Source organism: Populus trichocarpa, chromosome 1 (genome assembly GCF_000002775.5).
Source record: "Populus trichocarpa isolate Nisqually-1 chromosome 1, P.trichocarpa_v4.1, whole genome shotgun sequence".
NCBI lineage: Eukaryota > Viridiplantae > Streptophyta > Magnoliopsida > Malpighiales > Salicaceae > Populus > Populus trichocarpa.
In genome coordinates, this window is record NC_037285.2 from 42,566,390 (window position 1) to 42,638,023 (window position 71,634).

Here is a 71,634-nt window from a genome sequence, read left to right on the forward strand (position 1 = left end):
TGATAGTTTCAGCTCTAACTCTCATTGAACAAAGTAAAAATAAAAAAACAACTACAAGTCATCTAGTCTATTATGTGGTTAAGTAAATGCAAGTCATTTGGATCGTAAAAAATATATTTTTTTATATGACACAAAAAATGCAATATAAACTCAAATCATAAAAACAAATTATAGAATCGTAAAATCATAAGGAACTTCAATATAAACTCAAATCATAAAAAAATTATAGAATCGTAAAATCATAAGAAACTTCAAATTAATGGCAATAACTCGACAATTAAAGAATAACATCAAACTTATCAACTCAAATTGTTGGGTTAATAATAAAAAAGGATTTGCCAATATATTTTCTAGACATAAAAATATGCTTAATTATTTGGTTTTCAAGGTCCTAACTTCTAAAGAATAATGAGATGTTCTGGTATGAATGAAGGATGATTAGAAACAAAGATCTAATTCTTATCTAACCAAACAATATAAGAAGAAAATTAAAAGGAAAAACTTAAAGGAAGAGGTTCAGTTCTGATCTAACCAATCATGATTCTATAACAAAATCAGCAACACAAACTCATTATATAAACACACACAATATCATAGAAATACATATTCGACTTCGTGTTTCCAAACAAGATAGGTATACTTCTCAGCATTCACTCTAGCTATAACTATAGGTTTCTTCAATTCATCAAGAATGGGAGCCGTCACATATAACTGTAACAAAAAAAATAAACTGATTAAATAATATAATAAGCAACATTGCCAATAAAAAGAAAAAAGAAACCCTAATCTTCTTCACTTCGAGCAATAAAAATTGTAATTGAGCAAAATTTAATACATAAAAAGATAACATCAAATCAAAATAATATCTAATAAGGCTTTGTTGATGATGAAGAAGAAGAAGAATAGAGAAGAAAAAAAATTCTTTTGCAGCCATTTTTTACAAGACCGAAAAAAGGAGCAAAAGTAATTATAAGAAAAAGAGATCGACGAAAACAATACATACCTTTAGAGAAAACTAGGGTTTGGCCACTGAGTTGTTCTAAACTTCCAGCACCTTAGCGACACGAGCGAGATTGTGAGATAATATCTTGATGTCCACTTTCACTTGACAGGGTTTTGTTTGCTAACTAGGGGAGAAAGAGAATTAATTGGGGTAGTATTTATATTTTCTTTTTTATGCAATTTTGCACGATATGTATATGTTGACTCATACAATCATACGATTTTACAAATCAACTCATTATTTTGACAACTTTGGTTTCGATAGTTATAAATGGAGGGAAATTCGGTCACAAAAGTTGTTATAACATGTATTTAATGAAAAACTTATTATAACTTAGATGTTACATATGAATGGATACCATCATTTGTAAATAAAATTAAATATTAGATGTTAAGTGGAATGACATATTAAACTATATGTTAGATATATTTTTTATATTTTATTATTAACTTTAAATTGAGATTTGAAAGGTTTTCTCAATTTTAGTTTAACAAAATCTTTATTTTTTATTAAAAAATGGCTCTAAAAAATCATCAAATCTACCATAAAGCTAGTTATCTTAGACATGTGAGGTCAAAATCATAAAAATAAATAAATAAGAGGAAGATAAAATTTTAATATATATGCACTAAATTCCCACATATATCATTCAACTATATATTTAGTAAATTTTACTATTTTTTCATGAATTTATTTTTTATTTTTTAATTATTGAATTTTGTTATCCTATTCTTAAGCAATTCTAGAATTTTGATAGTCAAAATAAAGTTTGATTATATATATATATATATATATATATATATATATATATATATATTAGGTTTAATTTAAAAAGTTTATTTGAATTTATTATTACTCGTTGAATGGAAGCTAAACATTTTTCTTTGTTGGTAAAGTGTATTATGAAGCACAATAAGTATTCTATAATGATTTTTTTAAGAAAATTAAATTTTGACAAAATATTAAAAGAGAAAAAAAAAAGATTTATAGTAGCAATGAATGATAAGGTAACAATTTAAAATTTTTCATTTGGATGGTCAAATGTATCATTGGATAAGTTTACAAATTAGACCATAACCTATTTTAAAATGATACTATGTTTGGAGTTGTTTAAAGGAGAAAGCAAGGGAATAGGCTTTCTTTATTTGGATTTATTACTTGGTGAATGAAAGCTAAATGTTTTTGTTTGTTTGGGATTGGAGAATGAGAATGAGCAGAGAAATTACCATTTTTAGTTAGTTTGGAAAAAAAAAACCTTATTATAAACTAAAAATGAGAATAATAATCTCTATTTATTGTTCTAGATATTGCAAGATTGATGGTAATATATATATAGTGGTGACAAAGAATCTTTGTCCTTTAAACCAAACATGTTTTTATATCTTTCATATTTGTCCATGCTATCTTGGAAACTAACCAAACACAACTTGAGAGACATGTGGCCAAGGGGCATGCCTTTATTTAATGCATGAATGTTTTGTCTCTATAGTTTGTGCCAAACAGATCAAGTTTAACTAGAGAATATTACATCCAAGTGTAATAGTTGATCCTGAAAGCATTAGCCCATCCGGGGTTCGATCTTCATGAATCTCAGTGGATTTTCTATCCGAGGATGTTGTCTTGTTAATCCTTATGGACACCCTATATTCAAAATAATAATAGGTTTTTTGGCCTTATTGAGCCATCAAAGTTTTTATAGGCTAGATTAATGACCTTGGTTTTAGAAGAGCTTCGGGCAACATGATAAAGGCTAGGCCTTAATGGATACATGTTATATTTGGATCTTGGGTGCCTGAGTGAGTTTTATGATCCATCATAACTTTGGATTCGTGTCTTATGTGGGTTTTATTTTGAACACTTAGACACACTATGTGCTCATCGATAGCTTTCTTCATACTTGAATTTTTTTTTAAAAAAAAAAACATATACTAGCTACTTAAGGATTATATGCCACTAGATTGGTGTCCGCACTATGCCACGAGCCAAGTTAAAATTTTTCTAACATAAAAAAGATGTTTAAGCGATATCGGTGCTTTTAAAGAAACAAGAAAGATGTGATACACGGGTCATTCACTTGATTGAGTTCAATAACGTCAGTTAATTTAATAAAATGATTAAAAAAGACATTAACAATAAATAAAACGGAAAAAATATGGTAATAATTATCTATAAAAAATGAGTTGGCGATATAATACTCAGGAGGAGAAGGAAGAAAAGCTTGTTGGAGACTCATCGTCACTTTATTATGGACACCGCCCCACCATCAGAAAAAGCTCACCGAAACGGTTTTAACACCATTACGAAAGGCACACGCCATCAAAGCAACAACCCGAAAAGCAAACCAAGCAAAATATCATAAAGTGAGAATTTAATGCTTATATTTAATCAATTAATTTAATTCAAAACATAAATTCTTAAAAAAGATAAATTTAAAAAAGAATGAGAATAAAAAAGACTAGAAATAACCCGTGTTATTTTCAAATTCAGTGAGAAATCCCATATAAACAAATATAAAAGAGTAATGGAGTTCAATCTCTAATTAAATAAATATTGACGGATGAAACTAAAAAATAAAACATGAGCTTTAAAATAGAAATGAAAAAAAACTACCCCGGACAAATCTCTTAAACATGAGTTAATCTCTCAAACTCATAACCTATGAAATCTTAGAACTTATGATTTATAGTATTTTTGTTTTATGTCATTAATGAATTAAGATTTAATTCAACTAATTTTCATTTTTTATCTCTTTTCAAAAGATCTTAAACTCTTTTTTTTCTTTTGCAATAAAAAATATTTGTTTTTGCAAGATTCAACACCTATTAGTTTAATTATTAAACTCCAAACACTATTAATATGTTAGACCCATTGAATTTATGAAAATCTAGATTAATTAGACACCAATAATTAATATATTATAAAAAATTACAATTAAGTTCTATTCTCTTTTTAGCAATAAAGGTTAATCTTTAATTAAAAAATATTGAAGGATAAACTAAAAAAAATATTTGAATCTAAAAAATTGTCAAAGTAAAATAAATAACAATCTAAAGAATAAGGGTCAAATTTAAGATAAAAATAAAATTAAATTAAACACTAAGTGATGAAATTGAAAAATAAATTCAATTAAAAAAAAGATTCAAAATAAAACAAATAACAATTAAGAGAATGAGGACCAAATCTGATAGATAAAAAAATTGAAAGAGAATTAAATTGGAAAAAAAAATCAATTTTATAAATCATTTCAAATAAAATAAATAGTAATCAAAAGAACATGGACTAAATGTGAAAGAAAAATAAATTGAAGGGCTGCTTTGAAAATATGAAGGTTGAGGCGAGAAAATTAAGAGAGAAAAAAAGGTCATCGGTGTCAAATTGAAGGTCCATACACTACATGTGCCACCTATGAATAGAGAGGCTGCAAAGACGATTCGAATACCACCCTGGAAGCCATCATTTGACCATTGCACCACCCCGTACAAGCTACTAGAATGGCATGGTTTGGACCCACGTAATGATACATGCAATACACGTTTCAGCCATCTTTTTTCAATAATATTTATATTTATTTAATTACAAAAATATCCCTCATTCAACTTGATAATAACAAAAAAAAAGATGAAAAGACAAAAAAGCCCCCGAACACTGATTAAAGAATTTGTAATTTTAAGAGTAATTAAGTTATTTTACCGAGCTTTAAAAATAAAAAAGTTTAAATAACCCCTAGACAAAATTTCATTATTTCTTGCTTTTAATTATAAGTTATTAATTTTATTATACAAAAAATATGAAAAGATTCTATTATCCCAAAAGCAAGGTCAAATGTTTATGGTGAAAATGGCAAAATCATTGTTACACTTCATAATACAAATAAATTTAGAGCTACATTATCTTACATTATTCAAAACACCTTTTTGTTTTAGTTTTTTTTAATACTAATTTTTTTTGAAAAGTTAAGTAATTAAAATTTGAAAATGTAAAAGAGAATAGAAACGAGACATTATAGAACCCAGAGGAGCTAAAATATAGTTAATGCAAATATTTATTATTATGAATTTACGAGGCCATATTTGAGGATGTGGTTGAATTGAATTTTCATCAAGTTTTGAATTTTTTATTTTGAATTAAATTTTTTTAATATTTTTAGATATTTTAATATGTTAATATCAAAAATATATTAAAAAAATAAAAAAATATTTTAAAAAACAACATCTCCATATCATCTCTAACCAAACAAAACGATCCACTTCATGCTTACACGTCCTCTTAAAAAAACCAAAAACCACCTAATTTATTTAATGTGCATCTCTCTCACTCTAGAATCTTATTGTTTATAAATACGTGGTCTCTACCTCCCTATCTCTCTATCTCCACGTTGTCTCTCCTGAAAGAGCATAAGAACAAAAATACTGTCTTGAAGTTCTCTCTATCTCTATAACAGGTTTATTCTATTTTTTGATTTTTTTATTAACAAAACTAATTATTTACGCTAGTTATTGTCTCTTTTCTTGTTCCTGTCTTTCTTTAATTTGTTCTTGTATTGGTTCAGCTGTGTTTGTGTGTGCCATCATCCACGCCATGGCCGTTACGCTATTCTTTTTGTTTTTTTTTCTTTTCTGTTACAGTATTTTCTGGGTTCATTTGTTTCTTTCATTGATTCAATGATTCAAATCCTGAATTTCCTCTTTTGGGATTTGCTTCTTATTTGTGTGATCTCTGTTTTTTTTTTTTTAAAAAAAAAAGAAGAATTAATGAAAGAATGAATGAATAAATAAAGGTAGGAGTTGATGTGGTATTTATGATAACAAAAATGATTTGAGTGGTTTCTTTTTTATCGATTGTTTCATTGAAGTGAACATGGTTGTCAAATGTGAATCAAATGTTTTTTTTTTTTTTTTTGGAATTTAGGATCTGTAGTAACGTTGCTTGCCAAGATTTTAGCATTCTAGACAGCTGAATAAAAAAAAACTTTTTTAGTTGTGAATGACTTGCTTGATAATTTATGCACCTGATTAAAAAATGTGAAGAATTTTTAGCTAATTTGTTTGATTCACTTGTTGATCTTTGGTCGATTGTATTGATGCATCGTTTGTCTCTTATAATTCTTGGTGTTTCTTTTATATATATAACTGTTTCTTTGTCTTCCTATGTCTATGTGGTGGTATTATATTTTATTTCTACATCATTTGATGCGTATTGTGTAATTTTTTTATTGGTTTTCGCAAGCTGCAGTTTCTTTGTTAATGGATTGCTCTGTTGTTTTTTTGTGATTTGGCAGCCTAGACTGGTTAAAGGCCAGGTTTTGGGTTTTTTTCCCTATCGTAGTATCCGGTATATAAAAGATTTTGTTCATTGTTGAATACCAATTTCTCGTTTCTGTTGAGTGAGCAAGCACAACTTGGGAATCCCAATTTGGGATGCTGTGAGGATCAGTCACTGGAACTCATGATAAGGTCTTTCAATGGGGTCCCTAAACGTGGAGAAGAGATGGGCTTTCCCTCTTGTTATAAGCTCCCTCATATGTCTGTTCCTTTTAGCAACTTGCTTCAACATGGGTCTTGTTTCTTCATTGCACACAATCAATCAAATCTTCAACATTTTCCAATTCCGTATCAACCAGACAACCGAAGTTTATGCTGAAACAAAAGTCTCGCAATCTCCTCCCCCTCCTCTCCCTTCCCAAATTCCTCGATTTGCTTATCTGGTTTCTGGGTCTAAAGGTGACTTGGAAAAGCTTTGGAGAACCCTCCATTCACTTTACCATCCCCGGAACCAATATGTGGTTCATCTGGACCTCGAGTCCCCAGCAAATGAAAGATTGGAGCTTGCGTCACGAGTGGAAAAGCATCCGGTTTTCTCCAAAGTTGGAAATGTTTATATGATCAGCAAAGCCAATATGGTTACTTACAAAGGACCCACCATGGTTGCTAATACACTTCATGCCTGTGCAATTCTTCTCAAAATGGGAAAAGATTGGGATTGGTTCATCAACCTCAGTGCTTCTGATTATCCTCTTGTAACTCAAGATGGTTAGTCTGTGATTTGAATTTTATATGAAACTATTCGTTTTTCTTTTTTGGTGGGTGGGTGGGTAGTGGAGGTCATGGTGAAATTGTTTGCCTTCAAATATCTTTCTGATTATTTTGCTATTAATATGCAGATCTTATTCACACATTTTCAACCATAAACCGAAATCTGAACTTTATTGAGCACACAAGTAAATTGGAGTGGAAAGCGTAAGCACTCTTTCTCTCCCCCGCTTTGATTTAGAATCTGTTTCCAGAGAGTGATCTGATATCTGATGTGGTGTTTAGGGACAAACGGGCGATGCCTTTGATTGTAGACCCTGGGCTTTACTCAACAACTAAAGCAGATATATACTGGGCGATGCCAAGAAGATCTTTGCCAACAGCATTTAAATTATTCACTGGTTAGTTTTCATATTTAACATATCCATAATCTTTTCACGGATGCATGCCAGTAAGGTTGATTATTGATGTTTAATTCCCTGCAAAATAAAAATAAAATAAATACTAATTAGGATTGAATTGTTGACATCTGCAAATTTTTTAACAAATCTGTTAGAGCTTTACTCAGTTTCTAAATGAATTTAATGGTAATCTCTGTTTCTTTGATAGAGTTTAAGGCTGTCTACTGGCAATTGCAATTTGCAACTTTCAACTGGCAATTGCAATTTGCAACTTTCAACTGGCAATGCTTTCTGTAACTAACATGTTTGTAGTTTCATGCCATAAAAGTTCCTTTTTCTATATTCTTCAGTTGCTTGTGATCTATAGTAACTGATAGAGTTAAAGCTCTATGTATTGATTACAACTACAGCTTAATCTGATGCATTAGGAGTTTGTTTCAGGAATGCATGGCGTCTGTTTCATAGGTTATCTTTTTTTTTATCAGTTTAACAAACCAATTGGTGTTTAGTCCAGTCAGCTATTTTGTAGAATTCAGAACAGGTGTTCAATTGCAGCCATTGCTTTACTGAAAATCGAAGCCCTGATGGCTTCCAACATGTGCTTTGCAACTGAAACTCTAAAAATGCTAGGAACTACGAAGGCCTGCTGTTCTGCTTTCAATGAACTTCATAAATGGATTCCATTTGTTTATGCAGGTTCAGCATGGATGGTTCTCACCCGCTCATTTGTTGAGTACTTAATTTGGGGTTGGGATAATCTACCAAGAACCTTATTGATGTATTACACAAACTTCGTTTCCTCACCTGAAGGATACTTTCACACAGTAATATGCAATGTGCCAGAGTATGCTCAAACAGCAGTCAGTCATGATTTGCACTACATTGCTTGGGACAATCCTCCTAAGCAGCATCCTCACACCCTTACCCTTAATGACACAGACCATATGATTGCGAGTGGTGCTGCTTTTGCCAGGAAATTCAAGAGAGACGACCCTGTCTTGGATAAGATTGACAAGGATTTACTTCACCGGAAGAATGGGAGCTTCACTCCTGGTGGATGGTGTTCTGGTAAACCCAAATGTTCTGAGGTTGGGGACCTGGACAAAATAAAACCAGGTCCTGGAGCTCATAGACTGAAACGCCTCATAGCTAGAGTAGCTTTGAATACAAAGCTTAAACAAAACCAATGTAAATAGGTTTTGGAAATGTTTCTTGCTTGCAGATGGAAAAGAACTCAACTTCAATCTACATGCCAGAAAAAGGTCTAAAAAAAATGTTCTGAGAAATGAACCTTGATGCTGAAGTTCCAGCTAAGGCTTCATTCTATCTTAGAATCTAAGGTATGTTAGTTTTTCATTACAAACTTGGTACGATCACAATCTAGTGTAGCACATTACCTTTCCTCAGGTTCTACCCTCCCAGACCTATTATACCACACAGCTCGGAAAATTTCTGGAGTACTTTTTTTTTTTTTTTCCAATTCCTTGTGTTGCTGTAAAATTTTCTGTTCCAAATAATTTGATCATTTGTTTTCTGCAGTGTAGTTTTATGATAAAAATCCTAAACACTCAATTACCACAGAAGAAATTACTTTGCATTTTCTAAAGTACTGTCATGGAGTATGTTGTCCTAAGCATGGAAGAGGGCACAAGATCTGCCTCTAGTTTTCATCTTTCGGATAAACCTATGATCTAAATTAAACATTTTGTGCAGAATAATGTTGTCATTATTGGTTAAGCCTTTTCCTTGTATAGCATAAATTAGCAAGACTTTTATAAGCACTAACATTATTTGATTCACTTGATCCCATGTTGAGAAGAACGGTCTCCGGTTTGAATCATTCTTGGCACACGGTCTTGTATTAATGAAGATCCCCAATTAATTAAATCTTTAAAAATAAAAATACCTCTCAACTATATAACTGGCTTCAGTTTTATCACCAAAACAATCTTTGTATCCATTTTGCATTCAAGATTTCAAAAAATCTCAATTAAGAACTCTTTATCTATTTTTTAAAGCTTTCCATTTATATTTCTAAGAAAAAAATAAATTTTACAAGTAATTTAATGTGGACATCCAGTTATTATAACAGAATTCCTTAATCAAAATAAATTAGGGATAAAATTAATATAAAAAAATACTCTGGTAGTAAAATTGATATTATCTTAATAGTTGGATGTATATTGAGGTTTGCTCTAGAATTAATATCCATTTGGGTATAAGAGAAAAAAAATCCCATTTTCAAAATATGGTTTTTTGTGTTTTTATATTGTTTAATAAACTTTTGTTTTAAAAAAAACTTGATATATTTTTAAAAATAATTATCACCGTATAATTTGGTTGAGGCTAGTAGAGTTGATCCATTGTATTTTTAAAAATAATTATCACCATATAATTTTTTATTGAGGCTAGTAGAGTTGATCCATTGACATAAATGCATGTTCTGACAATTGCTGGCAAGTAAAATGTATTATAATTTCCTTGGCCAATGAAGTCTCAATTCCACCAACTCATTTTTTAGCTACGAACTTCTTGTGCATCTAGTCGTCGAGTCATTAATAAAATGAACAGATAATTGCTAGATCTTCCATTTTCCTTTCGGCCCCTGTGATGCCTTGGTTTGTTTTGCTAGTCAGATATAAAGAGGAGGTGCTCAAATCAAAACCAAGTTTATTAGACCAAGGTAGTCAAAACATGGTGATTGACGGCTGAATTTAATGAATTCCCCAGCAGTCACTCTCTGTGATGGCTACCTATTCGGCATCAAACACCAAAGTCGAGCAATGTATTGTTTTTTTCTTTATTATTATTATTGTTGTTGAATCAAGCAATGCATTGTTAAATTATCAGTCATCCCTCCTCATTCCTCATGATGTGCTGGAAAATAATTCCTTGAAACTTTGATAATGGGAATAATTAGGGTTTTCTTTTTTCTTTTTTCCTTTTTAGATGGGTATTTTTTGTTGGGCGGAGGAAACATGTGGTTTGTTGTTTACAGGGAGAAAAGGTAATGGTGGCATTGAAGAGGTTTTGTTGGTGGGTAGCCTACAATTTGCCTCCACATTTAAGTGGGTTCATAATTCAGAATTCTTAGGTTCTAGCTTTGAAGCCATTTCTCAAGCTTGCATCATCTAGACAGGCACAAATAACAAGCAAGGGTGTCCACTACAAAAAATAATAGCTGAATAGGGTTGAAGTTATAATGTATAATCAAATGGAGTATGATAGTATTATTTGTCAATTGCCATGTCTTTGTCTCTAAGGAGATGTTGACATAAAAGGACATGATGCGACTTCTGTTTCACATTTTGGATATCAGGCTTTGTTGGGTGATGCTATTGGCTGAACTTTTTGGTTAAAGTGCTGCTATTGATTTCACTGTGGCTGTAGAATAGTGTGATTATGTGTTGCTGGGAGTTATTCTCCGGTTATGAGCAGTAAAATCCTCAATTCTTCAGTATTGGTGTGGGTATTTTACTTCTGACTGAATCACAGAGTGATGTTCTTAATCTTGGGTGCATGAAATATTCCAAGAGGTTTTAGTGTAATGAATGGAGTTCTCGTCTTCTGAAATCAAAAGGGTTTCAGACTAAACGCATCTTTGGACACTAGTCGCATTTTCAAATTCTTTCTTCAGAACCATTTTTCCATTAACCAGCAATGGCCTTTCTTAGGCAAAATATTTGGCTCCAGTAATCAGCTATAGTGGGTCGAGCTTTCATAGCACCAAGAAAAAGTATCTGCGCTCGATGAAGTTTACTCTTCATCTGCTCCCGCTCCCATCTCACCTCGTAACATTATTTGTCGATGTTTCTAATGATCAATGGTCTCTTGACCACGTGAGGTGCCCTTCGCAGTGAGATTTGGAACTATCATCCTTTGGCTAGAGAATTATAAGGTGATGCCAAGAGAATTCAAGTTTACCAGTGCTTAAGCCTTTTGTAACTAAGTCTGCAACTTGCTTATTTGTCTTGATCTAACCTCATCTCAATTTCCTGTTGCAATACTTTTTCTTCGAAAAAATGATAATGCACTTCCACGTGTTTTTTCCTAGAATGAAACACTGGGTTTTGTGCCTAATAAACTATTAATTGATTATCACATTACAACATTATTGCATAATCTACTTGTTGATGCAAATCATTTAATAATTGTATCAATCAAGTATTTTCTTGAGCTGTCATTGTTACTGCTCGATATTTTATCTATGTTATTGATAAAAATATTATTGGTTGTCTCTTACTACAAGAAATTATTCATGGCTCAATCTTAAACACATAACCAGTTGTAGATCATCGAGTGTCATGAAATAATTAGCATCATAGTAACCATCTAACTTGCATTCTGCACCTTTCTTGTATAGAATGCCATAACAAACTGTATTATTCACATATTTCAATATTCTTCTAACCACTTGTAAATGAGACTTCTTTGGATTTTGCATGTAACGACTTATTACACCAACTGCATACGAAATATCAAGTCTAGTCAAGGTTAAGTAGATCAAGCTACCTACCAATTTTCGATACATTGTTGCTTCATTTATGTCTTTTCCTCCATGAGCACACATCTTGATGTTCATTTCCATTAGTGTTAGAAATGGCTTGTAATCAAGCATTCCAAATCTTTGTAACAAATTTCTTGAATATTTTTATTGACAAACAAATATTTCTTCTTGTGTATGGTCAGCCTCTAACCCAAGAAAATTCTTGAGTTCTCCAAGTTCTTTCACCTGAAAACGAATTTACAAGTTCTCATTTGTTTGTGGAATTTCTAACTCATCATCACTGGTTATAATCAAATCATTCACATAGACTAATATAATAGTTATCTTTCCTCCATTGACTTTCACAAATACGTTGGAATCTGTAGGTGTTAATGGATATCCTTCTTAAATAAAGAATTTGGCAATCTTGCCATACAAAGCTCTTGGTTTTTGTTTTAATCCGCAAAGTGTCTTTTTTCAATTTACATACATGTTTAGGATGATCTTTACTTTGAAAACACACTAGATGATTCATGTAAATTTCTCGATCAAACTTTCCATAAAGAAATGCATTTTTCGCATCCATTTGTCATAGTCTCTAGTTCTTGTTTGCTATAAGTGCAAGTAGAACACGTACAGTTGTGAGCTTTACTACTGAACTAAATATTTCATCATAGTCCAATCCAAATTGTTGTAAGAACCCGTGAGTCACCAAACAAGCTTTATACCTTTCAATTGATCCATTTGCTCCAGGTTTAATCTTGTAAACCTATTTATAGGAAATAGGTTTCACATCTACTAGTTTAGGCATAGTATCCCTGGTTTGATTTTTCTCTGACGTATTAACCTCTTTTTTCATATCTTTAATCCATTTAGATCTTTGTGATGCTTCTTCAAGCATTTTAGGTTTTTTTTCACTTGCTTCTTCAACTATGGTTGCATTGGCATACTTAGAGTTTGGCTTACGAACTCTAATTGACCTTCTGAGATGTGATTGTGGAGCTGATACTTCTATTATACTAGGTCCACCATCTATTTGTTGTTGATAAACAACAATTTGCCAATTATTCTGATTAATTTTTTGCTCCTCGATTGCATTATTGTATATTGTTTCAGGTTTTTCTTAACTTGATTGGACCTATATAGATTGTCCATCATTTTATTGTTATAGCCTTTCTTCATACTCTTTGGAATTTGAAATCACCTCTTTTTTCAAATACCACCAGGATGATGTTTCATCAAACACTATATCTTGTTATGTGTAGCACCTTCCTATCATAGGATCACAACATTTTCATCTTCTTTTTTTTTGGTTGTCATATCCCGCTAATATGCATTTAACAACTTTCTTGTCAAATTTGTTGTATAGTTGGTCAGGGACAAATACATAACAAAAACAACCAAATACTCGAAAGAAGCCAACTGTACGCTTTGTATTCTATAGTTTCTCATTGGGTGGTATAAACTCTAACTTCTTTTGAGGGAGTCTGTTGATAACATAAGCAGCAATTCTCAACACTTCAGTCTAAAATTTTTCTGGTACATTCTTTGCATGTAACATATTTCGATAAATTTCTGCAAGATATCAATTTTCTCTTAACCACTCTATTTTGTTATGGTGTATTGGCACAAGTATATTGGTGACATATCTGAACTTGTGAGTACTAAGAAAACTCATTTGAACTATATTATCCTTCATTGTCAATGAGCAAGCAACGAATCCTTCTTCATACTTCCCCTTCAACTAGCTTTTTAAACTTTTTAAATGTATTTGATTTTTCTTTCATAAAAAAACCCACATAAACCTTGAAAAATCATCAATAAATGTCACAACCAAATTAGTAATTTTTAGTTTTTAGATGTGAAAAACCACAACTTTTTTTGTACTCTATTAGATGCTATAACTTTTATTTATCATCTATAATGTGATTAGAACACTTAAAGTCAATGATCCAATCACTTTTATAATTGATTTAATCTTCAATTTTAACATTTTTCATTATCAATGTTAATTCCTCCTCTTTTATGACAAAGGATGCTCCAACATCCCATTCATCTTCAACTTATATTTTTAAACTTGAAATAGCAGTATTGCTTTCTGTAGGCGTTTTAAACCAACAATCTTTCTTCATGTGACCACTCTTTCTATAATTATGATATTTTCCTTTGAACTTTCTACTGTTGTTGTAATTTTTTGAAGCTCACCCTTAACAAAAGCCTTTTTTTCTTTGATAATTCTTCTTCTTTTTTTATCACCATCCTTATTAGATTCATCATCAATGGGCCAACTATGGATTATGTCCTTGCGATTATGCTATTGTTTACTCCTGTCATTGCTAGTGTGGAGTGATTCCTCCCAACCCTTCAATAAGACTTGTGTAATCTATTTAACCATATTTTCTTAACCAATAAGTAGGTTCTCAAACTAAATTAGTGATGGTTGAGTAGGCCATCTTTGTAATACAATAACAAACTCTGGCATTCGGTCTTAAATCATGGATGACTATTCTTTTCATCCTAGTTTCTCCATTAGTTGCATAGGTTCTAATTTAGAAATCTCATGACATGTTGATTTCATCTTATTAAATAATTGAGGAATCGTTTTGTGTTGTTGTGTCATCAATAAAAACTCATTCTCGAGAAGTTACAATCCTGTATCATTTTTCTTTGAGAAAAGACTAGAAAGGGTATCTCATGCTTCTTTTGGCATTGAAACATCCTGAATGTGCTCAAACACATCTTCTTCGATTGTTGTCTTCAATGCAAACATTGCTTTGTCATCTTTAATCTTTCACTTGCGCGGAATTTTATTAGTGTCTTCGGCTGGTTGTGTGTCTTCACTGACATGGACTACCTTTCATAGATCTTGGTCTTACATGTAAGATATCATGCATGGTGACCATGCACTGTAATCTTGATTGTTAAGCTTCTTAATCCCTCCAACAATTTGGATATCTCCCATGCTATTGCAAGAACAGTTTAAACTACTACTGAACCTGAGATTGGTTGCAAACTGCCAGTGCTACTCAATCAACTTGGAAGCTGTTATTCAAGCTGCTTCTGGCGCGAGGAACGTGGCTGCTGGTGCTGGAGGAGTTTTTGCGACTATTTTGTTGCTGCAAAGTCTGCAAGCTTGTTGCTACGTCTGCTTGCTAATGCTAGAGAAGTCTAATCGCTGCTGCTGCTACAAGCTACTGCCACGAATGAGGAGGTTGTTGCGTCTGGTGCAAGCTGCTACTACATCTGGTGTAAACTGTTCTTGTGTATGCGTTTTTTCGTTTTTGTTCCTCAACTATGATTACTCCTCTCCTTTTCAGCCTAGGTAGATTTTACTTAAAAAAGACAAAACAGCAGCTACGTTTTTTCTCTTGCTCTTGTTCTTATTTTCTGAATGTTCAAGGTGGTTTTAAATAGCCTTACAAATCCTATTAAGCTAAGACTTCTATCTTTTATCTAGAAACTAATCAACTATCTCCTAACTATAATAAAACTCTAATAAATCATTGATCTTGATGTTGCAGAATTCTAACAATATCAGAACATCCTATGAACCATAAACTCCTAAGCTAATGTTGAACTCTAACATATTTGCCCCATCAAGTAGAAGGTGAAGGATGAAGTTAACATCCATTATAATTATAAAAAATGATCAACTATAACCATTTCAGAATATACAAGACATAATTTTTGCTCTTCCTTTCCCCTGAATTCTATCTATAATACAGTGAATCGAGACCATTATTTCTCGTGTTGACTATTTCTGCTATTATCTAATTCCAAAACTTGTTTTTGTTTTCTTTTTTTTAAGGAAAAAAAAAACATCCGGTTCCTATATAAGTAAGCTACACAATTTCCTTTGGTGAAAGATTATCGTCTTCGTTCCATTTTTCCTGCACTGAGACCATCTTTGGTCCTTTAAGCTAAAATCATGTTGTCTGGAGCGTAGACCAAATCAAACCATCTCCAAGATTTTGATATTCCCAGTAGAATTTGCAGCAACCAAAGTAGATGACTGGCCACGCCAACAGACAGAAGAAATAAATTGTGCAGCGTCATCCATTTCATGGCCAGAAAGCGGGTCCGTGTTGTTAAACTTGAAGGACAGCACTGGCATAGGGAAAGCCTTGTGATAGACAAAAACCTATTCCACAAAAAAAACATTAAACTTAATGATGAATGAAACTTGCATTGTACTATAATGTGCGCTGTAGAAGTCACTTCACTAGCATAGTTGCTTGAGTTTTGATGGGTGTTAAGAGTTGGGCAATAAAAAAAAAAAAAAAGGCTATTGTGTTGTTAATACAATATCATGATGCGAGTGAAAAGAGTATGGCTATTGTGTTGTTTAACAACTTAATTATGACTTCCATTCAACTCAGCTCCATTCCTCCCCTTATACACTGATATAAGCTTGTTGAACAAAGTAAGGTAAAGGGGATAGAAGTTTTGAGTCTTGTGTCACCCAAAAGTCAATACAACCAATGCAATTCGTGTTACATGGATTAAACTCTGGGGCTCGAGGGAAAAGATCATGTGCTGCCAAAAAGAGCGCAGGTAAAGTGTTGGGATATGTCTTGAACTAGCTCACTAGTTACTAGGCCCCTTTTCCTTTTTGCCCACTTGGTTTGCTATGTATATTAATTCTAGAACTAAAAGGGTTGGGGTTTAGAAAAAATCAAGTTGAGTTTCTTATAAGGAATGGGTGTATCGGGGCCAGGGTTTGATAAGCACAATCCAATTTCATAGTGAAGCTTGACCTCAATTTAAAACGAACCGTATAAAGTTTATTGTGTTCTTGTTTCCTCCTTTTCTTTCCTTTACTTCTTGCATAAAAAGTCCATCAAATTCAGTCATATATCTTGTTTCCTAAACATTAGAGGTCAGAAAACTAAACTGAAGAAGAAACAGATGCTACAGTCTTTTGCCGTGTACAAGAGAAAGTAGCTTGTAGTGCTGTAATATGAAGAAAAGGTATGAAAAGGTGAGAGAGTAGCTTGTATTGCTGTAATATGAGGATATTTGGTTTATGAAATTGTTTCCTATTATGGATGCTGGTTATGTTTCTGTGTCCATTAAGGTAGGTCTTCTTAATTTTCAGTCAACTTTTCCAAGGCGGCGAATCTAATGAGTTAACCTAGTTAGATGTACGGATAGCTCCACACAGTTATCCAAAAAGCAACTGAACATTTGACGAGGAAAAGTTGATTTTCTAAAGAAGTTCCTAAGTTCTTATGCAGCTCATGTAACAAGGCTTGTCAAACAAGAAGAGAGAGGCCACGAGTTCTTGGATGGTTATGCCATCATAATAAAAGTCAGGGGATACAGTTAAGTTTGTTTTGCCACTGAAAAGAAACCATAATTTTATCCATTGAGGAAAGGCGAGGTACCTCTAAATACTAAAGTAAGATATATAGTACCTCATTTGTTTCCGAGCCAGTTGCAATGTAACCATCTGATACAGACAAACCCACGAAGTTCTACAACATAAGCATACATAGACAAAAGATGTCAAGCATGGACAATTTTCCACCACCAATAAAATACACTTATCACTGTGAATAGTACATCTAACATATAATAAACTATGAAATTGAAGCAACTTAACATCAAATTTATATGCATGGTGAAGTACCTAAGCCAGAAAAAAAAAGCCTTAATGTTTCCTTTGTTAGTTCATTATTTTAGTAGGCATTTCAATTTCTAATATTTAACATGATGACCAGTCATAATAATTATGAGCACCCAATCCCTAACTTCAATGAGCATAATAAACAGACTATTCTAGAACTTTGTATTCAAATATAAATCCATGAGAATACTACTATCAGAGCTTTCAGCGTAGCTGATAGAACCCAACAAATTTCACAGTAGATCAACACGAAGAAACATGAAGATACAGTAGTATATTAACTTGCAATAATGAATTTCAGTCACCTCATCTGCTGCCAGTAACCCCCATTTGCAATGTTTAGCAGCCCTAGTTCTGCCAACTATATAATTAGCATCATGAAGATCATTTGTGCAATTTTTTATTAAAACTTTCAGAGGGTCATATGCATTCTCCAAAACATACTTAATAAATCTTAAGCTAACTTTCCAACCAAGCGAAACATGTTTTGAAAGAAAATCAACTTCGAAGGCACAGGCTTTCATGACTAGCAAAACCATAATGTTTTCTTTGTTGCAAATCCTGATTCTAGTGCAACTTTTAACTAACAACAACTGTGACAGACCAGGAAAATTAACAGCTAATCGAAATGAGACCAATTCTCATCCAATATCCCTCACAAAAAAGGTCAAAAATAGTACACAGATGCTAATTATTGTATGAGAACTGAACATACCTTTACATTCATGTGGCCTGTGAAGGATTGAAGGGGGTTATCAATAACCCTAGACGTGCCCATTGACAAATCCCAGAGCTTCAGTGTGTTATCCGTGGAAGCAGAAACAATATTGGTTGTATCTACAAACTTCACATAACTCACAGTTTTATTGTGTCCAATCAATGTACACAGAGGAACTTTTGAGTTACGGAGATCATAGTAATAAATTCTATGATCTGCTGAACCAAATGCAATAGAACGACTAGAATCCATGGGAAACTGAACAGAGCAGACATTGGCTTTTGTTTTGATGGAACCAATACTTACTCCCTGCATAAGAAAATCAAGTATGAGGATCAGCTTATTATATGTCCAGAATTAAATTAGCACATTAAGAAATTCTATAACATTAGCACGTTCAGTTTCAAAGCTGACATCCACCAAATGCAAAATTAGCATTGCCTGATTGATACTCCATAGCTTGACTGAACCATCATCACTCCCACTAGCCAGCATTGTTGGATCTGCTGATGAAAAGTCAATGGACCACACACGCCTCTCATGCTCTCTCATTTCTGTTACCACTTGACTCCTTGTAACATCCCATACCTGAACATGTTGTGCAATTGATTTACAATCGAGTGAAATAAAGACAAAAGCCTCATCAAATATTAGGTTTGAGCCATTACCTGCACCACACCCTCAAAGTTACTTGAAGCAATTTGGCTTGTAATATATCTGTTCCAACATATGCTGCTTAGCTTTGACCTACTTACCATTTCAACAACAGGATAGTGGATATCACGAGCTTCATTTATAATTGTGTCACATTCAAATACTTTTATCTTTTTATTTACACCAGCTGTAGCGAAAAATTCTCCATCACGGTCAAAACTAAGAGAGCAGACTAGGTTTGAAGAGTTCAACAAATCCCCTTGCTTCAGGTCAGCCTTCACTTTTAACTTACTATAAGATAGATACTTGCACAAACCCTCCAGGAATGGACTTATCCATCCACTTTGTCTACCCTTAATAAACCGATCCTTCAGTGCTAAACTATTTATGGAGCTTCTTTCAGTCACAACAATGGAACCTCTCCCATCACCACTTACTGGTGAATTTCTAACAAATGGTGGTTTCCCTGGTGGCCTGACTGGTCTGGATCTTGTCAAAAAATATGCTGACTCTAATTTCTTAAAGTTCTTCATCAATCGAGAACTTCTAAAAAGAGGACTTTCCTGTGATTCTACAAATGTATCTGAGTTCCGACCTTCATTGAGATTATCATCACATCCCTCTGTGTTGAGAATCTGAAGACCTGAGCAAAATCGTTTTCGGGAACCCAAGCTAGAAGAATCGTCAATATCATAAATGTTCAGGGGAGGGAGATTTGATGCTAAATGATCACCCTCTCCTCTTTCTTTACATGTGCTTCCCTTTTTCTTAAGAAAAGTTTGATGCTTTGTGACTTCTTCAATATCAGAACATAGAAGAGAAACAGTACCTTGCAACTTATTAGCTGCATCCTGCTTTCTTTGTTGCATTGGTAAAAGGAATTCCAGCAACAATTCCTGCTCCTCTATTCTCTCTCTAAGCTGTATTGCTGCTTCACGCTCTTCCAAATAGTCTCTTGGTTCATTAAGAAACTCGCTTTGCAGCAATTCTCTGTCATACAATACATGAGAGTAAGACAATGAAAATTTGATTGAACAGAAATCAGATGAAATGTCAATCAAAAAAGGTACTTTGCTCAGGGTGCAGTAACCATAAGCACACAATGTACTTGTTTGAAGACCTCGAAAAAACTCATCCACATATTAAGGCAGATGCTACCATAAAATGTAAAGTAAACAAAGGTGCAGGAAATTAACATTCACCCCATTTTTGGCCGACTACTTGGCTCAGGGTGCAGTAACCATAAGCAAAATGAAGCTTCTTTTGGCCACTTGAGCAGCAATTGAGGAGGAAGAACCCGATGTCTGAGACTAGACATAGTTCTGCTCTTGTCTTCCCTTGAAGTGAATGGGCTGAACAGCTGTTCACAAGTAGAACTATATCACATCAATGTAGACAGTAAACAGCAGAAGCTCTTAAGACATTATTACAGGCCATTTAGATAATGAAGAACTTTCTGCTTGAAATAGAAGTCAAAAGTTCAAAACACATATAAGAAATGGTTTTGAATCCACTCTAATTTTGATCGTTAACATCATAAATGCAACATTATCATTACGAACCTCGAAAAGAAGAACTCCCAATTGGTAGATGTCTGAAGCACAAGAGCTTGGTGAACCAGCAACCTCTTCAGGGCTGGTATACCAACTGGACTCCATCAGCAATATTTGCTTCATTGGAAATGGTTGTTTCCTTTCTTCTTCATGTTCAACGTTCCTCGTACCAAGGACTTTATTTTCTTCTGTTTCTTCCCCTAATGGTAAATCTGCTGCATAAAGCGAGCTGGACTGCATGCAACTGGCTTCCGATAAAGCATTTGTTGGAGTAGATGCAGGTAGAAAATCTTCACTTTGTAACCTACTTCTCTGCTGGCACATGTCATGGGAGAAAGAAGAAGCATTTTTAACCTCCACAGTTTGTCTATTCAATCCATCATCCAAAGAATCAGACCCAGAATCCGAGTAAGAAGCGGACTCGATGAAGGAGACATGGTTAAATGATGACATGACAAAGCAAGAAGGCCGGACATTGTGAACAACAATTCCCTGTGAATGTGCCACATTTACAATTTCGACTATTTGCCTAAATATGTGCAAACATTCAAATTCATCAACAGACCGTTCTGGTTTGTTCAACCAATGCCTCAAGCTAACATCGTTCCACTCCATGTTTTGGACAAAATGGTCAACTGCAGCTTCATCCTCACAAACCCCAGATAAAGTACCAGCCTGGTTTTTTAGGTTTTGACGAGCCAGAACAACCCTATCAGTCTCCTTTCTAAACCCAGAGTTGTAAGATGCGGATCTTAGATTCCTGTTGGTGACTACTGAAGTATTAAATCCCCTATAACTACCAGACTTCTGCCAAGCAGACTCAGATGAGCCCTCCATGGTTACCCCCCTTGGGCTGCATGTAAGCCAGAACAAACGCATCCAAGAAATGGAGGAATTCGCCTGCTACTACCACATTCGCTAACTTCCACCATTACCATCTTCAATCAATACCTTATTTCACAGAAATAGCAAAAAGAACCTTGCTTCTGATCAAGCCAAAGCTCAATAACTCAGCTCCTCGAATAAAAATACTAACCCTTGCAGGGCAGCGGACACTAAAGAAAATAAGATGAAATCTTTTAGCAAGCACACTTCTCCTGAGACAACCGCAACCAGCCTAACATCAATAAACCAATAAGAAAATTTAAAAAAAGTAGAGAAAAATCAACACTTACATTATACCACACACATTTTTCCTTTCCTTTCTTCATCCACCGGAATTATAAAACTAAGTCCTCACACGTGCACTGTTCAACACCAAAACAACACAAGCACCAGCACAAAAAAAAAAATCAAAGACAAGTACAATAATATCCAGAAAAGGAGAGAAACTGAAGATACCCTTTTTACAATATAGAATTAGAAACACGTACCCAGAGGTTTCATCAAAAAAACAACACATGCATCAGAACCAACAAAAGCCCACACACAATAATATTATATACAGCCATTTAAAAGAAGAGCTAGAGAGAAGGAGGGAGGGATAAGTACCTGTAGCAGCACCAAGAATGGATATTTCTGATCCTGCTAGACCAAAAGAGAACCACACAACACAACAAGACTTTAGTTACTACACTCCACTAAACACTACAGCCTCATAAATTCCCTCATTTTTCCCTCACAACTTCAAAAATAAAATCAAACAAAACCCCTCCACAAAAGAAAAAATCAACATGTTTCAAATAAAAAAAGGAAAAAAATACCTCTCTCTCTCTCTCTCTCTCTCATGCTCTGTTTCACTCTATATATTATATAGTTCTTCATGAAATTATTATGATATTCTTTCTTTTTTAAGCCACAAGCTCATGGTTCGCTCTTTGGCTCATCTCCCCGCTTTATTCCATTTGAGTTACGTGGCACCACCATAGCCTCAACCTTGTTTGTTTATTTCTTTGCAAAGAAGCCAAAAGGGATGGTAAATATGAAAACTTTGTGGGCCATCAGTGCCAAAAAAAAAAAAAAACTGTTCTTGATGAAAATAAAGATCTTGGCTTTCTAGAATTGGAAACTCAAGGTGAGAACATGAAAAGCAAATAAGAGCATGCCTTACAGGTGTGAATCATTAAACTAATCTGATGATGTGATTCTTGTTAGAACAGCACGTAAGAAACAATTAAGAATACTATAGTGGGCAGTTCTTGTTTCTTTAATCCGATTAGTGACACTAAAAATAATATTTTACAAGAAACACTCACATGATAAAAAAGAAGCTAATAAACTATTGATTAATGTAATGAAGCACAAACAATGAAGCTAAAAAAAACAAATAATGGTGATAAAATCAACCTTAAAATGTGGGTTTGAGTTTTGTGGGGCCCGGGCATAAAAGTATACAAGGAAGGAAGGGAAGAGGATAATAATAATAATAATTAAGGATTGATAAGAGAGGATGTGGACTAGTGTCAGGTAGGAGTAATTATTTTTGGTTTGGTTCGGTTTTTATCTATAAAAATCAATCAAATCAGAAAAAAAATAGACCTGGAATCAAACCGAAACCGGCCCAAACCGACCGGTTTCGATTTGATTTTTGCTAGCCAAAACCAAAAAACCTATGTTATTTTTTGGCTTTGTAATGAGCTTCGTAATTGGTTTTTAATGGATTTCTGATGGGCTTGCAATTAATGTTGATATTGTCTAATTTTCATTGAAGATTCAAAAGCATATTTAATTTTTTTACCACTAAATATTAATTTGTATTAAATTGTTATTGTCAATCTTATGTATATTGAGTTTTTTTACCACTGAATATTCATTTATATGAAATTATTAATGTCAATCTTGTGTTCAATATATTTTTTACCTTCCTAATATTTTTATGCTTCTGAAAAGTTTAAATAACACACTCACAATCACACACCAATAAGTTAAAATTCAAATTACAAATCATTGCCTTTAAAGGGCTTAAAGAAAAAATAACAAATAAAACTATCATAAAACACTCCAAGCCAAAAAAAAAAAAATCTTCATTTGCACATCGTCTCAATAAAAAAAAACTTCAAGACCATTGCATTTTGATTCCTGAAATTCATAATCTAGAATTATAACATGATAAATTAAATTAGAAAATAAAAAAAATAATATTTTTACCATATGTTTTCAATAAATGCATCACAATTTGTGAACTAATTATCATCCGTTGCTAGATGTAACTTTCCATCAAATTCTACAAAATAAAAAATTAAACATGTTAGAATAAAAATGTGTTAATTATTAATAAATCATAAAACAAAAGATGTAAGTTTTTAAAAAACATTACCTGATCCAAGGTTTTTGTAGGTTTCAAAATCATTCATCAAGGTTGTATTATCAATTGGAATTGGACCATGATGCAACCAATTTTGACAACAAATAAGTGTTTGAACTGTTGCTAGAGATAGAGAACTTCGAAATTGGTTGAGTATACGACCACCTGTGCTAAAGGCTGATTTAGAAGCCACTATGGATATAAAAATAGCCAGAACATGTTGTGCAACTTTTGAAAGTATCTTATATTTTGAAGAAACATTAATCTTCCACTAACCTAAAATATCTAATTTATCATTATTAGGATCCTCACAACCATCAACCAAATACGTCTCAACCTCATTTCTATTTTTCACACTATCTTCCTCCTGTAAGTGCCTTTTGAATCGAGGTAAAGTGTTAACATCTACCTCCACGTCATCAATAGCATCATTAACATCTTATTTATGCCTATTATCATCCACCACTTCATCAGCTTTCAAATAAAACTCATACAAGCTCACCAAATTATCTTTCACTTTTTTTTGTTAGCAATTGTGCTTTGTTATAATCATACAACTCACCAAAAAAAAATTTCACATATGTTAACTTAAGACGTGGATCCAAAACATTAGCCACATACAATAAAAAATTTGATTTGCTTCACAACCCCAATACTTCTCAAACTTACTCATCATGTTCATCGTCATTCCACTCAAAAGATTATCTCTACTTTTACATAATTGCAACAAGTTTGTATGCATGTAAATCAATTCATTGAAGAATGAATTTGATGTGACATGCAATGAGCCAGAAAATTTCAATGTAATCATGTAAAAGATCTTTAAAAACTTCAGCAAAGTTCTAACATTTTTCCAATCCTCCAAACTAGGTGGTCCTATGTTTTTTTTATTCTCCTTTGAATCAACCTCCAAAAAGTAACTCATATACATAGGTTCACTTTGACCTAACCTCACAAACACCTTTTCAAACTTTTCAGCAGCTTCTAGCATAAGATAAGTTGAATTCCATCGAGTTGCAACATCCAAATACAATGATTTCTTACACTCTATATGCAACTTTTCTGCACACTTCTTAAATGCAAGTAGCCTAGAAGATAAAGATCTCACAAACCTAATTGCATTTCGAATCTTAACAACCAAAACATCAATCTCTTTCAAACCATCACACACAATGAGGTTTACAATGTGTGCACAACATCTAACATGCAAATGTTCATTTGACAATATATTAGTTAGCCAATCTTTCATCACATTCTTTAAATATAAAATAGTAACACTATTAGAGCTTACATTGTCTACTGTAACAGTTAAAAGTTTATCAATCCCCCAATCTAACAAACAATTCTCAATAACTTGACCAATTGTTTCACTCATATGATTGGAAACTTGACAAAAATTCAGAATTTTTTTATGCAAATTCCACTCACTATCAATCCAATGAGCCGTTAAGGACATATAGTTAATGTTTTGGATTGATGTCCATGTATATGTTGTTAAGCATAATCGTTGACCCTTAAGAGCTCTCTTTAATCTTTCCTTCTCTTCAACATAAAGTTTTAAATAATCTCTCATAATAGTGAAACGAGAAGGAATGTCAAATCTAGGCTGCAAGGTCCTAAAAAATAATCTAAATCCCTTACCCTCAACAAAATTAAAAGGCAACTCATCAATTATAACCATTTTTACTAGTGCATGTCTACATTTATCATAATCATAACCTATTGCCTTAAGAGTTCCCACACTTCGATCTCCTGATTCACCCCCCGCTTTATTAGGTTCTAATACCAAAAGTTTTTGCTTCTTATCAACCACAAAAGGAAACTTTTTGTATACTTTTAAATGACTCCGCATATTACTTGTCCCATTAATAATAGTATGACATGCATAACCCTTTTCACAATAATTACATTCAGCTCTAGGGATTGTAGGATCACCATCAAGTTTGGTAAAATGATATGCTTGGCAATCAGACTATAGTTTACCTCACCCCCACTCCCATCAAAATTCAAATGAGAAGCATGTTATTCTGCATATGATCTGCTTGGAAAACCATAAATAGAAGTGTTACCCCTGTTCAGGGAGCTATTGCTACATCATACAACATGTTTACTATTTGCTAAGGAGCTTCACCATTTAAAAAAAAAACAGTAAAACCTATATCATCCATTCATTTCAGAAGCAGTGGAATGGTAAGTGATATTATCACACTACAAACCAGAACTAGGGCATAAAACCAACACAGATAAACATAAAAAGGAAATCTCAAAACTGATAAAAAAAATACTAAATGAATAACATAAAAAAAAGCTGACCAAAAACTGGTAGATGATATGGAAAATGGAAATGCAAGTTTTAGCTGCTAGATTTCTATGTTATACTTATTTCAGGTTTTAACTTATAATCATAGGTTCTTTAGACAGCAGGTACAAATTGTCGAAAAAGGTGTTTGACTCATTTTTTATTTTCTATCAATTCTTAAAATTTGTGTCCAAGCTAATTGACAGCTTCTGTAGAGCTTATTTGAGTTATTTTTGTTTTCATTTTTTGCAGATTATGTTTTATGAAGCCTTGAAAGATTTGGCAGGTTATCTTAAAGACTTAAACATCATTTTTCTTGTGATGAAACTAATTTCGTTCACAGAATCACAGTAATAATAGCCATGAGGAGACACAACACTAAGCAGGCATGAATAAACATTGAACATAAAAAAAAAACCAATACTAAATACGGATGATTATACACTATCAATAATTAAATAGAAATTCCTAACAAATTAGTAAAGCAATTTGATAATCAGTAATTTCAACAATTTTTTTTTTCTAACAATATTGAATCAAAGAAGGTCAGTAATCAGTATCCAAATTAACTTGAATAATCTAAAAAACACATGAATAAATTCTGACATATATGAAACAACAAGCAGAATGCCTTCAACAGAATCAGCACAACAACTGTATCCTTATTCTTTGACCTCTACATTGAAAAAAAAAACAAATACAATAAATTAAATAGATGATAAACAGATAAATCTAGGCAAAATATGAGCAGCCATTAGTTAATTAATTAAAACGGAAAAAACAAAATTAAAACTCACTGCTATAGAACTTATTCGGTTTCGGAGTAATGGAGATTGTGGAGTACCATGTGATATTGTGTAGATGAAGAGGAACGTCAATCTATTTATGAGAGGCTTGACTGGTTTCAAATGATGGAAACACAAACTATTTTGGATCTGTGTAACCGTGTTTCTATTTTCTAAGTCTAAGGAGACTAAAGAGGGAGAGGCGGAGAGGCGAGAGGGTGCGGGTGCGGGTGCTCTGGTTAGGGTTAGTGGCCAGGGAGAGGGGAGACGGTGAGGGCGAGGGAGAGTGTTACTATGTTAGGGAATTAGGGTTAGCGGAGAGAGGCGAGAGTGGCATCGTTTTCTATTTATATCGTCAACACAAAACACTGGTTAGAGACCTTTTTTTGAACCGGTTCGGTTCGGTCCGGGTTAACCGATTCCTGCATTACAAAACCAAACCGAATTGGGATTTTTTCTAACTATTCTAATCGGTTTAATCAGTTTTTTTTCTCGGTTCGGTTTTTTCGGTTAGTTTTTTTTTGTTTTCTCGGTTTATTCGATTTTCTGTTTTTTTTGCACACCTCTAGTGTCAGGTAATCTAAAAGGATGTTCGGCGCAGTTTTTGTTTTTAAATGTTTTTAAAAAAACAATTTATTCAAAAAAATATTAAATTAATATTTTTTAATGTATTAATAAAAAAAATAAAAAGAAAAATATTTTAATAAATTTTCAAAATAAAATTATTTTAAAAAATACATTACATACCCATCTCAATTTGATGTAAAATTAGGAGCAAGCGATTTTTTTATTTTTTTTTTCAATTGTAAAATTAGGAGCATGCGATCCTTCCTCATAACAATTAACAGTGGTAATGTTTGTGGTCCCTACATCTGGCGGCTATTTGCACGATACTAACCAAGTACTCGAATTCGCTGCTGGGAGGATTCCATTCCAATAACATGCAAACATTATGAATGCATTTTCTAGAATAATTAAAAAAACAAATTAGAAATTAAGAAGTTAATATATGCGACGAATCACTTTTTTATCGGTATATTTTTATTAAAAAATTTCGGATAAAAAATAATTACAAATATAATTTTTTAGGAAAACAAAGCTTGGCATAAATAAATTCAGGAAAAAAGTTATCAATGTGAAAATAAAATTAAGAAGAAAAGTTATAATTATAATTGTTAATATAAATTCATTTTTTTTCTATTAATGCATTTTTAAAAAAATATTTTTTTTTTGTTATATATATATTGTTTATTGCATACAAACTGCAAGCAATTAAATTCAATATTTAAAAAATATTAATGATTTTAAAAAAATAAATATTAAAAAAAATCTTTTTAATATTGCATGGAAAGTGCAAGCAATTAAATTCAATATTTAAAAAAAATATATTTTAATCAAAATCTCTTTCCATTAAAAGATTTAATGATTTAAAAAAAAGACTTCTTTTTACAAATTTTTTTTATAAGAAGTAATGTTTTTTAAATAAGAACTTATTATAATCTTAATAATAAGTGTTAATAAAAAATAATAAATTTATAATTTTGACATGAATGTATTAAAAAAAAATAATAATAATAATAACAAACTTGAAAACATATATAAAACAAATAGATATTTCATTTATATTTAGAAAATCATGCACATTAAATTTATATATAATTATTCTGAGATAAATTATTAATATTATAATATAATATACTAATATTATTTGAAAATAATGATATAATTGGATTATTATTTAAACATCATTTAAATAAATTTATTTTAAAATAATCTAATTATAAAATACAAAAAGAGATAAAAAAAATACAAGGCTAAGCAAGCACGGGCTAGAAGAATAAGCCTACATGTTCGGCCTACATGAAAACCTATAGGTTCTGGGGTCTAGAAACTCAAGTTCGCATGTCTGATTTTTCTAAAAAAAAACACGATGTTCACTTTTATTTTTAAAAAATTAGACAAAAAATATGTTTTTTGACAGTCAAATTACACATTATTTGTCTACTATTTTTTCTAGTCATAAAAAATTTCTTCGTGATTGAAAAATTAGGATTCAAAAACTTGAACCCCAAAAACCTAGAATCCAACCATTTTCCATCCAAAAATATAAAGAAAAAAAAACATTTAATGAACCTCCATTACCTCGATTTTAATAATAAAATATATTTTAATTAGTTTAAAAATTCTAAATTAAATCAAATTAAAAAAAAAAAACTCATGCACTGAAAATGGCCACGCTTCTTAGGGTTTGGACTAGGATTTGAGACTCATGGTTTCTTGTTGGTCCACTTTGAGTATGAGTTCTCATATTTTGTAGCTTCCCTTCCCTTGAACATTCATTCTTGGTAAAACATGTCATGAATTTATATAATAAAAACAATTTTTATTTTATTTTTTATTTTTTATCTGTCACGTAACTAGGTTTCATCCTCTTTCTCGTCTCGTCCGTTCACCAAACGCCTCCATGGTTATTTCCATGATCAATAATCCATTGTCTTTTAAACAACCATTAATTTTATTTGTGGTGGGCAGTTACTGCTAAACATTCAGTGAACTTGAAATGTGTTTTCAAGTTTAAGTTTATTTAGGCCGTCTCTGGACCACTGGTCCACCTTCCTAAATATAGACCAAATTAACATGATGTGAAGAACAGATCCCATTGATGTGAACTCTTGGAAGATGATAATCAAATCCACTTTGAAGGTCCCCCTCAAAGTTTTGTGATTTTCGATAAGATTCCCAGTAGATGCACAGAAACCCACATACATTTCATCAAGAAATACCTTAGAAAGGTCTAGAGGAACATTAATCAGTGGCCTCACTGTGTGTGTGTGTGAAGGAGCCATGGTTACGCTCAACTCTTGGAAAGACCAATTAGTCTTGCTTCGATCGTTCTTTGCATAAGACCAATATCCGGCTTCCTTGGCAACCAAAGAAGAGAGTGCGCGTTCATGACATGTTTATCATTAATATCATTGAATTCTTGATTTTGGAACACGTCGAATTCAATGCCAAAAACATGGTTGTTGGGGGTAACCATCATTGGTGCTGTTCAAGAAACCAAGATGCCGTTGTCAAGAGGCACCTTCAATACCTAGAGAAGGCACGAGAATGAATGCAAAACCATGACCAGGGGGGGAATTGTTGTAAGGGGTGATGGAGAAGGTGAAAGAGGACGAGAATGACAGGAGCTTTGAGGAGTTCGGGTATCTTGTGGGAATCCTTGTAGAGGCCTCTACCACCAGAAAATGTGATGTCTCCGGTGAGGGAAAGCGTGCCAGATTGTAGCTCTGCAGTGCCATAAAGTAACAAGCTCGAAGAGCTGAAACTGTAACTCGACTGCTATTGTAAATTGGAGAAAGGAGTTATTTAAGAAGAATAGTAGCACATGGTGGAGCCCGAAGCTTCAAGAACTGGGTTCGTTACTGTCAAGTGCCATCCATCACCGGTCTTGTAATTGCAACTTAGTGCATGCACCTCCTTGTTTTGGAAGGATAATAACGCACTCAGCAGATACTCTACATCTTGGGTATGGTGGATGCAACATTTGTCTTTCCACACCGTGGAATAATTTCACATCATCCAGATACTCTACATCTTATGGCTAATACAAATGCTCTCCAAGAATGGTCAATAATTTTGAGATTGCAGTGATAGTGGAAAGTAAATACATGTGATAAATTGCAGAGGGGAGATTTATCAGTGAGCTATAATCTTGTAGCTAAAATGGCCACTAGCTATCTTTCTAAGAACATATACAAAAACCCCAACCAACGGTTTTTAACTCATATTTCACATAAGGAAACCACCAATCAAATTACTCTTAAGAGTCCCAGCAATACTTCTCATGTGGGGCTTACCTCATCGACCTGAAACAAATAATGAATTGGCTGATATTTGGTAGCTTTCAGCCTGGACTTTTCTAACCCTTGCCTTGTCAAAGCGTGCTCGTCTAACAGCTTCTTGGATCTGGCGATCATGATCCTTCAGCATCTGATCCATGTTCCCCGATGGAACTATCAATGGACCAGAATAGTGGATTTTGTGAGCCTTTGACCCATAGCCAAGCTGGATCCAAATTAACAAGAACCATGAATCAGGAAACACACAAAAAAAAGGCTCCTCAGAATTCAGGAAACATGAAATTGTAAATCAATCAACTTAGAAAAGACGGTTTATAAACAACTTGCATGATATGATGCAGACCAAGACAAAGCAGCCAAGTGGTTAAAAAATTCACTGAAAGGTTAAGCAAAAAAGCAAAAAAAAATAAACAAACAACGAAATAAAAGAAAACTGAATTGTGAAGTGACTTACAAGGACAGGATCTTTACTGTTATTTCTCCCATCTTCCTTTTGGTGGGAACCTGCAACACCCTGTGACAGACGCTGTGGATCCTGTTGGGCAAAGGATTCTGAGGTTTCCTTGAAGGATCCTGGAAACCGTGCCATTAGTTTTGGAACTTCCGGTTGTGATAGGCCAGACCTTTCTCTGTGATCTTCAGATAATAAACTCCTCCGCGCCGCCTCTAAGCTTGAAATTGTTGACAGGTCAGCCCCCGTGTAAATCTTAGGAGCATCATCGGGGTTTCTGCCAGCCTTTGCCCATCCAGAACGGTGAGACAGTGGCCCAGAATGTGAGGCTCTCTTATGCTGATGACCCTGAGGATCCATGTTTGATTCTGCAGCTTGTGATGGTCTAGGGGGATCAATTGGAAAGCCAGAAGCAACTTCCTCAGGATGGGGATTAAACTTCTCACTCCGGCTCTTGGAATTTGGACGACCATGTCTTTTCTGTAATTAGAGCGCAATCCATTGATATAAATTTCATTAGTAAAATCAAATTTAATCAAATGGAGTGCCAAAAAATAAAGGGAGTCAACAGTAAAAGAGATAATTCATGAAAATAGAACAGCAAGAAACAATCAATTGTTTAGGTAATAATGCTTAAAAGAGGGCTGGAGCAGCTCAAAAGGACAGTAGTCAGATGTAGTTTGATAAAAAAAAAAAGTATGACTTGCTGCTTTCAAGGCATAAGGAAGATGGAGAGTGCGAGAGAGAGGACAAAAGAAAGAAACTAGATAAGATTTCTTGTGTCTCACAAAGTGCCTTTTGTACAAAGCTGTTTTCTGTAGTGGAGAATTGCAATTTCCATGTGATCAGAATGGCAAGATGGCACATTACTTTATACTTCATTGTTCTGAGAAGAGTGCAATAAGAAGTGTTCTAAGACTTCGTGTTATGACTGGCTTGTTTACTAGTTTCATCTATAACAGAGCTAGCTTTAAAAATAACTTCCTTTCTCTTCTGACCAATCTTTCAACTCAGCAATTCTCTGAACCTCACCACATGGCCCAGCAAGCCTACATACCCATCTCCTAATCACAATACTTCCCCAACCGCACACACACACATGCAAAAAAGTGTCCTGAGAGAGCTAAGGTTATCTTAAAGAAATCACCTGCATTGATAAAACTAGCTCAGCATTGGCATCAGGTGCTGGAACAGCTCGAGATTCTCTTTGCCCTCTTCTTTCCATGTCAGGTTTCTGGCCCTTGCTTCCTGCTGCTCCTTGTCTGTTTGTGTGAACAAAAAATGGGATTGTTAGCAAACTACACTACATTTACAAGTCAAGGATTCCATCAGTGATAGAAGCACGAAGGATAGTTTAGTGGATCAGTAAGAAACACACAATAAGCAATATGAGCAAGGGCACTAAGGCAACTGTCACAACCAAAATACAAAATTATGTTAACAGACACTGCATTCATCTGATTCAAATTGATTCCTACTTCAACTATTTTTTCTCTTTTCTCAACTAGTGCACGCAACTTCTATATTTTAACAATGCCATTAACTGCGGCCAACATGCCAAAAACGAAATCTTTTAAAGCTTTTTTTCCGGGCCTTTGCCAGAAGCCTTCCAACAAAAGATTAAATGAACAATAAATTGGAGAAAAACTTTTTTTCTGTTCTTTTACAATGTTTACCTTCTAGCTTCTTCATCTCGCATTTTTGCATCAAACTCTTTGCTAGGAGGATAATCAGGCAAACTTGAAGGATCACAAGGAAGCGGCTTGGTCGTAAAGAACTTTAAACAAAACTAAACAAGTCAAATACAAATTAACAGAAAGCAAGAGAGAGAATTGTAAAATAGAACTATAAATACTAGAGCCAACCTCAGCCAGCCATGAAGATTATACTCATCTTATGATTTATTTATTTGTCTAAAAAGAAAAGGTTAAATGAACACTTGCTACCAACTGCTTTGGACCAATATGTTACATTAAATGGATGGTATTTCTCCAAAATTATGTTAAGATTACAAAAAAAATAGCTGTGCTGCATAAGAAGCTATAATATCAAATAAGGAACTCAAAAATAAAAATATACGATCAGTTACCAGAGCTACATCAAAAAGGTTGACAAATTGCATGGTGAAAAGAAAACACAAAAAGAACATACACACTCTTGTACAAGATGCAGTTTTTTTTTCAAAGAACATGTTACATAGAAGGAAGCATAGGGAAATGAAGGACGGTTCTCTTTTAATTGATCACAGAAAAAAGAAGACATACACAAAAAGAAGAAATAACATATATAAGAAAACATACACAGAAAGAAAACATCACAGAAAAAATAAATATATAAGATCAGTTAACTGAGCTACGTCAAAAAGGTTGACAAATAGCAAGGTGAAAAGAAAACACAAAAAGAACATGCACACTCTTGTATAAGATGCAATTTTTTTTTTCAAAGAGCATGTTACATAGAAGGAAGCATAGGGAAATGAAGGACAGTTCTCTTTTAATTGATCACAGAAAAAAGAAAACACTCATCAACCACCAACTAAAATTCAAAACTGTTCATGGTTGTCGAAAATTCACAAACTAAATGTGATACACCAAAATATACAAAGTGCATAAAAGAGTGAAATTGTAGGAGTCTTCGAGTGAGATCAAGGGACAGAAAATAAATCCTAAAAGCAACACAGCATTTGGCGACAGATTATTGATGAAAACTCAACCCCGTATAGTTGCAGGCTAGCAGTGACAAAATGTGATTAACAGAAACACAATCACCATTGAGAAAACTGGGCTTGGGTGCTTTTGTGAAGAAACAAAGTGGAATGAATCAAAGGAGCAGCCACAAAAGTTTGGTAAAGTTGATTAGTTGTGGAAAAATACAATGAAGCATAATAGAGAGATCTGAAACCTAATATATGCAACGAGATGGCTAAAGACCTGTCACAATCTAAACCCCTTATGATACAACTTCAGAGTGGTGTGAATTGCCTGCTATTGTGTCTTTGCTGATGGCACCAGGTGAACTTGAATGTTTAACAGGATTTACCTCCGTCCAATTACATAAACACAAACTCTTCCAGTGACTTTTAGATTGCAACAACATGGTATCACATGAGTTGGAAGGAAAACAGACTTCAGTCTCAAAATGTATTTCAGTGACAATAATAACAAAAATCCTAGACAAAATTATTAGAAAGATCGAATTAAAAATGAAAGAAATGTTAATGAGTGATTTACTTATTAGGTAAAAAGAATTGAAATATATGCACTATCATGTGTAGCAATATAGATCTTCTAATTGAAGCCAATATGTATCTCTGAATCAAAAAATACCAAGAAGACCATAAACCACTTTCCAATGTAACACCAAATCCCCCCACCCCCAAAGGGACAAAAAACACTCACAAAAAGGGAAGGGGAATTTGAGATACATAGTTCATGGATACCTCATACCTCACTCCTCAGAGCAGAAGCTGCAGATCCACGATCTACAGGATCAATGGCGAGCAGGGTCTCCATAAGAGCTAAAGCTGGTGCTGGGAATTCCTTAAATGTTTCTGCAACACAGCGTCTATAAGGCTGCTGAGGCTTAAAGATAGTCGCATGAGGCAACTTTGATTTTCTCCAATAATCTTCAGAAGGTGAGCCACACAGCTTGAAAATTTTATGCAGCTGCTCCACCTACAAGGCAGAGGCATGCAAACTAATCATCAACATTTTAAGTAGCTGCACTAATGTTTTTTATGACACTTACATAGATTATAAGAAAGCAGAAAAGGGATACGGCATCTTGTGATAATTATTCTCTCTTTCAATCTTTTCTTTTTGATAAATCCTTTTTCTTTTTCATATTATAAGAATTTTGCAAAAGGATAAAGAAATTCAGACAAATCAGACTCTGTTAGGTCTTTGCTTGAGGTCTCTTTTTAAATAAACTTTTACAATAGCTTGCAACACTGCTAAAACATATTCTTACTCGAGTTCCCTTATTTTTACCTTTGACCAAATTTATAGAAAAAATAAGGCACCCTCCAAGGTTAAAGTAAACATCAAGACACGGTTACCTATGATCAACACCCATGATTTGTCAAAGGTGAGAACTCATAAGGTATTATCACCTAGTGTTTGTGTTAAGTGTTATAGTAGTAGAAAGTGCATGACTATGTTTCTTGCATTGCCCAACAGCTTGGAATGTGGAGTTGAGTTTCTAAATGCTGAAAAGAATTAGGCACTTCTGCGTAGGGTGGAGAAGATGTTAATGATCCATTTAGTGGGTTTTTTGCTGACAGGATGTAATTCGACAATCTTCAAAGCAATAACTATCTAGAAGTTAGCACGGGATAAAATTTGTATCTGGCAATAATTAGTTCAACATTGTACTTGGAATGATGGCCCATGAAAAATAATCTGCATTGCAGTATATTATAACATGAAATAGCAAGCATCTAAGAGAAACACTCTGTTTGGTGGAGAACCCTAAAAGACATTTTTTTTTCTCGAGAATAGAAAAGGAGAGCACCTCAGTTCTCCCTGGCATAATAGGCTTGCCAGCATACAATTCCGCAAGTATGCAACCTGTACTCCATAAATCAACAGCTATCCCATAGTAGGTAGCTCCAAGTAGAAGCTCTGGAGGACGGTACCAAAGAGTCACTACTCGGCTTGTCAGTGGCTGAACCTGGGCAGGATCATAAAAACTTGCTAGTCCAAAGTCTGCAATTTTCAAGATACCATTGTTGTCAATTAATAGGTTGGAACCCTTTATATCACGGTGTAGAACACCACGGCTGTGACAGTGATCAAGTCCTCGTAAAAGTTGTTGCATGTAACATTTCACCTGCCAGCATATACATATTAGACCACAACATCCAAAGCATACAAGCATGAGTCAAATATCAAACCTGTTCTACCTTTTAAGATTGACAATTTACACATGGATGATCTTGGAGGATAAGGAGCATGTAAAACTAGCAGATGTTAACAATAAAATACGTATGAATTTCATAGTTAGCAGCTGATAGCCTGTCACGGCAAAATGCAAACACCCATTGAATTAGAATCTATTAGAACCAAACTGCCAAAATTACCTGGGCTTCTGTAAAATTCAGACCAGGGTGTGAGGCAAGCCCAGCCAAATCATGCTCCATGTACTCAAACACAAGGTACAAGCTGCATGACATCCTTGATGTAACTAGGCCTTCTAACTTTATTACATTAGGATGGTCAAGCCTGCGCAAGATGTGAATTTCCCTGGCCATGAAGCGAACACTCTCAGGTTCCAGGTTATCAAACCTTACTTTCTTCAAAGCAACAATCTTCTTCTGATCAAGGTCACGAGCCCTATAAACATTACTGTAGGTTCCCTGGCCAATCTGCATTATAATAGAAATCATCAGATGAGGGAACCAAATCCCAAAAGCAGGTCATTTCAGTTCAAAGAGGACAGCAGCAGATAAAAATAACAGGGCAAACCATTCTACAAGAACTTGTGGGACCTGAATAGAATGATCTGCTGTTGTCAACTACTCAAAAATTATACACAAAAAAGTGCAAATAGAAGTCCATGATATCCAAACAAGAAATGCTCAACAGCAAACCTGGCCCCTTGGCCCTAGCTTAAAGAGTAAGAAAATAGTAAAATACAATGGTCAGGGACACAGGATACAGATTTGCACATTCAGACCAGCCTATTCATGCAAATCGCTTCATCCTTCAAGACTAGAAGTTTGAAAAAATTCAGCCAAATTAACCAAAACAGAATACCAAAAGCAGGGAGCAGGAAATTCCAGCTACTGAAGTTGTTAACAAGCATCCATTTCTTGAATTATGCGGTAAAATTAACAATACATGTTCAACTAAAAGTTATAAGCTATCTGTCCATATAATAGCAGCTCCCTCACACATCTTTAAATGCTATTGTAAAATTTAAGTTTTTTTCTTTAGGTGAGAGGGGCAAGACATGAACTCGAGATCCTGCCGCCTCTCCCCTGATTCTTGTGGATTAGAGCTTTTGGGCTAAACTATCTCAACAAAATTGAAAAAGACCTGTTACAAACAATGTTGATACATAGCACTCATCTTCATGGACCCAACTACAATTCAGATATCACATACACACAATGCAAGTTGAAGATTATACCACACTTTTCATATTCTGCACTTTGTTTACTGTTCTTCCCCCACCATATTTGTTTCAAAGTTCCCTCCTTCCTCAGCACACTAACGCTAATTGACTGGCAGCTTATCAAAATTGGATTCATTTTAGACCCATTGTATCTATTTTGATGGATAATTATCTAAATGTTATGGGTATTCCACTAACTATAATAAAAAGGGCACATTATCAAAGAATGGTGCTTCTCGAATATTCCCCAATACTAAATAGCTCTTAAATTCTCTTAATAGCCTCTTACATTTTCTCAAAGCTCTTGGACTCGAACATGGATACTTCCTATTTTCTGATATGGTAATCTCTCTAACCAAATAAAAAGGTCTAACTACAAGAAAATCATTCAAACCTTTAAAGCATCACTAATTCCTACACTGTGATTGCAGAAACATGGATCTTTCTCTGGTGTAATCAGTATAAGCCATTCAAATTCAAACTCTTTCATATCCATACTGTCTCAAGCCTCTCAAAACTCTATGCTTCTCAAGCCTCCAGGCTCTGACAAGTAAACTGAACTTCTAGCTAACATTTATTTAGAAGTTATCAGGTTCAAAGAATCCGTCATTACTCTTAGCATGTAAAAATGAGTTATGCAGAGCTCTTATGCATGTTATAAATGAGCCTTCCTAAATGTATTTTTCACCACCTTGCTTATTTATAAATATAAATATAACAAGCATACATACAACACAAATCTCAAGGAAAAGTCACTTAATAGCACCAAAAAAAAGTTCCATAATTTTGCTAACTGAATTCAAGCTAAAGCTATAAAATTTGACAACACACCATATCCAATGCGTGCACAAATGAAAATGCTAAAAAATGTAACAGTCCAAAAAGGTTCTAATTCTAATTAGCAATCGTCACTTTGTTCATTGCATTATGAACCAATCGAGGTGTCATAAGCATGTTCTTCAACCATTAAGTTTGAATTGCTAAATTTTGAAAATCATAAACAGAATCTTGCTTGCAATGGAGCAGAGCTTACAATAACACATGTCAACGTTGAGCTTAGAGATTTTTTATGAAGTTACTTTAAAAGTGGAAAAAACGATCATCAGTAATTGCAGGACGTGTTCTAAACAAAAGCACATGTCAACGTTGAGCTTAGAGATTTTTTATAAAGTTACTTTACAAAATGGAAAAAGGGATCATCAGTAATTGCAGGACGGGTTCTAATGATTAAAAATGAGATATAACAACAAAAACAAAACGAAAAAAAGGGCATACCTTGTCCAGCTTCTCAAATGAATCCGCACGCCGTGGCAACCAACCTTTGATTGCCTCTCCAGCCACAGCAGCTAGCCAGGAAGGCCACCCAGCTGCAACCTGCTCCCCTTCAGTGGCTTTCGGTATGCTGCCCATACCTGGGTGGTGAAGAACTGCATACTCTGACTTGTCCCTCTTCCTATCAACATGCTCAACCCCATGCACTCTAAGAGACCCATTCACTTGCTTGTCAATCAACATTGTCCTACCATCATTACTATCATATTGATCTTTCGCTCTATATGCCTCCTCTCTCCTTGAAGAGGTAGCCCTTGATACCCTCAAGTCAGACGAGGGCTTACTTGAAAGTCTCTCTCTTGGGCTCTCCTTGCTATCCTCAATTGCAGAGGGTTTACAACACATGCAACCCATTATGTACCTAAACCACCTCCAAAAACACCCTTCTCCTTTAGAATCAATAATTACCCTTCAAAAATCTCATCTTTACACTTCTATCCTCTTCTTCCATTCCCATTTTCACACAACCAAACTATACTTCATCGAAAATAAGCAATTAAACTATGTATCTCAAAATCAATCACCGGAAGAGCATAAGCAATTCCCACTCAAGATTGAAACTTTAAAATAACCGAACACTAGAACCACACAATTTTGCACAATAACTTAACTGTGACTCAATGACTGCTCTTTTACTGTGAAACTTCCATTTCCTTATCAAACCCACCGACTCCTAATCCAAAAAAGGAAACCAATTTCCTCAGCCTACAACGCTAAAAATGAAAAAACTAACAACAACCACCACCTTTACTCCAACAACAAATTAAGAATCACAACCTGAAAACTAAATACCTTTAAAATGTCATGCCTAATCTTTTCAGCTATCGAATCAGGTGATTGAAAACCCTCCACCAAACTCACAATTCCACTACAAAACAAACCCTAAAAACCCAATAAAAAAATATAGAACCCAAATTACCAAAACAAACAAACAAAATCTAAAGAAAGTAAAGAACTGGAAACACTTCAATATAAAGCATGCACCTTGAAAATGGAAACCAAAATGGTAATAAACAATATTGTGAAATGAGAATTGAAGGACCTCCTAGAGATGGAGAGATCTAGGGAAAGAGAGAGAGAGAGTGGAGTAGTGTAGAGAAGATGACAAGAAAATGAAAAATGAGAATAAATATGTAATACAATAAATAAATAAATAAATGTGAAAGTTATTACTATATATTAATATTATTAAATTAATTAATTAATGAGATGGCGCGTAAGAACAGACAGGCTTTTAGAGAAGACTGAGAACTGAAGAGTGAGTGAAGACCCCAATGCGTAAAGACATTCTTGGTTTGTGTCTTCTTCTATCCCCACGCGCTCTGTTTATATTGACACGTGTATATTTTTTCTTTGCCTTCGTTTTTTTTTAAACAAAACATTATTTATCATTTGATGAATAATCTCTCTTTAGATTTTTTACTGCCAGTTTATACCTGACTGAATAAAGTAAAAAAAAAAACTAAATAGAATAATTTAACAAAAAAATATTAAAACCTATTTCATTAATTTATTTAACTTGTAGTTTAACCGAATAAAAACTGAATGTTACTGTATTATTTTCAATAAAAAAAAACTTGTGTATATCATAAAATTTTCTCAACTTTATATAATATTATGATAATACATAATTATATAATATATGTGTCAAATATTAATGTTGTTTTATGAATTAAACCCTAGTCAATATTCATAATAAAAACATATCTTATAATGGTATTGTAGCTTCACAGGATCCGTTTTCATCTATGGTAAAATTTCTGTGTTTCATTTTTTACCATGCTTTATTAAAAGAAAAACTAAAAAACGTGAGAGTTTCAATGTAACTCTATATATAAATTATTGTAAATTATTATAGTAAAATTATTCTTTTACCTTTAAATAGAAAAAACTTAAGTCCTGAAGTTGGGGTTTTTTCCACTTACCTATTAGTTATTGAAAAAATTTTGGGGATATATGTGTTTTTTCTAATTTTTTATACAGTAAAATACTTTTTTTATTAAGAGTCAACAATATTTATAAATATTGACCAAGGGCTTTCTTGATTTTTCTCAAATTTTTTAACAGCAAAAATATTTTTTTGCCCCCGATATCAAAAATTTATGGAGTTGTTGGGCAAAGGTGTTTATGGTTTTTTCATGATCTATATACAGAAAGCATATTTTTAACCTTATAAAAGACCAAAAAAAAATAAGTTTTTCCTTTAAGGGTGTTTTAATATTTTCATATGAGTATTCTGTGTAATTAACATGTTCATGAGGGTGTTTTGGTATTTTTCACATTTTCTTTTCAATTTTTTATTCTAAGATCTGTTGAATGCGTGTTCCAAACATGCTGAAGAGTGGATGGCGTTCGTGTCATTCAGGTGATGATGATGGTGATAATTGTGGTAGTGATATTTATGATGATGATGATGATGATGATGATGATGATGATGATGATGTCATCATCGTCGTCATCATAATAATAATAACAATTTCATACTCACATTTTATTCAAAAAATAATAATAATAATTTATTATGATAGTTGTAGTGATTATGATATCAATAACTATGGTGATGATGGTAATAATATTAAGAATTATTATAATAATGATATTGATGGTGGTGATGGTGGTAATGATACAAATAATATTAATGCTATTAATACTAATAGTAATAGTATTGTAATAGTAATAATAATAATGATAAGAATAAAAATAATAGTAATATTAATTGTGATGGTGGTGATAATAATTATAAAAATAGTATTAACAATAATAATAATAATAATAATAATAATAATAATAATAACAACGATAATAATAACAATAATAATGGTAACAATAATAATGATAGTAATCACGATAATAATACTAATAATAACGATAATGATATTACTTATTGATAATAGTAGTGATGATGACAGCTGTAATGTTAGTGATAGAAGTATTGATGATGATAATAACGATAGAATACTAATGGTGATAATTCATCATTCGATGTTAGATTTGTTAGGAATTGAGTTTCACCACTTTTCCATGTATGGAATTTCCGGTCTAATATTCTGGGTTACTAGTTTGAAAAGTGTAATTGGAAACTCGTTTTAGGAAAAGATCCAAGATAAGAGATTTCAAGATTCATCTTATTGTCCGGGTTTATAGCATTGCAAAAAAATCTTTGTGCTCTTGATAATTTTTTTCTACATTTTTTAAAACATGGTTTGGCTCGTGGTGGAGCGCAAAAAAATGAACGAGTACACTTTCTATGTATTGTTGTTTATCGTTGTTTAGAGAGCACTTTTTTTATCTATTGTTATTGAATTATTTTTAAATTAAAATTAAAAATAAAAATAATATGGATCAAACACCTTTATTCAAACTTACTAAATTTATGTAACGATCACTTTCTTTATTTTATCAAAATTTCTAAAAACCAACAAATCTTGATATTTAGAAATTTTCCTAAACAAATATATACCAAATGTATTTGTGATTTGAGTATTTGTTTTAAACATAGAAATTGACGAAGTCATGAAATCTTCATATTGGATTATGCTTTCCACGGGTTGTGATTTTAGGCTAGAGAAGTGACCGATTTCACCACTAATCAATAAGATTTTCCTACAAAACAATCTCATGTTGGAACAAGAGGTCTTCTAAAAATTAATTTAATAAAAAACATGAGGGAAATAATATACATGAAAGTAAAGAATGTAGGAGAGTGTATTTGTGAATGTTGGATTGGGTGCATTGTGTAAACTTGTTGAATAGTTGTTCGTGATTTCTAAAATTGTTGTCTGGTTGCTTGTGTGTTTCTGGAAGTGTTGGGTGGTTGCTCATGGTTATTGGAAGTGTTGGCTGATTTCTTGTGATTACTAGATCGAGACCCAAATAATTTTTCAAGGTCGAGCCAGCCAAAATAAACTGAAAAGCAATTTGTTTGGGTTGTGGCCTAAAGGGATTGAAGGTAGTCATTTTGGTTTGCTGGCCTAAACATGTTATTTAATTATTATTATTTTAAATTTTAACAAATTTATCGTGCCATCATATGTCCCCCAAGTCTTTAAAAAACATGTTTGGAAGACTTTACCGAAAAAAAGTAGGGGATATAAAATACTTATTGTTTTTATACTGGTGATGTTACTTGCTTTTGTTAATGTACATACATGAGAGTTCTCTTAATTGTTTTTCATCATTTCTGTGAAGAGAAGAGAATTTAGTCAATTTTATGTGTTCTTCCTAGAATAGAGAACATTATTACTTAAAAGTGGAGAATATTTCATGTGAAAACAACTTTAAAGTATTATAATATTGGAGAAGTGGAGATTTCATTAGAGATCTCAAGTTGAGATCTTTATTGGAGACATTAGAAACACATTTAGAGACATAGAAACTTCGCTTGGAGATGTGGAGATTTCAATAAAGATATGAAGATCTCATCATGAAGATTTTTTATTGAAGACATGAAGATATGTTTTGGAGACACGAAGATCTTACTTTGGAGATTTTTATTAAAGACATGGAGAAATATTACTACTTTTATTCAAAAGTTAATGGAGATATAATTTCTAAAAATTATTTGATCTTGGACAATCCATCATATGAATTTTTTTCAGTTTGTTCAGATTCTTTTTTTTTTCTTCATAAATTATTAGAGGTATCCTTTAAAGATCAATTTTCCCTCTTCTTTTTCAAGGTATGACATTCCTCAATGTCGTGATCATGGTCATGGTAAAAGTGACAGGATTTATTAGGGTTCTTTGTATTTGCGCTGCTTTTCTTAGGGCCAGGTATCATTTCCTTGATTGGTAGCCAACACTTTAGTATATGTAGTGATAAAAGGTGTGTTCAGGAGCTCGAAGAATGTTAGGCGATCAAGAAATGATCTCTCAGTGCTCTTTTTCGATGCCCTGGTAGGAGATCGATAACATTACAGAGATTTTGCTCTCTCTAAAAACGATGATGTCCCTATTTGGCAACATTGGCTTCTTAAACGATAATAAGAATAGACATAAACATTAAATTGATTGAATAAAATAAAGGAAAAAAATATTATGCTAGGTTGCACATATTAGAAATATTATCTAAAAATAAAAAAACTTATTTTAAAAAATAAAATTCATCTATACAAAAGATAAAAAAAAAATTATAGATAAATAAGAAAAACCTCGTAAAAAATTAAATGCATAACAAAAAAAAAGCATCAATTAAAAGAGGCTCTTTAAACAAAATAAAAGAAAGAAGAGGTATTAATCTAAATATAAATATTTAAAAATGTATAAAAAGAAGCATTAATTAAAAAAAAAAAAAGGTCAGGTGCAGTAGCTAACCTGTCTAGCCTTTTTGTTGGGGCTCGCGCGACTAGGCCCTTATTTGTTTTCGCATTTAGGGTGGTGTCGCCCCAAATGTTTTTGAAAAAATAAATCAGACGACACGTCGTTTGTTTTTGCCCAGATTCCAACCATTGCAGTGACCAAAAAATCAAGGCTTAGGGTTTTTTACCCAGAAACACATTTTTCAACATATTTTTGACCAAAAACACCTATAAAACACCTTAAAAACCGTAACAAACCTATTTATAGCCTAAAAAACCAAAAAACCATCTCAAAAATCAAAATCAACCCGAGCTCATATATGTTTTTTCATGAATTTTAAAGGTAAAAAAATCTAGTATGAACTCCCCTCATCAAATAGAATTATTTGACACAAATATCGACCGTTTTAGTGGTCTAAATTGGTATTAACGGCATCTCTCTCTCTACCGCTAGAATCCAGCGACCTCTCTCTCTCATCTCTCAACCAGAGACTAAAAGTAACAAAAATAAATTTTTATACCGAAATTGAATTGAAAAAATATTAAGACACCAAAATTGTATAATTTGTTTTATTTTTAAAGTGCGATGACCAAAGTATATCTAGATCTACGGTGTTTTATTTGTGTATAAATAGTGTCGGCTCTACAGCTAAAATCACATGCCTTTTTAGATTTTTACTTCAATTAGTTTTCTTTCTCCAATTTGAAGGATAGTAGATAGGCATTTTATTTGTGTATGAATCCAAAAAATAAATACTCTAGTTTTGTTAACGAATCACATCATGTGCTAGGACACGGCAACAATTGCAGGGAAAACTTGATAATAAAGGATGGATTGATTTGCTGGATTTTCTTTTCCTTTTGCCTTTTTAGCATTCTTTCTATAACTTGATAATAAATATCGTTAGGTGGGTGAATTGGATGGAAACTCTTGCCCCTCATTTGAAGGCCCCACTCAAAATAATCATGATCCTAATCTTAGTAAGTTGAATAATCATGTGGCTGTTCAATGATTGATTTTTTTTGGGTAATGCTGATTTTAATATCATTTTCATCTATCAATTTGATTAGGTGGGTCCTTGTCGCTGACATTTTTCTTTGGATGATTGGAGACTTTTTTGACCTTCATCCATGTATGTATGGGTTTTAACCAGCAGTGAGAAAAATAGTTGACATTTTTCTGCTTTTGACATTAAAAATATAAAGTTAAAAGGTTTTGGAATACACTATTTTTATATATCCACTAACATTGTGGATAATAATAGTAATTTATAGTATTGGTTTTTTTTTTTAGCATTTTGACCTTTTTTTCCTTTTAAGTATTGGTTTTTTTTTTTAAATTTATTCCTCATATGATATGTTTATAGAGATTTAGAGTTAATAATTTATTTTAATTTGTTTTTTATATAATTATCACAATACTAAAAAAATATCATAACATCGAGTTGGTATCGGAAAAAAAATTTCAGTATTACAGTGTGATCTATTTTTAAAAAAGTTTAGTGAAACAAAAAATAATTTAGAAAAAAAAACTAAGTTATTAAACTTTGTGGAGTCAATGACCCTGTTTCCGAGTTTGGCGAGATAATCCTGATTGCCTCGGTTCGCGGGTTTTGTTGGGTACTTTTTTTTTTCTAATTAAACTTGATTATATGATCATATATTTTTTTTTATCATATAATTAAAAAATAGTTTAAAAAAAAAAACATGTTACTATATTTTAGAAAGTCCATGGGCCTATTGACGAGTTTAACTTTTCTGTTTTTCTTTTTTAAAAAAAATTATTTTTTTTATTTCATCCTTTGATATTAGGTTGATTGAGAATTGAGTTTCATAATTTATTTCGTTTTGCTTTTTAAGAGGTTATCATATTCTTAAAAAAAAAGTCTTAGAATTGGTTTGATGCTTAATTTTGCGATCATCTATTTTTGTTATCATATAGTTAAATAAACAATAATTTATAAAAAAAAAACAAGTTATTAATCCCAATGGAGTCCATTATCAGGTTTGCGAGTTTGAAATGTTGACCCGGGTTACCTGATTCACGGGTTTAGCCATCAAGCCTGATATTTTTTTTTTTAGATTTTGGTCCTTTAATTTTTCTAATTGTCTTTTTTTTTTATTTCACTCTTCTTTAATATTGGATTGTTTGGGAAATGAAATTCATGGTTTATTTTTTTCTACTTTTTATAAGGTTATCACGATCTCAAATAAAATGTCTTTTTTATGGTTACTGCTCAATTTTTCAAGTATCTAATGTTATCATAAAATTAAATAAAAATAATTTATAAAAACAACAAATTTAATAAACTCATTGAACTTCATGACCTAGGTTACAAGATGACCGAGGTCGATCTCATCTGGTATCATCTCAATATTAAAAAAAAATTATTGTCTTAAAGTTTTTTTAAAAGATATGTCATGTTTTTACTGGTCATCCAAGTTATATTTAGACCCATTAAATTGAATGATTCACTTTGGATCAACTCTCACGCGATTTAATTCAAAACTCGAGTAAGGAAAAGAGTCGAGTTGGCAGGTTTCAAGATCAAACCGCTTGATTGGATTTAATGATACTACAAAAAAATATCACCATACTCTTAACATTTTTTTAAGTTTAGAAAAAGAATAGTCTGACTCACAGTGAAATGCAAGCAAATGTATAAAAACAAGAATGTGTGACATAAGCTCGTATATTTACATTGCCCATAGTTAGATTATTGGGGAATTACAAAATTCTCAAGAAGAGTGATAAATTGATAGTTGGAGGCAAGGTTGTTAAAAACGCATTTTTGACACGACACGGAAAATACAAAATAAACTCGGATCGTAAAATCATAAAATCGTAAGGAATTTTTTCAAGAGAAGCCTATTGTCCCAAATTCAAAGAAGATGATACAAACAAAACAATTTTCTGGAAAGGAATAAACATTACCAGTAATGCTTTCATAATCACAAAGACACCATAACACCATCCCACGCAAATTCAAAGAAAATCAATACAAACAAACAGCTGAAATATTCAAGAAATTGGTAAAAGCTAAACAAACAGCTGAAATATTCTTCTGATTTGGGGTTTCAATCTATAATCAGTGTTGTCTTTAGGGTTTTTGCTTTCCAGCTAGCAAGCTAAAGCAAAGTTTAACATACATGAGGATAAAGTGATAGTATGCTTACACGGTTTCACCATTATCGTCCAGACTTCCATAAACAAGTGCACTAACAAGAAAAAAAAAAGAACAAAAATTGGTTGTTGTTTGAGTTTTGCCTATGCAGAGACAAGACTCGGTGAGTTGTGGAGGCAGAGCAGTAGAGGTGAGTTGTGGAAAAAGAGGCGAGACTGCGAGAGCAGTAGAGCACGCTTGAAGAACCCTTGAGATTTGAGAAAGGGGAAAGGGGAGAGTGACGGTGTGTCGGGGAGGGGAGACAGAGTCAGTTTATTTTTTTCACTCTTTATCAAACTCGTTAACTCGGTCCGTTTTTACCGAGTTGACCGAGTTTGACCGAGTTTGGTCGAGTTTGACCATTTTCGAGTTTTTAACTCGATTTTACAGGTTATATGGGAGTTGACTCGTAAAATCGTACGATTTTACGAGTCAACTCGCGATTTTGACAACAATGGTTGAAGGGTTAGACTTCAGTTTTTATCTGAAAAATAACATTAACTAAATAATTAACTCACATTAAATAACTGGTTGGGGAAAAAATTAAACTTAAAAAAATTTCAAGTTTGTAAAGAATTTCTAGGCAGTGTCATTAAATTTAGCCTAAGTCAATTTTAAAATCTCCTGATCAAACTCATCTCTTAGTCCAGGTTTTAAATTAAACCGTATGAAAGTTGTCCCGGTATGACTCAATTGACCTAATGAGTTTAAAGTGACCCAAATAACCAGTAAAAAGTGTAATTTAACTTTTTTTAAAAATTTCAAGATAACATAATTTTTTTAAAAAATATTGATACGACAATATATTGTATTGACCTGAGTTTTGCGGCTTAACCCACCAAAACCATTACTCGGGTTATGGACTCCACTTTTAATAAAAAAAATTTAAACTACTTTTTATCTAATTATATGATAACAAAAATAGATGTTTGTAAAATCAACCACTAACTTGATGTTGGGAAAAATCATGGTGTTTGTTTGAGACCAAAATAAATTATGAAGGTCAATTCAAAATCAACCAAAAATTGAAGGATAAAATTGAAAAAAAAAAACGTCAATAAATATCCAATATTGAATGATGACATTGGGAAAAATCAAAGGAAAAAACCAAAAAATAGGCTAAACAGACTGGCCTACATGGTCCAATACGCCTCGACCTTTTTTATTTATTTTTCTTTTTTATAATCCACCCTTTGTTTTTTGAAAACGTATATAGTAGGCAATATGTTGTATGTTTTTATAGATTCTGACCACCACATGTGGCTGGAAAGTCAAGCTTCTAACTTATAGGTAAAAAAAAAAAACAATTTCAAATAGTTTTCAATTGAAAACACCTAAGAAACACCCTAGGGATCTCAATAAATCCATTTTTTTTAATCTTAAATTAGCATTTAATCAGTTATAAATGAAAAATCATTTTAATCCATTTTTTAAAATGTGATCTACTTTTTTTCAACAAAATAAATAAATAAAAAAGATCTAAAGAGAACTTTCATTGTCAAATGGAACCGATTAACAAAAATTGGTCATTCGCTAACTTTTTTTTTTTTTGTGTGTTTTCAGTGACTTTCCCTTTTCTCTCACAATTACATGGCCTAAATATGAACAAAATAAAATTTAGAACAAAAACTCTCAATTCCCAAACCAAATAGACCACAAAGAAAATTAGACAAAATCCTAAGGCACAAAGGTGCTAACATGATTTTTTTAACAGAAGATCCTTTTTTATTTTTTTAATTGTGGTCCCTTGATTTTTTTATTTTTCTTAAATAATAAAATTGGATTCATTTTCATGAAATTGAGTACCAACCTAATAGCAAGACTTTTTTAAAATAGAGATAACAAAAAAAATTTGAAACAAATTATTAACCTTAAATCTCAATAAACACAACATTGAAGCATCAAATTGAAAAGAAAAAATTGATGATCAAAGGCATAAAAAAAATAAAGATGACCAAAGTTAAAACCATATATTTTTTTTAAATGCCTTATATTGTTTTTTTCAATTTTGGTCCCCTCATTTTTAATCTCTTGCAAACAATAAAATCAAATATTTTTTTTTGTGAAACTTAGCACTAACACCATGTGAGGATGTTTTTCTAAGATAGCGCTAAGCATATAAAAAGCGAATCAAAATAAATTATCAATCCTAAATCCCAATCAACACAACATTGAATGATAAAATTCAAAAAAATAATAACAAAAAAAGGTGTAAAACAAAAAAAAAATGAAGCAACATTGTGTGAATCTATGGTGTTTTGCCTTGTAATCCACAATGATTGTATGATGCTTTTTCAGTTTTTAACTAGATGTAGACTTGTACTACACCACATGGCCATATTATTATTATTATTGCTTAAAATGATGTTCAGGTGATACGAACATTTTAAAGAATGGAGAAAAATGTGTGACACGAGTCATAGACTCAACTAGGTTAAATAAATTGATTTTATTTTAATTAGATGATAAAACAAATAGGCAATGACAACAGATGGACCGAAAAACATTATCACGATAACTTGAAGAAAAAACTTTTTCTAAAAAGGTGAAAAACGATGTAGCTCAGTTATCAACCAATTAAATACAAGATGATAAAATTAGGTGAAAATAGAACAAAGAAAATTGACATAAGTCAACTCAAGTTAGCATGAAAAACCTATAACCCAGGTAATATAGACCAAGTCAACACGGGTTAGCCCGCCAAACTCTTGGCATAAGTTATGAGATTATGATAACTTAATAGAAAAGAAAATGAAAAACAATTACAATGCCTATTTTTTTTAAGAGGAAAACAATGTCGAATGATGAAATAAAAAAAATAAGTAAGAAAATGTCAACCCACTTTAACTTCTCAAACTCGTGATCCGGATCATTAGATCAAAAGCACCCTATCTTAAAAAACCACGATGTCTGATTTCTAACCAATCAAATATTGAAGGATGAAATTATAAAAAAAAAATCAATTATACAAAAGAATCCAAAATAGAAAATAGCAATTAAACAATGAAGAACTAGATTGAAATAAAAATAAATTAGAAAACAACTACAATTTTTTTATTGAAGGGTGAAATTGTAAATATAAATCAATTTAACAAAAGGACCAAAAAACAATTAAAAGAATGAGAATCAAATTGAAAAAAAATAGCTTATCACAAATTAGGATTGAATGATGAAATTGAAAACAAATTAAAATTTAACAAAAGGGCAAAGAACAAAAATTAAAAATCAAAAGAATACAGACCAAAGTTGAAGTCTCAATAAATAAGAGGACAAGTCTGAAATTTTGAATGCTCAATATGAATTTCAAGGGGAGGAGGGAGAAAAGAGAAAAATAGAAAGAAAGCATTATTGTTAACAAACCGCCCCCACTACTGCTGCCTTATGCGGCCCCAATAAGGAGAAGATATCACGATGACTCAATAAACACGTAGAAGGAAATGTTTTGTTATCGAGAGACGCCGTATGCGCCGTTAGAACACTATGGGAACCTCCTATATGCTAACCATGTTTTTTATTATTATATTTTATATTTATTAAAATATCAAATTACCCCCAATCAACTTAATTATAACTAATAAACTAGGTTGAGAATTCAAAAAAGCCCTCAAATGCTAGTTTTAGAATTTTTGCTTTTAAAGATATTGTAGTTATTTTACTGCACTTTAAAAATATGAAATGACCAAGTTATTTCTGATCAATTTGATAATGACTAGTGAACCTTGTGAAAAGACTGCATTACCTCTAATAGTCAGTTTAAAGATTTTTGGCGGGAAGAGCAAAATCATCATTACATTGTTATAATTAACAATGTTTTTCCCTCCCAAATTAGCTTTTGTTAATTTTAATTTTAATTTAATTATAATTTTCCATAGCAGTAGACTTTTGGCCTATAACAAGTTAACTCGATATTATTTGTGGCAAAGGATAATAAGATCCTAAGCAAAAAAATAAAATAAAAAAGTTCAATTGAGTCCTTGATATTACTCTTTTTTAATTTTTTACTTTAAAAATAATAAAACGAGGACTTATATGTCTTAAAATGGTACTTGTTTTGGCATGAGTTTTAATCGTGGACTTAATTGGATAATGTATGATAGATATAATGAAATTTAACTTTTAAAGTTATTCTAAACATTACACTATGTAAATAAAATGTTAAAAGATAGCTCTACTCCATTCAATCTTGTAATGACAACTAAGTTCTGTAAAAAGATAATTTTACCTTGTACGGTTTAAATTGTGAAAGGAGAAATAATAATTTTATAATTTTATTGTGAGGATCCACAGTAAATTATTATCTATTAGTGTAATAGCCCGGCCCAACTTGTCATATATTGTCCGCTTTGGGCCTTACTGTCCTCATGGTTTTGTTCATGGTGACGCGAGCCCACATCTGAGCCTGACGCCCCAAAACTCGTATGAGAAGTTGGCAACTAGCACTTGCTATATATTGTCCGCTTTGGGCCTTACCGCCCTCACAGTTTTGTTCCTGGCGACACGAACCCACATATAAGCCTGACGCCCCAAAACGCGTATGACAAGTTGGCAACCAGCACTCTTAATAAGGCCAGCTACCACTCCCTCACCCGCCGATGTGGGATATTACAATCCACCCACCTTAAGGAGCCCGACGACCCCGTCGGCACAACCGGACAACCAGTGAGGTCGGCTCTGATACCAAATGTGACAGCCCGGCCCAACTTGCCATATATTGTTCGCTTTGGGCCTTACCGCCCTCACGGTTTTGTTTCTAGTGACGCGAGTCCACATCTGAGCCTGACGCCCCAAAACACGTATGACATGTTGGCAACCAGCACTATTAATAAGGCCAGCTACCACTCCTTCACCTGCCGATGTGGGATATTACAATTAGTGTGTGTAATGTATTCTTGATTAATTTTTTTAGCTTTTGCTTTAATGGGTTTAAGTTTTAAAGTTTCATTTAAAAGTCTCCCAATCATGCAATTTGAAATTCCTACAATTCAAATTGTTAGATTAATTTAATTTCAGCATGAATTTATCCCGTTAGGAATATATTGGTTGGCACTTTGATATGCTTTAATATTACCATGATGTTACATGGAATCAAAGATTTCTAAACACATTTTTTCTTTCCCTCTCATTAATTATAACTTATAAGTGAATGGTTAAAAATACCAGTTTCATAAAAACAAAATGATAAAAAGAATTGAAAAGAGATTATGCAAGAAGGTCCTCTTGTCCTATATGCCAAAGATTTTATGATGTTTTATCAAAATATGAAACATAGATTATATTGGAAAGTTAGGGGTAAATATTTTCAGTTCAGTTCGGTTTTTACTTAAAAAAAATAACCAAATTAAAATTTAAAACAAAAATAAAAAGACTCAGGATCGGCTCATGAAAGAAAGCAGGAACTTATGGAGGCCATTGAACGTTGGAATATAATGAAAATTCCAACTTGATTCAATGTTGTTGGAACCGGTTTGGCTCGGTCTAATTCAATTAGTTTTAAACTCTTAAATCAAAACCAAACCAACATAATTTTTTTGTTTTTCTAATATTTAATTCAGGTTTTTTAGTTAATTTTTATTTTATTTTATTAATTTTTCGGTTTTTTTCTCCCCTCTAAAGAAAGTAATAGAACATAATGAAATTACCATGATGCAAGTCTTGGTCGGTCCATTGAACGTGCACAATACCTACCAATACCATCTCACCTGTTAGCGAACAATAGCTGTCAATGTCCAATAAATAATGAATAGTTTATCCATTTGATAAGGCATTCATGAAATTTATGGCAGTGTCTTCTGAAATCGAGACAAGAAACAAGTCAATGGGACCCCTTCAAGCTCAAGCATGGTGGCCTCTGAGTTCTTCATGCTCCACGTAGTTCAACACTTTGTATTCTAGTTACAAAACTGTATTATTATATTTGGCCAGCTTTGATTAAATAATCAAGTGAATTCACATTAATATATCTGTTTTGTAATCAACTGTAAGTTATGAACACATCAAAACTATTAAAAGATACTTAAAAAACATTAATTTAATTATTTTTAAAATAAAAAAAATCTAGAAAACACTTTAAAAAACAGGTTGAACCACATTATCAAATACATCATTTTCGGACCTGTTTGGAATTGTGGTTGCGGTTCAAAATGCTTTGCGTTTAGAAACGCATCAAAATGATGTTTTTTTTATTTTTTAAAATCAGCACATCAAAACGATTTGAAAACATAAAAAAATTAATTCTTAATAAAAAAATTAAAATTTTTAAAAATACGGGTTGGATCTCCTTTCCAAATGATCCATTCATGGTTGTTCCGAGTAATTAGCTTTTCATTAGTACAACGTAAAATCAAAACTTCTTTTAAATTGTAGGGGTAACATTGAAAACATTTAAAATATAAGGGTAGAAGTGAAACATTTATGAATCTCTAGGAGCAGTATTGAAATTTACCCTTGTTTTTCTACTGGGGAAACCTCAATTTAGTCCTCATATTTACTTCAACGTCAATTGAGCCCCAATCCTTATGATTTTGTTAAGTTTACCCCAAGCACAATTTTAACATCAAATCATTATAAATTTTACTTTATACAAACCAGTTATTCTCCAAAACATGAAAGCAAAAGAAAAGATCAAAGACTAAAACCAGAATCAATGAAATCAGCCAAGAGGAAACAGACCTAAAAGCATTGTTATTAAAATATATTTATGCTTCATACCTTGCAAGATATATTTATACTATAGTACATACAAGTATCCAAAGTCATCTTTTATTTCTTTTAATATAAATGTTTTAATATAAGAGTAAGAGAAATAAAATATAAAATCTAGAAAATTTTCCATGAAATACCATACAAAAAGTAACAATCTTATAAGGGAACGGGTATAATAAAATTCAAAAAATTCTTCTAATGTGTATTCCCACATAAATGATCCTTTTTATTTGACCTACAAAAACAACAAATAATTAATTATAATAAATTCATAAACCCAGCATAACTCGGGTGAGACCCGACCTTTTTTATATATATTTTTTTAATAAACCCAAAAAATATAAAGTTAATGTGTGAATACTTTACCGTACATTTGTTTTTTATAGCTTACATCCCCATGAAATGTTTCTTAACTTTTTCATGTGGGATAACTATATTTATAGTCTATATCCTCATAGAATATTTCTTAACCTACACTCACATGAGATAACTATATATACAACATACACTCACATGAAATGTTTCAGATAGCTATATATAGCCTAAAACCACATGAAATGTTTCTTAACTTTTTTATATGAGATAGCTATATATAGCCTAAAACCACATGAAATGTTTCTTTTCCATGTGGAATATTAAAACCTCAAAATATTTTTTAAATTTTTTACTGGGTTGACCCGTTTTGACCCGGGTCAACCCGTATGACCTGGACCCGGCCCCTTGGTCGGGTCAACCCTCAGGCCAGGTTTAATAACTATGGTGTACACACTGTCATTTTAATGTGGATTTACACAATGAAATGATCATTTTGTTATTTTTAAACAAAATCATTTAACTTGTTATTGGAGGCAAAACAGCCTTTTTCATGGGATCCATCTATCAATGTCATATTGATTTGGGAGGTCCTGATCTTTTTACATTTTAGGTGCATATTAAAATGACTTAAATACCATTAAAAGCAAAAAATAAATAAAACTGGGGACATGGAGCTTTTTGATTTTTTAATATTTTGATTGCACAATGAAATGACTATATTTTTCTTAAAAGAAAAAAAAACTGATATCAAAAAGTATTTTAGTCGCTTCATTATGGTTTTTAAGTCATTATCAATGTTAATAAGGGGCATTTTAGTCTTTTAACAAATATAAATATAATAAAAAATTAAAAGATGGTAAGCGCGTGCCACGTACACACTAGAGAGAGAAGGGCACTAATGCCTTTTGAATTGTGTCTGGCACCTCCTAGCGATCAAATGCCGCTAATATTTTTCTTTTCCTCCCTCCTCTTTCTCCTCGTCTTAGATTTCACGCCAACCCTTTCAAAAATCAAACATGTCTTGTTAGTTTGTATTTATATCAATTTTGGTCTTCATTCTTTTGATTGCTATTTGTTTTGTTTTTACGGCTTTTTGAAGTTGATTTTTTATTTATTTTGTCCCCCAATATTTTACTTCATTTAATTTTTGTATCTAATTTGGTCTTTATTCTTATGATTACTATTTTGTTTTTGTTTTTAATCCTTTTCTTGATTTGTTTTTTTAATTTTATCCCTTAACATTTTATTTCATTTAATTTTTGTATCTTATTTGGTTCTTATTTTTTTTATTGCTATTTTTTGTTTCTAATCGTTTTCTTGATTTAATTTTTTTTTCAATTTTGTTTCTCAACATTATATTTCATTTAAATCTTGTATTGAACTTGGTACTCATATTTTTTATTGCTATTTGTTTTTTTTTAATGGATGATTAGGATTTAGGAATTTTGCTTCATAATTTTTTTTGTGTTTGCCTTCTAAAGGGCAATTATGGTCTCATGATATGGGTCACGGATTTTAAAAATTAGTCTGGTTTAACTTCGGTCTTTTTTAGGCCATTGATTGCTTTTATGTGGGGTTATCCCGATCTTAGATTTTAGATCGCAAGTTGGTCGAGTTAACCCGAGTTGACCAAGTTTTTTTTTACATATTTTAAATTGAATTTTTTAGATTAGTCTTTCATCATTTAGTTTGCTTAAGAGTTGACCTTCATCGTTTTATTCAATTTCTTATGTGTGAGCTTATCCATATCTTATGACCAGGTCGTGAATTTGGTATGCTGACACGATATTTTTTTTTTCCTTTTTAAAATTGATTTTCTTTCTAGATCGTCCTTAAATGTTTGCTTTGCTGATAATTGAGCTTCATATTTCTTTTATTTTTTTATGAGGTTATCCCGTTCTCATTCGATTTTGTTTTGTTATCAAATAAGATTGTTAAGACTTTTTAATAATATTTAGAAGGTCTATTTTTGTAATATTTATAAGCATTTATTTTTTTATTAGTCATTATCATTTTTTATTGTTATTTGATTTTTTTAATAATCAAATTATTAAATTAAGAAACTTTATTGAATCCATTCAAATCATTGATCTGTCTCAAATTTTTCTTTCTCTTTTAAAAACACTATCATCGTCTGGATATTTTTTTTTTAACAATAGAAAACATTTTGTTAGGCCCGCGTCACAGGGTGGGCTACGTTTCCTATTTTCTTAAGAGATATTCATAAAAGAAGGGTAGTATTTGGAATTTGATGTTAGTTTATGTAAAGTTTTTGTTTTTTTTAATATATATATTGGGAATGTAGTTTACGGGAAGTTGTAAATGTATCGATGTTGAGGCTATTTATCCTAAACCAAAGCATATTTTTTTTACATGTAAGGTTGAAGTGTGATTATAAACCCTTTTGATTTGTACTAGATTTTTTTTACCTGCGTTACATTGTGGGACGGGTTTATTTTTTTTAATATAAAAAAGATATTCAAATAATGATAACATGAGTGAATTCAGATTAACTTAATTAACCTGCGATTCAAGTTAACCCCAGAGAAATGAAAGGGAAAAAATAGAAAGCTCAAGACCTAATAAATCTAATTTCAAAGGATAAAATTAAAAAAAAATGAAAGAAAAAAAACCCGAGTCAACCCAACTTTACTCTATTAACCTACCACCCATGACATGAGATTGGGATAAGAAATTTAATTTTTTAAAAATGACTTAGAAAAAAGGATCAAAGCTAAATAAATAAAAAAACATTGAAGAAAAACCAAGTCACCCTAGGTTAACCTAACAAACCTGTAACTTGAGATAACCCTATAGAAAGAAATAATATATAAAAAAAAATCTCAAGACCTAATAGCCCTACGTAAAAGGATGAAAAAAAAATAAATCCAATGCAACTTGTGTTAACTTAACTAACCTATGACTCAGGATAACCCTAGATAAGGAAAGGAAAAAAAAATAGAAAGCTCAAGACTCAATAACCTAAAGTCAAAGGATGAAATTAAAAAAACAAAAAAAAACCAAAGTTAAAATCAGGCTAATCTTTAAAACCATCAACTCTTGTCATGAGACCAAGATAACCTTACAAAAGACAAACAAAACTCTTCACCATAATATTTTTTTTTTAAAAAATAGTAAAAATAATGAGGACCTAATTTGATCTAAAAACTAATGAAAGAAAATAATAAGGGACTTAATAAAAAAAATAAAAGGATAAAAAAAATTAAAAGAATGAGGACTAAAACTGGATAAAAAATAAAATAAAATGTTGAAGGACAAATTGACAGGAAAAAAAAATTAGGAAAAGGATAAAAAAAAAGCAATTATAAGAATAAAGACCAAAATTTGATTAAAAAAATAAAATGTTAAGGGAATAATTGAAAGAAAAAAAGAAAAAGGATAAAAAAAAGCAATTAAAAGAATGAGGAATCAATTTGAAAAAAAAAATGAAATAAAATGTTAAGGGACAAAATTCAAAGAAAACAAAACAGGCCAAGATATGGAAAAAAAAATAGTAAAGAGAATGAGTACTATATTTGATATAAAAACAAAACAAAATCAAATGAAAAAAGAATGAAATTGAAAAAAAATCTAAAAAATAATCTAAAACAATGAAAGACCAATCAAAAGAAAGAGGATTATAATTGCAAGACAAAATGTATTAGAGGACAACTTCGATTTTTGGCTGACCTAGCACAAATTTCAAGAAGTGAAAAGAGAAAACAAGTAAGGCAAAAACTTTATACAAAAAAAGGCAAAATAGTAATTATGTTGTCCAAGTCCATAGTGAATTACCTCAACATCCACAACGAAACAATGATCAGTTTTAGAGTTTTCTTTTTATAATATTTATAAGATACTATATTTTATGGCCTCACATAGAATTCAAATGCTTAATGATAACTCAAAGAAAAAACTCATTTGCCGACAAACTAAGCATGCAATATTGTAATTCTTTTGTTTCCTAAATTAAGTGTAAAGGATAATTTTGTCCGCGATCTATTACACCACTTTAAATATGATCCTTAAAAACAAAAAAAAAATCCTACCAGGTCCCTCATCTATAGGATATTTACTTATCAATTCCCAATTTAATTTTTCCCCTTTAAAATCATAAAAAAAACTTGGTCATTTTTTTCAATGCAATTGGAGCGAATGATCTCTTTTTTTCATCTGTATTTTTTTCCAGCGACTATCTCTCATCTCTCATACATAGAGACTAAAATGTTGAAAAAAAATATCAAAGGACTAAATCAAGTCGACATTTGTTTGACAACGCAATAACTCAATGGTAATCAAATTGATACAAATTATGAAACCCGGTCTATAATAAACACAATGTCAAAAGATTAAATAAAAAAATCAAGAAAAAAATGAAATCAAGAGCCACTCTAGATTCCTTCTTAATGTTTGCCCTTCATAGTATGATGTTCCCACTAAAATGGATTTTATGAAATTTATTATGTTTTGCCTTATAAATGCATGAATTGAAGTTTAATAATCACATTAATACCTTACACACGAAAAACAACTTACCTGTAATAATAATGGTATCAGAAACTCTTTTGGTAAGCGAATGATTATGGATGTTAAGTCATGACTTCGTCATAGTAGAGCACCCTGTAGCTTTTTAAAAGAAAAAAACAAGGGACCTGTAATGTTTATGTTTGTTTGTTGATGTGTCTAAAATATACCACCAATCGATCTTGAATCTGTGTTTATAATCGCAGTTGAAATTATGTTTTTTTTTTAATTTTCTATTCTTTTTTTAAAAAAAATTATGTTTTTGAATTGTTTTGATGTATTGATATCAAAAATAATTTTTAAAAAATAAAAAATATATTATTTTGATATATTTCTGAGTAAAAACATTTTAATAAACAACCATTAATAAACTTTCAAATATCATCTTAACCATACATTTGAATGGCCATTCAATATTTCTTAGTGTTCTTACTTATTGGTGAATTGATGATGCACATGTTATCACCAATATTTGTAATTTCAAAATCACTTATGTTGCTTCTACAAAAAAACCAAAAAACTAATAAGGTTTTTTTTTATCATAATTTTTTTTTCTTATTTAGACTATTTATGATAAGTGTTTTTTTATTCATTTTACGCTTTAATTAAGATTAAAAATTTCTTTTAAACAATTTTAAAGATGCACTTCCAATATCCTGATTACTAAAACATAAATCAATCTTAAAAAATAATTTTTTAGCATGCATAAAATGTAACTCATTAATTGTTTTTTCAATTTTGATTTAGTATTGAATAAGAAAACTTAAAAAGATATTTATTATACTATATTAATTAAGTTTTTTTGTCATGCTTCATAACCCATTTTTTACCCCCAGTTTTTTTCATGTATTTTCAAATATATAATTTTTTTAAAGAATTTATTTTAAATGAAATTTAGTCAATTCCCAACGTTTTATATTTTTTTCATTTTCATTTATTTTATTTTAAGTGACAAAGAAAAATAAAAAACTTAAAAACAATATATAGTAAAAAGAAAAATAAAAAATTTAGGGAGTGAAATCACATGCAAAGGAAGAAAAATGAAAGACTAGCAAATGAAAAATAATAATAAATAAATAGAGAATCAAGATGGGATTGGAAAAACTGTAAAAAACAAAAAAAACCTAATTCAATAAGGAGATAAAATAGAATCTTCCAATATTATTATTTTTTTTTGACAAAAACCCTTAACAATATAAATAAACATAAAAAAAAACCTAGATGGAGAAAAAAAGAAGAAGAAAAAACATAAGAGGAGTCAACTTTAGAAACACATAGGCCAAGAGAGAGATAAAAAAAAGTGGAGAAAAGATACAAAAAAGGAAAAAAGAAAACCTTGCCACATCTTTTTCATCTTCTCCCCTCTCTCACTCATAATTGCGAACCATTGTTCTTTTCTCCCTCTTCACCACCAATACCTCCACAAACATCGACCATGATAGTTTCTCCCTCCACCACATCTTTATCTCTCTACCCGATCACAAAACATCCTTGTCATTGACTATAACCTTAGAAATCATAGCCACCACATTAGCTAAAATTGCACTTATCTCTCTTATCATTATAAAACACTCCATGGTAGCAACCCTTTAGCATTCAATAACCATGATCATAACCAATAAAGAGAAAATTGACAAATAAAATTTATCTTTTCATGTCAACCTCCCTTTTCAGATCACGACAAGCTTCATCATCAATGTAGAAAGGAAAAGAAGGAGCATGAGAACTTGATCTAGTAGGTTTAAGGTTTTCAACCTTGTCATTTTGTACAGTTTATGTGTTACTTCGTTTACATGCTTGTCTAGCTCCTGCACATGACTCCCATGTGCCACGACTACCCTTTTTTTTAGTATCTTTTGTTCGATTCCAATCGCTCTTGAAGGTCAAATTCGAATCCTAATACATTGATTCACTTGTTTTTATCAATTTGCAATATGTGGTTGATTTCCTATTCGTAGATGTTGTATTTGCCTACAATGATTTGCTTGTGTTGAGTAATTTATAATACGAGGTTGATTTTCTATGTGTGGATGTATTTGTTTTTTTTATTGTGAGATTTGTGCTTTAATTTTCTTAAAATGAAAAGTTATGTTTTATTTTTATTGAAGAATTGACCTTGAGTATGGTAAAATGGTTTTGTCTTCATATGACCCGATTTAAGTATGGTAAAATGGTTTTTATTGAAGAATTGACCTTGAGTATGGTAAAATGGTTTTTATTGAAGAATTTGCACATCCATTAATTAGTCTTACTTTCAAACCCGATGGTTTTTATTGAAGAATTTGCACATCCATTAATTAGTCTTACTTTCAAACCCGATTTAAGTTTTTTTCTTCATAACCTTTTCAATTATGGACTGAAAAAATAGATTTTAAAATCAATTTGAGGGATTTTTTTATAAGGTTTTGGAAAAGATAAGAATAATTGATTTATAACTTGCAATTTAGGCAAAATCACATCACAAGTAAAGAGAAAATAAATCGATTGGATATGCAAGACTAGGCTTTAGTTTTTATGATATTTTGTGTTCTTAGATAGGAGAGAAGAAAGAGATTAGATTTTTAAATTAATTTGGGATTTTTTAGGAGCATATTTTGGCTATTTATGTTATATTATATAGGAGGGTAGGTTTGGGTTGTTTATGTTCACAAGTGCCTTTTAAAAATATTTTGCTTGTTGGTTTTTTGTTTTTTGCCCCTTTAGTCTGATAGTTCTATGTTTTGATATAAAACTTTATTTAATTCACATTCCAATTCCCGGGTTTGAAAAATGAGATTTATTGGAAAATTATGGAGAGAGAAAGTAATGGAATGGTGAGATTTCGTTGATAAAAGGTTAAATTTGGTGTCAATGTGTTTTTCTTGGCATAAGAAGTGTTATTGAGGTATTTTTGAGCTTTTATGTTGTTAGAAAAAATAGATCGAGGTTAAGAGAATTTTTTTTTTTATGCTTTTGAGTTAATTTAGAGGTTTTTAAGTTGATAAATAAATTTATCGTGATTTAAAGGGTATTTTTGGAAGTAAAAAAATTGAAATTTAATTTTTTAAGTCCTAAAAATCCTAGCTTGATTTTCCACCATCTCTCTAATGGGTGAAATTTGAACTCACAAATAACACATCATCTACTTTCTTTTTTAACTCATTAAAAAAGTCTAAAGGCATGAACATGGCCTACTTTTAGGTTTCTTTTTAATTTCTTTTTAATTGAAATTTAATTTTTTTAAAATTAAATAATTTAAAATATTTTATATATTATTTTATTAAATGCCTTTAAATGTTTACCTTGTTTCTGAAAAAATATATCAGTCTTTTTATAACATTAAGAAATGTTTTTTTTACAACTTATAATGATTTTTTATAATTTTATTTGGTTTCTTTTCCATGTGCATGTATTTTTGCCATCATATAATTAAATAAAACGATAATTTTTTAAAAATAAAGTTATTAAAATCAATAAGGTGTGTGAGCTTGAATTATGATTTTAGTGAGTTAACTCAAGTCAATCCAAGATGTTTTCATCTCAATATTTTTTAAAAAAATGTCATCTTTAATTAATTTTAAACAAAATTAATTTTTTATTAGTTACCAAGATTATCTTTGAACCCTTTAGATTGAGCAGGTCATATCAAATTAATCTTCATATGGTTTAATTTGAAATCTAAATTAGATAAAAAATTAAATTAAGAGGTTTTAAAAATTACTTAACCCTATCAAAGAATCCACTATAACAATACAAGAACATTGTTTTTCCAGCTGTGATGTCTTTTAGTAAGGAAACGTTTCAGAATGTAAATGATATTTTTAAAAAAATTAATTTTTTTTTGTTTAAATTTAATTTTTTTATATTTTAATTCTTTTTTGAAATTTAATATTAAAAATAACTTAAAAAATTAAAAAATATTTAATTTATTTTTAAACAAAATTATTTTTTAAAAAACCACCACTAATATAATCTTAAATATTATAAAAAATGCAAAAACAATATAAAACACATTGTATCCAGAAAGAAAATAAGAAGACGACTCGCACGCGCACACTGAGAGAGTCAGATATTTACCTGCAAAAACAGAATGATGAACAAAAAAACCCATTTTTGATAAGCTAAGAAAGAATTCAAATCTCGTTCTCGTTGGGTTTTAAATCTCATTTTCGGAGCCAAATCGATTTCTAAAACTTTTTCTTTCTTTTGTTGGCTAATGTAGGTTGCCTTTTGTTAATGTTGAGGTTTTGTTTTGTCTAGTTTGGTATCATAATTCTCTTATGAATCAGTTTCCCATGGAATTCCATTGATTTGATTTATTAGAACAGATAGGTAAGAATTGAATTCCCTTTCGTTATTTGAAAGGATAAATGGGTATTAGTGCATTTGGGATTTGATTGAAATTTAAAAACTGGGTTTTGTTTTCCGGAGTAGTTGCTGGTGGGTTTTGCGACTTAGACCCTGATTTTGAGGAAACAGGGGGTTTCTTTCTTTTGGTTTGGCATTGCATAAGGAGAGGGGAAGTAGAGTTGTAGGTATTAAAAATCAGGAGAGAAGTGGGTTTTGGCTTTTGAGAGAGAATGATTTGTATAGGAGAAAAGGTGACATGAGAAGTAGAGTTATTGTTGGTCCAGAGGTACAATGAATGGAGGGTCATTCGGTCAAAGGGGGAGTTATGGATCATTGCCTTGCTACGGAAAATTATCAAATATTGCACGAAAACAATCTTCGAAAATGCCGCCAGTGAGTTCAAGGGACAAGGAGCGGGTTCTCCTGGTTGTTTGCCGGTGCTTGGGGCGTAGAAGAGTTGCAATGTTGCTCTTGGTTGCACTTGCTCTCCTAGTTTTCATCTGGGGTTCCCTTACAGTTAGCAAAGGTATGGTTCAAACATGTGTCCTTTCCTATGATGTAAAATGTTTGAGTGTTTTATGTATTCTTTTGTTCTACCTGTCCTTTTATTTTGGTACTGTTGCACTGAGTTACAGGAGGATGAAAGTTTTCTAATTACAAGGAAATAATCACTTAACAAAGGAATAGTTTAGGCACCTATTTATTAGTTCATGCTGACTATTCTATATTTAACAGAAAAGATAAAATGTAGTAGTGTTTTAACTCTATGAGCATCTTTTAATTTTTCCTGTTGTTTGAATGGAAATGTTTAAGTCATGTATTATTCATGTCTTGAGAGCAGCTGTAGCATGCAGTGAGGAGGGGGGGTGGGGAACAAGAAATAAAGAGGTGGAGGTGGTTCTTCATGAATTTTGGTTCCCATATAGGTGTGGGCCATGATTGAATAATGGCCTTGTTTCTATTAGTTCTCATTCTGTGCTAAATCCTTGACAGGAAAGCTGACAGCCAGAGAGTCTTCTTCTTTCTCTCTCTCTATTTTCAATCTTGAATGGAAAGCATACGAAGACAAAGTTGTCTTCTTGAATTTAAAACAGGAGATAATCAATCGATTACAAATATTGATCAGAATGAAAGATTCTGTTATCAAGTTATTTTTCTGCATTTAATTGATGATGTCAAAGTCCTGAAATACTTGGGATTTTTACTGCTATTTGTTTTGCTTTAGACTGGTTGAGGCAATAACTAATGTGCATTTTGTGTTATGGATGCCCCAGAAACCACAAGTCCAACTGTTAGACCAATGGATAGTATACATTTTGACAACAGTGATATAATAAGCCATCCTTCTGTTGCCTGTCGTTCTAGAGCTAATAGCATATTGGACCATCCATGCCACAAGTTTGCTCTCCCTCCTCCCCCTCCTTCTGGTGGACGACGGTTTGGACCACGCCGTAAGTTTTGGGTTATTTTGGTTGAAGTGTTCCTTATTTTCTTGTTTTTCTGATCATTCTATTAATATATTGGATTGGACCATAAGTTTGAGTTGCTACATCTGTGCGTCATTTGGAAGTAAAAAATGACTTCTGGCCTGAATGTTACTAAAAGTCATGTATATAATTTTTCTTGCACCAAGAATGTGCTCTCACATTTCTGTAACAGAGAAAACTGGCATGTTTTTGCAATTAATGTTATTATCTTTCTCATCAGTGTTTGCTACAGAAGACCTCTTGCATGTTCAATTGTAAATTGATACAAAATAACCCTGAATACCTTTGTATAAAGTATGCCAAAATCTATACTCTTAGTTGAAGCAAAAAAGTGCTCACATGCAATTTATTTCTGTTGGTGTGGTATTTACTTTGTTGTCACTCATTTGTTATGCAGCTTGTCCAGTATGTTACATTTCTGCAGAGCAAGCTAGAGCTAGCATTCCATGCTCCTCATCTGCATCACCAGTGCTCCGCAACTTAACATACGTTGTTGATGAAAACCCAATTAAAATTGAATCACATGGAGGTTCAGAATTTGGTGGATATCCTTCTCTAAAGCAGAGGAATGAATCTTTTGATATACAAGAGTCGATGACAGTGCACTGTGGGTAGGAGTCCTTCTCACCTATCATCTTTCTGTAAAATTATAAGCATTGAAGACTGTTTTGCATGGATCTCATGATCTCTGTCCTCCGTTATTATACAATGTCCTGTAACAAATACGAATAACTTATTTCTTATAAACACATATTTTTCTGTTGGCCGTATTTTTTATCAGATTTGTTAAAGGAAATAGACCTGGCCGCCAGACTGGATTTGATATTGATGAAGCTGACCTGAAGAAATTGGAAGAGTTTCACGAGGTCATTGTTGCATCAGCCATATTTGGTACTGTTTAGCACTGGACATTCTGCAAAGATTTCTTGTTTTATCCATGTTTTCTACTTTCCTCATCATTGCACTTTCCCAGGGAACTATGACATAATACAACAGCCCAAGAACGTTAGTGAAGCAGCTAGGAAAAATGTTCCTTTTTATATGTTTATTGACGAAGAGACAGAAACATATTTGAAGAATTCCAGCGCCCTAGATAGCAATATGAGGATCGGACTGTGGAGGATTATTGTCGTCCATAACATCCCCTACACTGATGCAAGACGCAATGGAAAGGTCAGTTTGCATTTGTTTGGTTGCTTTGCCTGCTTCTTTCAGATTTCTCTCTTTAATTTCCTTGGGCATCCAAACCTGGGCTGGATTGCATCACTTTCTTCTTAATTTTTTTTCTTCCCCTTGTTCTCCTGCTTCTCTGTTAGCTCATTGAAAACAAAGCTATCAGTTTGTTAACAAATTTCTGTTTATCTCTTGGTGAGTCTTCAAGTAATTTCAATTTTGGTGCTAATCCTAGCATGGCAGAATTTCCTGAATAAATTTCTGTTGATATATTAATCTAAAAGATTTTCCTTTTTTTTTCCTTTTCATTTTTGTTTTGGGCTATGATATTCAATAGTACCTCATACTTCAAGTCATTTTCTTTTCAATTACTGAAAACCTAAAATGTTGCTGCAAGAAGTGATGGATGCTGTCGTTGTGCTATGTAAATGGACAGGTTCCAAAGCTTTTATTGCACAGGCTCTTGCCTAATGTTAGGTATTCCATATGGATAGATGGAAAGCTCCAGCTTGTTGTGGATCCATATCAAGTTCTTGAGAGGTATATTGTTTGTGCTTAAATTAAGTGGTCATTGAATGGAGTCATTCAGATATGTAAAATGGCTTGTGAATTCAGTGCATCTTTTTTTTATAATTTTTCTGGTATCTTCAAATTGAGATGTATGGAAATTTTGTTGTACCTGTGTGTGTATACTCATTTTCTTCTGTTATCTGTCACTGTACCAATTTCTGGTCCCAACATGGCATCACTTCAAAAGTTATGAACCATCATAAGTTTCATTGGTTCATCAATAGGCAACTTACGGGATTCTGGAAAAATGCATGGAAAATATAATTATAGCCGTATGCTCTTTTTATCAGCTGTCTTGCAATGTTAACATTATTACACTGTTATTGATCCTACATTTTCATTTAAAGCATTCAAAAAAGGAACTGCTTTTCTTGCTTGGAACATGGGAATGTCATCTTTCTGTTGGTTTACAGTAACTCATGCTTTGGCAATGTGTTCTGGATATGTTGACTCATGTTAAGACAGTTTTTTTAGTGTTAGCATTTACCATATAGATCTTCATGCATATTGCATTTCTGGCCTCTAGAAGAAGGGGAAATAGGTAGATAATTTTAGTATAATTGCATAATCTATGTGTTTGAATCATACCTGAGCTGTCCTTTGGTTCAGATTCTTGTGGCAGCAAAATGCCAGTTTTGCAATCTCAAGACACTATCATCGCTTTGATGTGTTTGAAGAGGCTGAAGCTAACAAAGCTGCAGGAAAGTGTGACAATTCATCCATTGATTACCAGATTGAATTTTATAAAAAAGAGGGTTTATCGCCATATTCCAAGGCTAAGCTTCCAATAACCAGTGGTAGGTGTATAATCCTATGTGTGTGCGCACGCGCTTCATGTTCTTGAAGATTTGTATTTCTTATGTTTTCTGCTCAATGACTGACCTTTTGCAGATGTTCCTGAAGGTTGTGTTATCATAAGGGAACATATTCCCATCACAAATCTGTTTACCTGCCTGTGGTTCAATGAAGTTGATCGGTTTACTGCCAGAGATCAGTTAAGCTTCTCCACTGTGAGGGATAAAATAATGGCTAAAGTTGATTGGAGCATCAATATGTTTTTGGATTGTGAGAGGCGTAATTTTGTGATTCAGGTACATGTTTATGTGTTGTCTTTCTATTATCAGGGGAGATGAAACCAGTGCATCTAAAACTAAGCAATTTGTTATTGTTCTGCTCTAAATGAACCTTATAAGTGAACTTTTCTAATGAAGTTGGCCAAAAAAGCTGAATGACTTTAATTTTATTGTTATATTAACTTATGTATTTTTTTTCCTTCCATGTTTAACATTGAGCAGCACCTCCTTCCTCTGTTGAAAGAGGAAAGTATGACAATTTATTATTGGTCTGCTCTATGTTGCCTGTTTGTCTTATTTATTATTGGTCTGATTTTAGCCGCAAATGTTCCTTGTTTCCCAAACACAGAGTTCTGGCAACTAAATGGATCCTCTGACAACAGTGTATTGAACAAAGCTGTCCAGCTACTATATACAGTGCACGAGACTGATCTCTATGGGTGTCTTTGATCCCTTCTCTATTTTTTGATCCTCCAAGTGTTTCTTTGGGTGTTTAATGTGGTTACTCCATGCATTTTATCATGTTCTCCATACAAGTGACATTTGAGGCTAAATTCCGTCCTGGGAGTGCAGCTAGTATGCTTTGACCAAATGATGCTAAAAGCAGGAACGATCAAATAAAAACAATCTTTAATGGGGATAATTAACTTGGATTTAAAAAATAAAACTCCTATGCTTTGGGATGCTAAATCCTACTACTATTAGTTTCTCTGTAACAACATGCCACTGTTTTATGGTACTTTTATGCCACTTGATTTTTCTTTTGACTTGCAGGCTTACCACAAAGATTTATTGGACCACATGCCACCTCCAGTTGCTCATGTTATTCGACATCCACCACCATTACATCGTGATAGTTCAGCTGGGAGAAACCCAAGTAAAAATTCAAGGCGTGGAAGAGATAGGAGATCTGGTTCAAGGCAACACCGCAAGGCTGCTGCGGGTAACAGGGAGAAGCAAACCTTTTTGTAGGAGAGGTAAAAGTAGGTGTTTTTTATTTTTTTTCATTATACTGCACGGGGAAGATGGATTTGGTTAGAAGTATTTAGAATGACCCAAAAACAAAAGCAACCGAAATTTTGTTTGAAATTATTGATATCTCATATTCTTTCATTGTTGTAAATACTTCATACCAAATAAGTCCACACCAGCTGCAATCATTGAATGCTTCTTGATTTTCATTTACTTGGTGCACGAACATGCATTGGCCATCACTTGTGTATCTTGAAAATGTCAGCTTTCATGCTTTATGCGTTGTCCAGTTATAGAAATGGAAGATATACTTTCTACATTGGCCATCACTTGTGTATCTTGAAAATGGCAGCTTTCAGGCTTTTTGCGTTGTCCGGTTATAGAAATGGAAGATATACTTTCTATCCTCTATACAATAAATACCGTGCCATCCTGAGTGGGGAGCGACTATTCCTTGTTCTTAGGAGTGTTGTTCATCTTCTCTTTTGAGCTATTAAGATGCACTGCTTATTCTGCTTTTCTAAGCTTGAATCTGATCTCTTTCCTTCATGTGTTCTTCCAAGGTTTTGGGAATGAGTTGTTTAATTCTAGGGCATTTGTAAGATGAGAAAATCTTAGTGTTTTCAGGCCTACGGAATGTTTCCAAACCTGTGACTGTACAAGTAAATAGGAAGATTTCTGAACTGGCCTCGTCCATGCTCTTACCTCAATACCCAGATTGAAAATTTTGGTACCCTATATGTTGAATCTCATGTTTCTCCACTCTTATCAAATCCTCAACTAAATTCAAAAGCAGGAATTGAAAGTGGAAGGATAGATTATCCTTCAACCCTACAGACAGCACATAACATGAAAGGGTCTCACAGGAGAGGAGAGGAGAGGCCTATCAGCAAGATACAAGTTCCAGTGTTCCCTTTTTCCATGAAAGCAAATTAATAAATGGTGAGAATCGACCATACACTTAAAATAACATACAATGAAGTATACCTGCAAAATATAACAGCTGTATTGAATACAATAATGGCTTCTTCTCTGTGATGATAATATAATAATGTGGTTTTGTCATTCGATTTGCATACAGAACAGAGCAATACAGCTTGAGATATGTTAAAAGTATTCTATGGATCCATTTTTTCAAGTGCATGCCGAAAGCACTTTTGACAATTAAAAGCAACCTCAAGTTTTAGCAAGTTCGAGTTAAACTATAAAGGTTCACACTTTTTAGGCATTGATTCTCATTTTCTGTTAATTATTTCTTACTCTTACAGTTCATTTTATAAACAATTTTCTTAATTCGATGATAAAAGAAATATCTTCCTAGTATCAGTTAAAATTTGATAACACCTGCAGCTCAACTAATAAGATGCATCGAAGATGATGTTGAAGTTAACAAATTGTCATGACACTTCCTGTTAGCTTTTTTCTCTTGTTTAAAATTATTATTTTGAAATTATTTTAATAAGCTAATATTAAAAATAAATTTTAAAAAATAAAAAAAATAGGACATGATAAAAGTTATATTTATTACACCCTCTGTAGATTTCTCGTGAGGAAGAAAGGTCGTGTGAACTTGATCCTCCTACATGACGATACATGGATTCTAACTTCCAAAAAGCAAAAATAAAAAATTCCAAAAAGAGCTTTTCTTCTACATTTAAGATAATTAGAAACACAAAGGGTAGAGGGTCGGCCAGTGAACATGTGACCCACAAATGTGGGATTGCTAAGCACAAGAAGCAAAGAAAGGCATAAAAAAACAAAGGCATTTTGTGCATGGGAGGAAGGTATGGTATGGGATTATTGAGAGCAAGAAATCTCTATGGATTGCCACTTGAAAGGATATAAAACACCAAATTATTGCTTTCTCTACCACCTCTCTGTCCAAATCTACATACCTTAATTAAATAAGTCTGAGCCCACAGAATTATTATATCCATTAATTTAGCTCAATTATTATATCACCCATAAATGTCACATCCAGATCAGCACCAATAATTTTACCTTTTAAACCCCTCCCCGTTCCAGTTTCATTTCCCTTCAATTTGTTTACAGCTTTAGGGTTTTGGGATGCAAAAGGGTTTCCTGGATCTGTCTCTCAACATCTTGAATTTGAGGTTAGGATCCTATAGTCTTTTCTTGGTGGATTAAAGGGGTCTTATATTGAAATTTGAGGTGGGGTTTATGTGGGTTTTTCTTGTTTAATACACTTTGATTCAAGATTTGTTTTCTTGGTACAATTGGTGGGGGAGATCAAGTTATGGTCTTGATAAATGGGTTTATCTTGGTTTTTGAGTCTTGGGTTGCTATCGAATTCTGGGCTTTAAATCTTGATCAATGATTCGATCGTCTTTCTTCAAGATCACACATTTAAAAAAGTAGGTTTGAGGGCTCTTTCAATAGGGTCGATGTTACTCTTTTCTTGTATTGTACTTTGGTAGCTATGGTTTAAAGGCCTTTTCTTGTTGGGTTGAGCCATTGTTTCTGATAGAGTTAAAGAAAGGAGAGGGGAGAGTAGTTCTTTTTGGTGCTTGATTAAATGGGATCCTCTGGCTTCTTTCTGATATGTATGCTTCATTCTGTGATGGCTCTAACTTGTGGAGCTTTGATGATGTTTTACACAAATGAGGCCACTGTGTTTGGTCATGGCATTGAAATAGCTACAAAGCTTAAAGGTTCAACACCACATGACCAACTCCTGGTCCAAACCTCTGATTCCTTTTCTGGGTTGCTATTGTTTGCCATTGGGTTCCTTTTGTTCATGGTGGCATTTGTTAAGGACAGAGAGTTCCAGAGTTTCTTTGCTAAAGGTTGTGTCTTGCTGCATGTTTCAATGGCTTTCTGGAGGATTTACTTTGAGAGGAAGCTTGAAGATCTGGCTCGTGATTTGCCTAGACTAGTTGTTGGTGACATTGCATTGGCTCTTTCTTGGGTTTTCTTTCTTGTTTATTCTTGGAGAGAGAAGTATGATTAGCAAGCTACAAGAGTCAGATAGCCAGTCCATCATCGAATAAATTTGAGCTGTTATTGTGGTAGCGTTACGGGTTCTGCCAAGTGGGATCTTTTTTCCTGGCTCTGTTCTGTAAATTACAGGGTGAATCTGGAACTTTAAAGAAATGGACGCAAAGCATGGATCGGATTCTTGGTTAGTGCGCGTTTTAAATTCTTGATTGGATCTTGAACAAGCTTGGATTCCAAGAAAAGCTGGAGATGAGATCTGGGGGCTGCCATTTTGTTTTTAATTGAGAATCTTCAACTTGAGAAGTTTCTTGCACTTACTGTGGTGCCTCTGTGGGCTTCTTGTATTGAATTTCAATGGCATTTGTAAATCAACCTTCTTCAAATAGATATTTGATAATAATTAGAAATGTGAATCCCATAAAAGTTTACTCGTTTGCTGCCATCTCTTACTTTCTTGGCAATCAAACAGGCTTTATTATTTTTTAATATATTATTATTAAAAATAAA

General features: G+C 32.4%; 5 protein-coding genes and 1 long non-coding RNA gene across 15 annotated transcripts; 4 read left to right on the top strand and 2 right to left on the bottom strand.

Moving 5' to 3' along the window:
• The first annotated feature begins 5,303 nt into the window (after positions 1-5,303).
• Positions 5,304-8,971, top strand: LOC18095577 (beta-glucuronosyltransferase GlcAT14B). The gene is made up of 5 exons (XM_006370187.3): positions 5,304-5,444; positions 6,282-7,032; positions 7,164-7,239; positions 7,318-7,433; positions 8,130-8,971. The coding sequence occupies exons 2-5, from the start codon at positions 6,465-6,467 to the stop codon at positions 8,627-8,629; spliced, it is 1,260 nt and encodes a 419-aa protein (XP_006370249.1). The 5' UTR covers positions 5,304-5,444; positions 6,282-6,464; the 3' UTR covers positions 8,630-8,971.
• Positions 8,972-15,520: 6,549 nt separating this feature from the next.
• On the bottom strand, positions 15,521-22,294 carry LOC18095578 (protein SPA1-RELATED 3). Of its 9 annotated transcripts, XR_008058275.1 has the most exons (10): positions 21,965-22,294; positions 21,649-21,720; positions 20,483-21,570; positions 20,123-20,280; positions 18,935-19,910; positions 18,708-18,854; positions 18,264-18,575; positions 17,854-17,902; positions 17,337-17,396; positions 16,046-16,060 (listed from the first exon to the last, which is right to left on the bottom strand). XR_008058275.1 is itself a non-coding variant. In XM_024584207.2 (9 exons), the coding sequence occupies exons 3-9, from the start codon at positions 21,350-21,352 to the stop codon at positions 15,872-15,874; spliced, it is 2,712 nt and encodes a 903-aa protein (XP_024439975.1). In that variant the 5' UTR covers positions 21,353-21,570; positions 21,649-21,720; positions 21,965-22,288; the 3' UTR covers positions 15,521-15,871. The 9 variants fall into 9 exon arrangements, 8 of the variants coding, with proteins under 8 accessions (XP_024439975.1, XP_006370253.1, XP_024439969.1 ...); XM_024584207.2 differs by lacking the exon at positions 17,854-17,902 and having other exon boundaries at positions 15,521-16,060; positions 21,965-22,288; XM_006370191.3 differs by lacking the exon at positions 17,854-17,902 and having other exon boundaries at positions 15,521-16,060; positions 20,483-21,528; positions 21,965-22,287.
• An 8,121-nt stretch (positions 22,295-30,415) lies between these two features.
• On the bottom strand, positions 30,416-39,685 carry LOC18095580 (probable serine/threonine-protein kinase At1g54610). Of its 2 annotated transcripts, XM_024583833.2 has the most exons (9): positions 39,549-39,685; positions 38,508-39,446; positions 36,196-36,480; positions 35,628-35,945; positions 34,562-34,789; positions 32,792-32,892; positions 32,263-32,377; positions 31,119-31,595; positions 30,416-30,869 (listed from the first exon to the last, which is right to left on the bottom strand). In XM_024583833.2, the coding sequence occupies exons 2-9, from the start codon at positions 38,916-38,918 to the stop codon at positions 30,663-30,665; spliced, it is 2,142 nt and encodes a 713-aa protein (XP_024439601.1). In that variant the 5' UTR covers positions 38,919-39,446; positions 39,549-39,685; the 3' UTR covers positions 30,416-30,662. The 2 variants fall into 2 exon arrangements, with proteins under 2 accessions (XP_024439601.1, XP_006370257.1); XM_006370195.3 differs by having other exon boundaries at positions 38,508-39,684.
• Positions 33,091-33,632, top strand: LOC127904846 (uncharacterized). Its single transcript, XR_008058282.1, has 2 exons — positions 33,091-33,238; positions 33,497-33,632. It is a non-coding gene; the product is annotated as an uncharacterized LOC127904846 (long non-coding RNA).
• A 22,895-nt stretch (positions 39,686-62,580) lies between the features above and the next one.
• On the top strand, positions 62,581-68,378 carry LOC18095581 (probable hexosyltransferase MUCI70). Its single transcript, XM_052449840.1, has 9 exons — positions 62,581-63,420; positions 64,169-64,345; positions 64,779-64,992; positions 65,163-65,272; positions 65,355-65,554; positions 65,991-66,094; positions 66,734-66,921; positions 67,016-67,215; positions 67,972-68,378. The coding sequence occupies exons 1-9, from the start codon at positions 63,186-63,188 to the stop codon at positions 68,167-68,169; spliced, it is 1,626 nt and encodes a 541-aa protein (XP_052305800.1). The 5' UTR covers positions 62,581-63,185; the 3' UTR covers positions 68,170-68,378.
• Positions 68,379-69,850: 1,472 nt separating this feature from the next.
• Positions 69,851-71,562, top strand: LOC18095582 (uncharacterized). The gene has a single exon (XM_006370197.3). It carries the CDS (start codon positions 70,706-70,708, stop codon positions 71,138-71,140), a length of 435 nt encoding a protein of 144 aa, XP_006370259.1. The 5' UTR covers positions 69,851-70,705; the 3' UTR covers positions 71,141-71,562.
• Positions 71,563-71,634: the final 72 nt, after the last annotated feature.

What these genes read in the sequence shown, in the direction of transcription:
- LOC18095577 (XM_006370187.3), top strand. Translation starts at nt 6,465, where the DNA reads ATGGGGTCCCTAAACGTGGAGAAGAGATGGGCTTTCCCTCTTGTTATA. An exon ending in TCCTCTTGTAACTCAAGATG is followed by an intron (nt 7,033 to 7,163) that starts GTTAGTCTGTGA and finishes ATTAATATGCAG; the next exon opens with ATCTTATTCACACATTTTCA. An exon ending in AGTAAATTGGAGTGGAAAGC is followed by an intron (nt 7,240 to 7,317) that starts GTAAGCACTCTT and finishes TGTGGTGTTTAG; the next exon opens with GGACAAACGGGCGATGCCTT.
- LOC18095578 (XM_024584207.2), bottom strand. Translation starts at nt 21,352, where the DNA reads ATGCGTTTGTTCTGGCTTACATGCAGCCCAAGGGGGGTAACCATGGAG. An exon ending in AGTAGTCGGCCAAAAATGGG is followed by an intron (nt 19,911 to 20,122) that starts GTGAATGTTAAT and finishes ATTGTATGACAG; the next exon opens with AGAATTGCTGCAAAGCGAGT. An exon ending in CAGGCCACATGAATGTAAAG is followed by an intron (nt 17,397 to 18,263) that starts GTATGTTCAGTT and finishes CTTATGTTGTAG; the next exon opens with AACTTCGTGGGTTTGTCTGT.
- LOC18095580 (XM_024583833.2), bottom strand. Translation starts at nt 38,918, where the DNA reads ATGGGTTGCATGTGTTGTAAACCCTCTGCAATTGAGGATAGCAAGGAG. An exon ending in TGAATTTTACAGAAGCCCAG is followed by an intron (nt 35,946 to 36,195) that starts GTAATTTTGGCA and finishes ATATGCTGGCAG; the next exon opens with GTGAAATGTTACATGCAACA. An exon ending in AGCTAGTTTTATCAATGCAG is followed by an intron (nt 31,596 to 32,262) that starts GTGATTTCTTTA and finishes CTCTAATTACAG; the next exon opens with AAAAGACATGGTCGTCCAAA.
- LOC18095581 (XM_052449840.1), top strand. Translation starts at nt 63,186, where the DNA reads ATGAATGGAGGGTCATTCGGTCAAAGGGGGAGTTATGGATCATTGCCT. An exon ending in TGTTGCATCAGCCATATTTG is followed by an intron (nt 65,273 to 65,354) that starts GTACTGTTTAGC and finishes GCACTTTCCCAG; the next exon opens with GGAACTATGACATAATACAA. An exon ending in TAAGCTTCCAATAACCAGTG is followed by an intron (nt 66,922 to 67,015) that starts GTAGGTGTATAA and finishes GACCTTTTGCAG; the next exon opens with ATGTTCCTGAAGGTTGTGTT.
- LOC18095582 (XM_006370197.3), top strand. Translation starts at nt 70,706, where the DNA reads ATGGGATCCTCTGGCTTCTTTCTGATATGTATGCTTCATTCTGTGATG.